The sequence below is a fragment of the Triticum dicoccoides genome, chromosome 5A (assembly GCF_002162155.2).
Source record: "Triticum dicoccoides isolate Atlit2015 ecotype Zavitan chromosome 5A, WEW_v2.0, whole genome shotgun sequence".
NCBI classification, from domain to species: domain Eukaryota; kingdom Viridiplantae; phylum Streptophyta; class Magnoliopsida; order Poales; family Poaceae; genus Triticum; species Triticum dicoccoides.
Window position 1 is genome coordinate 140701447 of NC_041388.1, and position 72089 is coordinate 140773535.

The window sequence follows — 72089 nt, forward strand, 5'->3', positions numbered from 1 at the left end:
TCTGAAAGTCAAGATGAGTGACCGTGCGTGGATGTATACCGGTCACACTGGTTAGAACAAATGGAGCGCTGAATGGTTCACAAAAACCAAGGGGTTTGTGCAAGCCGCATTTGCAAATGGCCAAAAGAAAACCTGGTGCCCCTGTTTCCGGTGCGGCAATTGGGAAAAGAAGACAGAGGTTGAAATGGGCAAACACCTGCAGAAGAGTGGTTTTACGCCCGATTATACGGTGTGGACATTTCATGGTGAGTCTGCCCAATGTGACCGAGCTGAGGTGGATCATCGTCGCACCGACGAGCATGGTACCGGGATGGAAAACATGGTGCAAGACTATGATGATGCTCGTGATTCGGACGAGGAGATGGAGGAATCTGCAAAGGCCTTCAATGAAATATTGGAGTCTTCAAAACATCCGCTCCACGAGCACACTGAGCTTTGTTAGTTGGATGCCATCTCACAAGTAATGGCTCTGAAGGCTCAGTTCAACTTGGGCAGAGAATGCTATGACGCAATTATGACAGTATTTGGACGCTTTCTACCCAAAGGCCATGTAATGCCTGCAAACCTGTACCAGTCGGACAAAATCCTCCGTGCACTGAAGATGCCCTATGAGAAGATACATGCCTGTGAGAAAGGATGTGCCTTATTTAGGCTTGACTATGCGGACTTGAACTATTGTCCCATTTGCATGTCTTCCAGGTATATTGTGGTAGACAACGGTATGGGTGAGAAGATACAGACCAAAATCCCCGTTAGTTTTCTTCGGTATATGCCAATCGTACCAAGACTTCAACGTATTTTCATGGTCGAAGAGACGGCCAGACAGATGACATGGCACAAAACAGGCAAAAGAACCGAACTAGATGCAGATGGGAATCTGATGATGGTACACACATCAGATGGTGTTGCGTGGAAAAAGTTTGATGAATTACATGCTGACAAAGCGGCAGATCCGAGGCATCCTCGAGTCGGCATCAGCACGGATGGGTTCAGTGTGTTTGGTATGACGGCAGCCCAATATAGTTGTTGGCCCGTATTTGTCTTTCCACTCAATCTCCCCCTCGGACAGATTATGCAAAGAAAGAACATTTTCCTGACGTTGATAATTCCAGGGCCCAACTATCCGGGGAAAAATATGAATGTGTACATGCAGCCGCTTAAGGACGAATTGCAAGAAGCCTGGGATAATGGGTTCAAGACATACGATGCCTATAGCAAACAGAACTTCGTAATGCGTGTCTGGTACATGTACTCAACGCATGACTTGCCGGCGTATGCGCTATTCATTGGCTGGTGTGTGCATGGAAGGTTCCCGTGCCCCACATGCAAGGGAGCTCTTGAGTTTCGTTGGCTTCAGGCCGGTCGCAAGTTTTCTTGCTTCGACATGCATAGACAATTCCTGGATCCTCGCCATAAGTTCAGGAAAGACAAGAAGAACTTCATCAGGGGTAGAGTTGTCAAAAACTCCGCACCACCTGCATTGACAGGCCAACAGACCCTGGATCAGTTAAACGCTCTCGAGCCAGATCCACAGCGTCCAGGGTACTTCAAGGGGTATAATACTAAGCACGCGTGGACTCACAAAACATGCTTATGGGATCTGCCTTACTTCAAAGACCTCCTTTGCCCACACAACATCGACGTGATGCACACTGAGAAGAATATCGCCGAGGCACTTTTTGGTACATTGTTCATCATAGATGGGAAGTCAAAGGATAAGACTAAGGCTAGAGTTGATCTGGAGGCGCTATGTGATAGGCCGTTACAAAACATGAAAGAACCGAAAGGAAAGCAGAAATGGACGAAGCCAAAGGCATGGTTCAATCTTGGAAGGCCAGCTATGAGGGAAATTATCTTGTGGGTGCCACAGCAGTTGATGTTCCCCAATGGGTATGCAGCGAATCTAAAGAGGGGAGCGAATCTTGATAAACTGAAGATATTTGGTCTCAAGAGTCATGATTGGCACATATGGATTGAGCGGGTAATGCCGGTGATGTTGCGTGGCTTTATCCCTGAGGATGAATGGCTAGTACTGGCAGAACTCAGCTATTTCTTCCGTGTTCTTTGTGCGAAAGAACTATCGCCTAGCGTGCTAGAAGAAATGGAAGAGTTGGCGCCGGAGTTGATCTGCAAGTTAGAGAAGATCTTTCCACCGGGCTTCTTTAATCCAATGCAGCATTTGATTTTGCATCTCCTGACCGAGGCAAGATTGGGGGGGCCCGTGCAAAATCGTTGGTGCTACCCAACTGAGAGGATGCAGAAGACGCTTCGAGAAAAATGTAAAAATAAACATAGAATTGAAGCATCGATGGCTGAGGCATTCATCACAGAGGAGGCGGCAAACTTCGTAAGAGCACACTACGAAGCCAAAAATCGTCATTTGCATAATCCGAAGCCTCGGTACAATGCTGACGACCCTAAAAAGGGTGGATCCAACCTCAGCCCATTCAAAGGGAATCTCGCACCAGCTAGTGTTTCACATCCAGTATCTTTGGATAACAAAGAATGGCGGACCACTTCATTGTATATCTTCAACAACCTGATAGAAGTGCGGCCATACATCGAGTAAGTTCTCGGTACATTGTTTTGCAACTTCTATTTCCTTTGAACTGCTCTCATTCCTGGATATGTCATACAGTCGATACGTCGCCATATTCTCGTATGGAGCGGAGATCCAAAAGGATTCCGTTGAAGAGTATGAGCTTCTCGCAATGCAAGGAGGCGGCTACCCCGGTTTCATCTCTTGGTTCAAACAAACGGTAATTCTATTAGACAATTTCATTTCATTCGCTAATTTGTGCGTAATGCAACAATCCTTTCATATTAAACTTGTAGGCTAATTCAGAGTCTATGGACGCCGAATTGAGACAAGTTGCTAATGGTTTTGACTATAAGGCCCGTTCATTTGACAAGTACGACATCAACGGGTATCGCTTTCGTACCTATGGCAAAGAGCTATCTATGGCCGACCGAAAGTCTACAAATTGTTGTGTATCTGCTATCGGCGAAGGAGGTACCGAGTATTATGGGAGAGTTGAAGCAATTTATGAATTTCTGTTCTATGGTGAAAACCCACTGAATGTCGTAGTCTTCAAATGTTATTGGTTTCAGCCGAAGGAGACTAGAAGGACTCATGAACATATAGGGCTAGTTGAAATCAACCAAAGCACCCATTTAGATGTTCCTGATGTCTATATTACGGCTCAACAGGTGACCCAAGTATTCTATCTACCGTGGGCCTGCCAAACTAATCCAAATCTGAAAGGTTGGGATGTTGTTTATGAAGTGCCGCCACGTGCTAGACTTTCTCCCCCAAAGGAAGAGGATTATGAACCTCACATTAACCCAGACACATATGAAGGAGAATTCTTCCAAGAGACATGTCTTTCCAAAAAGCGTTTCAAGAACCACTATACTTCACCCCAAAACATTGAAGTAGACAGCGACAATGAATCCGACATCACCCCAGAGGAGGAACAAGAAGAGCCGGAACAAGAAGAGGTTACTACTGCGGATGACCTGTCAATGCTTGACCGATTACGTCAAGGTGGCCTTGCACATGTTGATGCCAATGAACTCTATGATCCCATCATTGATTATAGTGATGATGATGATTATGCATTTATTGATGATACTGATCGAGATTATTAGTAGTGTCAGGTATTCAATTTTTTTATGTTGTACTTGATGCTGATACACTTAAGTGATATACATATTATTATTCATGTCGGTACTTTTTTATGTTGTACTTATTTCGTTTATTCTTTGTCATGGTAGGTGTTGAAAGATGGTGGGCACTGGTCGGGAGCGCGCCGAGGCCCCTTCTTCGTCGGCGCGTGGTGCGAGGTCTTCCATTCCACACGCACCTCTCCGCCGAGCATTGCTGGACAGTATGGCGACACCGTCGGGCCCTTCTTCGTCGACCGCGGTGCCCAGTAGGGGACGAGGTAAGAAGAAGAGAGGAGGTGGAGCACGTGGTCGCGGGAGAGGAGGTAGGGTGACTCTTACGGCGCCTTCCTCGCCGCTGCCCCCAGCTGTTTCACCTGAGCACGTGACTACTAGGTTGGACTCGTCTGGGGAGGAGGCTGCACGGACTCCGGTCCACGAGCCTCCTATCCATGGGTCTTCGGCCCACGAGCCTTGGGTCGACGGTCCTTCGGCCCACGAGACTTGTGCCCACGAGACCCCGGAGGAGCACACGTCTGGATGGGGTAACTGGTCGGGTCAGCCTGAGGAGCCGAGTGGCCATGCTGATGATGGCGGGGAGCCGAGTGGCCATGCTGATGATGGCGGGGAGCCGACTGATTTTGAGGAGGAGGGGGAGGAGGGGGGCAACGTCTACCAGCGTGGTGCTACACGGCTCCTGTCCGTGTCGGCGACCCACGAGCAGAGCTGGTTGATTTTCCCTGATAGGGAGAGGTAAGTGCATTTAATCTTTTTGTACCTTCTGCATTCACGTTTCTTCAAATAACTGATGTGTTGGCCTTGTCATGCTGCAGGGGTTGGGACCACCATGAAAGTGTCCGCCGGCCCAACTCTGTCCTTGGAGTTCTGATTCGGCAAAACTTCCCGGGGTTTGTCACGTTGCCTGGTGAGGGTCGGCTTCCAGAGGTTGGATTGACTTGGTAGCACTACTTGTCTGCCCCGGCCCCGCCGGGTGAGATTATCGACGGTGTATTGTGCGAGATGAGGGCAGACGTGGTGATCAGAAAGTTCTGGGTAATTGCTCCTTTACACAATTAAAAATCTTCAACTAGCTAGTTATTAATTGTACTAATCAATATTGTCTCATTTGATTGCAGACATTCTACAGGTGTGAGGAGGGATACGAGGAGGAGGCAGCAGATGTTATCCACAAGGAGTGCAAGCGCCTACTTCAGAACTTACGGCATGAGGTTCGGGTGCAGGCTATTCGAGACTACTACGCCGGGTGTGGTATCAAGAAGCCCAAGCAGGAGTGCCGCGATAAGTTCTTGAGTAAGGAGCAGTACATGAAGGTAATTCTTAAGGCCTTGTACTTACTTCCTTCACTTAGTAATTCATAGCCGTAGCGCTCAAGTTTCTATTTGCTAACTTAGGCCCCTCCGAGATGGTGTGCGGATCGGATGGATTGTTGAGAGGTGTTGGTCAATGCGTGGTGCTCAAAAGAATGGCTGGCCACCCACAAAGAGGCCAAGGACAAACGTGCCCAAATAGAAGGTGTGCCACACCACCAAGGCAGCTCCAACTTATTTCAGTACGGGCGGAACTGGGTATGTGGTTTGCTTCATGATTCATGCAATTCATTCATCATGCTAGCTTTAGCCCTTTAATTACTAATTTACTTTGTTTCTCTCTTTCAGGCACGCTACAATAAGGCGGATAAGGTGCCAGAGGTGTACGACCTGTATGCCATGGCCCACACTGGCCCTTACAAGAAAGTCAAGGCATTCTCTGCGTCTGACCTCGATGATCCAAAGAACTTCACCAACATCTTCGCCCACGACAAGCTCATGCAATATAGAGATCAGGGGAAGGCGAGGAAAGGGGAGGACTTTAACCCGAGCCAGGGTCCCATTGATACAGAGCTACTGATGATATCTGGTGGCGGGAGGTCCAATGGCTCCATAGCCATGGGAGATGGACTTATCCGTTGTCCTAGCACTCTCCCGGAGATCAAGGCGCACCAGTCGAGCTCCGCTCCTGAGATAAGGCCTCGTGAATGGCCAGTCCAACTCGCCTTCAAGGTTAGTTATACGTACTCAGCTATCTTTCTCCATTACATTGTGTGCGCTTCCATCAATGATTACAAATGGTCATGTGAGTGGTGTTGCAGGCTGCTATACAGAGTGAGAGAGATAGAATGGAGAAACTTCTGGCGGAGGCGGCGGAGAGGCAGCGGGAGTTGGAGGAGAGTACGACAAAGATGTTGGAGGAGGAGAGGGCACGGAATGACATGCAGGCAAGGGCCATGTACGAGATCCTTGTGGTAAGTTTCTTCTGCAGATTACTTGCTAGTCTTAACATTTGAGTCTCATTACTAACTAGTATGACTCTGTTGTGAAAACCAAATGTGCAGTCTGTGTGCGAGAAGTCCGGTCAGACTGCTCCGCCGATGCCAGTGATTGCTCCTGGGAGCACGATGAGTTTAATTTGAATGGAAATTACTTGCTAGTCTTAACATTTGAGTGTCATAATGCTAACGAGACATTGGAAATGATCTTTGGTGCAGCTTAACTCCAGAAACGCATCGCACGATCCTTCTCCAGCTACCGGCGCGAGCTAGCCCGCTCCTACACCTCCGTGATCACAGTAAGTTTCTCTAGTGTTTTGCTTAACAAATACATAAAGACCTAGACTTAGCTTTATTTCCTCCAATATGCTTACCATAATGACCTAGAGTTAGCTTCTTTGCCTCCAAAATGACTTAATAAGCTTACTGACCTCATAAACCATCCATTCTACCTAAGTTAGCTCTAAAATGACTCATTTTACCGTAGTTAGCTTACAAGTGATCCAATTTATCCAAGTTAGCTCTAAAATGACCCATTTTACGTAGATTAGCTCCTAAATGATCCGTTTTAACTACGTTAGCTTTAAAATGACCCATTTCACCTAGGTTAGCTCCAAAATGACCCATTTCACCTAGGTTAGCTCCAAAATGACCCATTTCACCTAAGCTCAAAAACGATCCATTTTACCTTAGTTAGCTCAAAAACGTGGCATTCCACCTTAGTTAGCTCATAAACGACCCATTTCAACTAAGTTAGCTCCAAAATGATCAATTTCACCTAGGTTAGCTCATAAACGACCCATTTCACCTAGGTTACCTCATAAACGACCCATTTGACCTAGGTTAGCCCATAAATGACCCATTTCACCTAGGTTAGCTCATAAACGACCCATTTCACCTAAGTTAGCTAATAAATGGCATATACTTCTTCTTCTAGTCTTCTTCTTCTATTCTTTTTCTTCTAGTCTAATTCTTCTTCTAGTCTTCTTTTTCTAACTTTCTTATTTGTCATTTTGCAGGTTTCATTCACTTCACGGAAGCCAGCTTCCTATGATGGATTGCTTGCTTTTTCCTGTTTTTTCCTTTGATGCACTTCTTGTATTCTGCTCGCTTGCTATGATGAAACTTTGCATATTATAATATGTATGGATCGATGGAACTATGTGCAACCTACTATGTATGTATGGATGGATATATATGTGCTGGATATTTATTATGTTGGATATATATGTGCTGGATATTTATGTGATGGATATATATGTGCGGTGATATATTTGTTGTGATAATTGTTGGATATAAGAAAAACAGAATAAAAAGAGGCAGTGCAGGCTCTTTGCCGTCTGCGGCAGACGGCAAAGACCCCTTTGCCGTCGGTGGCAGACGGCAAAGGGGGCACGTGGCGCCCACCTATGCTTCCTGGGGGATGGACCATTTGGCCAATTTGCCTACCGTGGCGGACGTCAAAGCTAAGCTGATGGCAAAGACTTTGCCTTTGCCGTCCGCCGGGCGGACGGCAAAAAAAGTGGGCGCTGACGTATTGCTGACGTCATCTGGCGGACGGCAAAGAGGCGCTCAAATTTTCCGTCCGCTGGTGGACGGCAAAGGCTGCCGTTAGCCGCCTAACGGAGTAACGCTGGCGGACGTGCAACATTTTGCCGTTCCCCCTCTTTGCCGTCCGCTGCTGTAGGCAAAGGGCGCTTTGCCGTCCGCCATAAAAAGCAGACGGCAATGAACCTGTTTGCCGACCCTATCTTTGCCGTCACTGTTTGCCGTCCGCCGCGGACGGCAAAATGCTTTGCCGTCAGCCGTCCGTGCCTTTGCCGACCGCCATGGCAGACGGCAAAGTACTAGATTCCTGTAGTGGGGGTCATATTTCAGGGCCCAACGTGTGGTAGTAGCTGTTTCATGGATCACAAACACAAAACTCAGTTCCTGAGGACGGTTTCAGTGAGACAACCCACCATGTACTCCTACATGGCCTCTCACCGCTACCTTTACCAAATCGTGTTCACACACTTAGCTCACACACAGTAGGAAATGTTCATCACCATTCCAATTCATTCCGGATGAATCAGACCCGACTCAACTCTAAGCAGTAGCAGGCATGACAAACAAGAATGAATGAGTAGGCACATCAGGGCTCAAACAACTCCTATTCATGCTAGTGGGTTTCATCTATTTACTGTGGCAATGACAGGTCATGCAGAGGAAAAGGGGTTCAGCTACCGCAGCATGTAACAGTTGAATCATTGTTGACCTAATGCAGTAAATAGAGCAGGAGTGAGAGAGTGGGATTGTATCAGAATGAACAAGGGGTTTTTGCTTGCCTGGCACTTCTGAAGATGATATAGCTCTTCATCAGTGTCATTGATCACATCGTCGAAACATACGTCTACCGAGGGGGAACAATCACCGGCAACACAGAAACAATACAATCAATGCAATGCACAATATGATGCATGATCATGACATGTCAATATGCTGTGATTTGAGCTAATGCAGCTAAGAACAAAAGGGTTTGAGTTGAGTTGAACTCAAGGTTCAAATTCTGATTCAAACTATGAATTCAAATAGTGCATGATCATGTTTTGAACTAAACAACAAGGTTAATTTGTTTAAACATGCATGGAAATGGTACAGATGGATTCCTTGAATTTTTCTGATAATTTTTCATATATAATTTATTTCATTCTGAGCTACGGTTGATTTTATATGATTTTTAGAAGTTTTAGACATTTTCCGGAATTTCCTGAATAAACTTAAATCTAGAAAATGCTTTACTGCGTCAGCATGACATAGGTGTGACATTAGCAGGTCAAAGGCGCCAGCCCAGGTCAAACCTGACGGCTGGGACCCACATGTCAGTGTAACAACTAACTAACAAAGTTAGTTAGGGTTACATTAGCACTAACCTAGGTTAATTAGGGCCTGGGCCCACTGGTCAGTGACTGTACTAATTAATCTAAGTTAGTTAGCACTAACTTAAAACTAGTTAGAGACTAACAGGGCGAGCTCGCACGTCAGTGACCCTGGGAGGTTAAACAAGGTCAACCCCAGGTCAGCAGGGTCAACCCACCGGCGACATGACGCTGGTGAGGCTAGCCGCGGTGATGCGCTGCGGGATTCGCCTATAGAGCGCCGTTTGGCGCGCGGAGCACGGCTACGGGATGCGGACGCTCGTCCCCATCCAACCGTGGTGGTGGCGCAGCCGGGGAGTGGCCGGAGTGGCGCGGACGACGAGCTCGGCGATGGCCGAAGCTCGGGTGCAGGTGGGGATGGGGCTGTGGTGCGCAAATCAGCGCGGCGAGGTGCTACGGAGGCTCTACGCGATGCGGGGAGCGCGTTGGGCGTATGCCCAGGACCAAATGGTCACCAAAGCATCACCAGCGATGAGCACGGGCGGCGGCGCGTTCGGACATCCACGGAGCAGCGACTACGGCGTACCAGGGAGGAAACATAGAGAGGGGTTAGATGGAGAGGCTCACAACGAGTGCGGTGGCGCCGGAGTTGGCTCGGGGGAGAGGCTGGTGCGGTCGGAACGGCGACGACGATCTCGGCGGCCGACGGTGAAGATGAAGATGATGGAGTCGCTTCGGGCGTCTCGCGGGCGCGTGATTCCTTTTGGAGCTTCGTGGCGTCGAGGCGGAGCCTTTGGGCATGGCGGAAGGGTGAGGTGGTGGCTCTGGGCACGGTGGCAGAGAGCGGCGGTGGCGGTCGCTCTCGGGTGAGGGGAGAGGCAGAGGGGGCTGCGGGGTGTCGCCAGACGCGTCGGGGGCGCCTCGGTGGCAAGCAGGAGGTTGAGCTCGGGCGCGCGCGCTGTCGACACGCCTCTGCCTACTGGCAGATGTTGAAGACAGCCGCTTCAGGGCAGTGGGCTGGGCCGCTAGCTGGAGTTGGGCCAGGTGGGCTGCCAGGTGAGCGCCAGGTAAGTCTCTCTCTCTCTCTTTCTCTCTCTCTCTTTATTTCTTGTTTTCTATTATTCTGTAGACTTTAGGGCTTTATTAAAAATGCCAGGGCATTACCAAAAATCATGAAACTAATCATGGCTACTGTTTAGAACATATCCAACAGTAAACATTTTAGTTTATGATTATTTGAGCATTTAAAGTATTTTATAGCATTTAAATGCCCATATGCAAATAGAGTATGATTTAATTCAGAGCCCAAATATGTCATGGAAAAATGTGCATCACCTCTGGTTACTGTTTACAGCATTTTCCATAAATGATGAACATTTTTTAAAGCCATTTGGATTTACTGAAAATATTTTAGGTGAACCTAGTGAATTCCTTTGATGGACACATGATGCACACATGAGGCTAGCCTAGTGCACTACCAGAAGCTAGGGATGTGACAATGCGGAACGGGGCAGTATCGAAGGTCAAGCCTTCGCGTCGAAAGTTGTTCGGTGAACCGAAAACTACTTCCAATGTGATGGAGTGGAGCCCGTGCAATGAGCTTCTATGTTAGGTACTGCTCCCTTGAGGGTAGTTGTGGTGGGCTTGATTCTTGAAGGATCGATGCCCATTTTGTGGACAGTGTCTTGGCAGAGTAGATTAAGGCTGCTGCCGCCATCCATAAGGACTTTCGTGAGATGTGACCCGTTGATGATTAGGTCGAGGACCAGGGTTGCGTGACAAATACTGACTGGGTAATCCTTCCGATCAAAAGTGATCGGGCAGGCCGCCCATTGGTTAAATTTTGGGGGGACTGGTTCTATGACGTAGGTGTCCCGTGGTGCGCACTTGCGCTCCCCTGTAGGGGTGTGCGTCACGTATACGATGTTTACCACTTTTACTTCGGGGGGAAATTACTTCTGACCCCCGGTATTTGGTGGGCGAGTCTCTTCATCATCGCTATCACTGGGCGGCCCTTCCCATTGTGTTTGGCATTAAGCTTGCCGGCTTGTTTGAAGACCCAACAACTTCTATTGGTGTGATTGGCGGTTTTATCGGGGGTGCCATGAATCTGGCAGGGCTGATCCAGTATCTTGTCTAAAATGGATGGTCCGTCTCTGTTTTCCTTGAATGCCTTTTTCCTTGACCGAGTTTGGAGCCGCTGAATCCGGCGTTGACCGTCGTGTCGTGCGTTCCTTCATTATTATGTCGATGCTTGTGTTTATTATGTCGTGACTTGCCACTGCCGTCTCGAACTTCGGAAGTGCCTGGGTCACTGGTGTTGTTGCTTCTACGAGCAAGCCAGCTGTCATTAGAACAGTAAGGCTGCCATGGATTTTGGTTTTCATGTCTGAGGTGGCGGGCGAGCCATTCGTCTCGGCCACTATGTTTAAAGGCCATGAGGGCTTCAGCGTCCAGACAATCGACAATTTGGTTCTTTTTAATTAAGAACCTAGTCCAAAGCTTCCTGGCTGACTCCCCGGGCTGCTGGACAATGTGACTTAGGTCATCGGCATCCAGAGGCCGGACATATGTACCTTGGTAGCTATCGCGGAAGGCGTCTTCTTGGTCTTCCCAGTTTCCAATGGAATTCTCGGGCATACTGTTTAGCCAGTGCCGAGCTGGCCCCTTGAGTCTTAGCGTGAGGTATTTGATGGCATGAAGATCGTTGTCGTGGGCCATATGAATATGGAGAATAAAGTCTTCAATCCATACCGCGGGATCTGTGGTTCCATCATATGATTCCATATTCACAGGTTTGAACCCTTCTGGGAATTCATGTTCCATTACTTCATCAGTGAAGCAAAGGGGGTCTGCGGCGCCTCTATATCGGGTCAGGTCGTGACGCAGTTCGGATGGAGTCCGTCTACGGCTTTCGGCTTGAACGTGATTGTGCTTGCCATGTTCGGCTTGATGGCTGTCGTCGCGCGTCAGGGCACGCCCCCGCGATCCGTACATCGATCTGGTCTGACCTGCTCCACTGACCAGGTTCTGCCGTAGGTCGTATGTATGTCCCCGAGCTGTTTTGTTTTTGCCTTTATGGTGAGGTAGTGCTAGCTGGTGTTCGACTTGAGTTGTCACTTTGTCTAGGCCACGTTGTGGTCAATCATCCGCATTACGTGCTGACAGTATAGGCTCCAGTGCCTCGTCATCCAATTGAGGTAGCAATTTGTGCTTCGGATATCTTTTGTATTGGCGCTCGATGCCGTATTCCTCGGCTGCTAGGACATGAGTCCATCTATCCTTGGGTAGATCTTTGTCAGCTTTAAGCTGCTGCTGCTTCTTTTTCAGGCTCCTCGCAGTGGCTATTAGCCGGCGCTTGAAGCGCTCCTGCTCGAGAGGTTCCTCAGGCACAATAAAATCCTCGTTACCGAGGCTCTCCTCATCCTCGAAGAGCAGAAGATAATTACTGTCCTCCGAGTCTTTGTTTATGGCCTGTTCATCGGGGCTAAGTTGCCCGTCTTCCTGTTCATACTGTTCTGAAGTTGGCTTAATGGGATCTTCATTGTCTTCGGCATCGTTCGGAGTATTGTTTTCTCCTATGCCAGTATTGCTGTCTTTTCCGCGACATGACTTGGAGGGGTGCCGCTGACGTCGGTTCTTTGATTGTATCTCAGGAGGTTTATCCTCGACTGGGTCTTCCTTGTCGTCGCCTCTATTCTCTTTGGGTGTATCCACCGTGTATACGTCATATGAGGGGGTGGTAGTCTAGCGCCCGGTAAGTGGCGGGTTTTGGTCCTGCTCCTCTTCGACATCGTCGTCCATACCATCGATGTCTTCGGAGACGTAATCAGGCATGTCGGTTAGGTCTTCGACAGTGGCTATTAAGTGGGAGGTGGGTGGGAAGCAAAATTCCCCGTCATCAGCCCCTAGTTCAAACCAGATATAATTCGGTTGTGGGTCCCCTGCTAAGGAGAGGGTTTTTAATGAGTTTAGCACATCACCTAAAGGCGAGTGCCGGAAGATGTCCGTGGCGCTGAATTCGACGTTCGGCGCATGATCAGGCTCAGCGGACCCGGGTGCGCGTGGTTCGGTTCCAGTGGCCGGAGACGAGTCCAGGGTTCTGGTGACATGGATCCCGCACGAAATTGGGTATGTGTGCGGCTCCAATGCCGATGATTCTGCGGCCCCCGTGGCGGAATTGAGCTTCCCATCTTCGAATGGCGTAGTCTGCTCTGGATCTAAGGCCGGAGCACTTACATGTGCTATCTCCTGAGCATGGTCCAACGACAGATTTAGTTCATGCTCATCGCGGTGGCAAGGAGCGGCTGCCATGGGATCGAATCCGCCGAAGATCAAGTCTCCGCGGATATCAGCAACGTAGTTCAAGCTTCCAAACCTGACCTGATGGCCAGGGGCGTAGCTGTCGATCTGCTCTAGATGGCCAAGCGAGTTGGCCCGCAGTGCGAAGCCGCCGAACACGAAGATCTGGCCGGGGAGAAAGACCTCCCTCAGGGCCGCATCGTTGTAGATGATTGACAGAGCCATAAAGCCTCTTGAAGACGACACAGTGGAACTCTCAATGAAAGCACCAATGTCGGTGTCAAAACCGGTGGATCTCGGGTAGGGGGTCCCAAATTGTGCGTCTGAGGTTGATGGTAATAGGAGACAAGGGACACGAAGTTTTACCTAGGTTCAGGCCCTCTCAATGGAGGTAAAACCTACATCCTGCTTGATTAATATTGATGAGTATGGGGGTTACAAGAGTTGATCTACCATGAGATCATAATGGCTAAAACCCCTAGAAGTCTAGACTATATGATTATAATTGTCTCTACAGACTAAACCCTCCGGTTTGTATAGGTACCAGAGGGGACTAGGGTTGTACAAAGTCAGTTACAGAGAAAGGAAACTTCATATCTGAATGCCAGGCTTGCCATCCACGCCAACGAGAGTCCCATCCGGACACGCGTGAGAGAATCTTTAGTCTTGTGTCTTCATGGCCCAATAGTCCGTCCCATGTCCAATAGGCCGGACGCCCGAGGACCCCTTAGTCCAGGACTCCCTCAGCTACACCATCGAAGCAGAAGAGATGTCCCGCCGCATCGCGAATGCAGCAGAGATGTCCTCCCGCGCCGTGGCGGCCTGGGAAAATGTCTCACGGGAAGGCGAGGACTCTTAAAGGTGCATGCATGCGATCGTCCATAGCGAGATGGATCAGATATCTGGCTGTGAGAGGTTGCAGGATGACATGAAAGCCTCTTTTGAATAGGCTACCGGCGTCATCCGATAACTAAATGAGAGCAATGCAAAGCTCCTGGCCAAGCGCGACCTGCTGAGGGCGAAGATCGTCGGAAGTGCGGAGCAGCAGGAGGAGACCACTGCCTTGTTGAAGAGGACCGGCGTCATCGTTGAGAAACTTATGGACGAGAATGCCATGCTGCGCATCGAGCGCAGAAGGCTGGTGGAGGAATCCATGGATGCTCTCAAGAAGCATCTTGAGGACAAGAAAGAGCTCATCGCCGCTCGCCACTGAGACTAGTTCCCGCGGCCTACAGCAATGCATCAAGAATGTAGAGATCAGCAAGCCAGATCGTTGTCTTCCTTCTTCTTTTACCCTTGTGTATTTCGGGCGTTGCCGCATGTGGCTTTTCTAGTTATGTTCCTAAATATGTAAGACAATTATTATCCACTGTCATCATCCTTATATTCATCATGCTTGCTATAAGTCGCAGTCGATGCTATATAGGTCCGTCAGATCTTACATCAAGATCCGTGCAAAACTTTCTTTTCAGATTTTCATTTTTCTCTCTTAAATCTTAGGCCAGTGAGACATATAGCCACGCCGTAGAATAGGGGCTCGGGCGCCATTAATAGAGACGTTGGGAGGGAGGTGCGCGGCGGGTAGAGGTCAAAGGGCTCTCCTCCCGATGAGCACGCGCAGGGGTCTGATCGCACGGCTCCCGTACTCAAATAGCTACCCGCACCGCACCTCTTGGCCAATAAAAAAGGGGACGCGTGGCGGCACGTAATTGGTAAGTAGAACGCCCACGGTTTCAATAATACTTGTGCTTCCAATTTGTAACGTGACAACACTTGTTCCAAAATGATTTTGTTCATTGTTAATGTGTGTGCCTTCGTAAATCGGACAGAAAAATTACCACAACATGTTGGTGCCATGTCATGACACCATGCCAAGTTTCATGATTTTCAGGCGTGTTTTGGATTTACACGAATTAAAAATCCAAGTTTCTCAATATTTCTGGCCGAGCCACGATGCTCAGATGTTTGAATTTCATTCCCATTTCTTGCATGGGACCTAGAAATTCACCCAAGGACACACATGTGATTTTTCAACCAACTTTGGTGCACTAGAGCATGTACTTGTATTTCAAATTTGAATTATGCACATTAAATGCCCAAAAACTCAATTAATGTATAAAAAAGGCCAAAAGAACCTGGAATAATTCTAAAATTTAGCACGATACTTCTATTTGGTCTAATATGCCCGTGTAAAAAAATTAAGGCGGGAGAAGGCAGTGTACGTATGTCGTTTCGCACATGGAGGTGACACATTCCCTCTCGGAACCACCAGCCTTCTTGACGGAAGCTCCAGTTTCCAAGAAGGTTACACCAAAGCTTGTCCCAATTTCACCAAAAAATTTACCGCAGCATGTTGGTGCCATGTCATGACACCATGCCAAGTTTCATGATTTCCAGGCGTGTTTTGGAATTGCAGGAATTAAAAAACCAAGTTTCTCAATCTTTTCGGCCGAGCCACGACGCCCAGATGTTTGAATTTCATTCCCATTTCTTGCATGAGACCTAAAAATTCACCCAAGGACACACATGTGATTTTTCAACCAACTTTGGTGCATTGGAGCATGTGCTTGTAGTTCAAATTTGAATTATGCACATTAAATGCCCAGAAACTCACTTAATGTATAAAAAGGCCCAAACAAACCCGGAATAATTCCAAAATTATCACAATACTTCTATCTGGTCTAATTTGTCTATGTACAAAAATTAAGGCGGGAGAAGGCAGTGTACGTATGTCGTTTCGCACACGGAGGTGACATGTTCCCTCTCGGAACCACGAGCCTTCTTGAGAGAAGCTCCGGTTTGCAAGAAGCTTACACCAAAGCTTGTCCCAATTCAGTCAAAAAGTTTATCGCAGCATGTTGGTGCCATGTCATGACATCATGCCAAGTTTCATGATTTTGAGGCGTTTTTTCGATTTACAGGAATTAAAAAACCAAGTTTCTCAATCTTTCCGGCCAAGCCACGACACCATAATGTTTGAATTTCATTCACATTTCTTGTATGGGACCTATAAATTCACCCAAAGACACACATGTGATTTTTTAACCAAATTTGGTGCACTAGAGCATGTGCTTGTAGTTCAAATTTGAATTATGCACATCAAATGCCCAGAAACTGAATTAATGTATAAAAAAGGCCAAAGGAACCCAAAATAATTCCAAAATTTAGCATCATACTTCTATTTGGTTTAATCTGCCTGTGTAAAAAAATTAAGGCGGGAGAAGGCAGTGTACGTATGTCGTTTCGCACACGGAGGTGACACGTTCCCTCTCGGAACCACAAGCCTTCTTGAGGGAATACCTGGTTTGCAAGAAGCTTATACCAAAACTTGTCCCATTTCGTCCCAAAATTTACCGCAACATGTTGGTGCCATGTCATGACACCATGCCAAGTTTCATGATTTTCCGGTGTGTTTTGGATTTACAGGAATTAAAAAGCCAAGTTTCTCAATCTTTCCGGCTGAGCCACGACGCCCAGATGTTTGAATTTCATTCCTATTTCTTGCATGGGACTTATAAATTCACCCAAAGACACACATGTGATTTTTCAACCAACTTTGGTGCACTAGAGCATGTGCTTGTAGTTGAAATTTGAATTATGCACATTAAATGCCCAGAAAATCAATTAATGCATAAAAATGCCAAATGAACCCGGAATAATTCCAAATTTAAACACGACACTCATGTACTAGTTGCATGTTCACTGTACGTAAATGTTCTAGCAATTCAAACACCATCCTTTCCCTCTGAAACACCATTTTGTCTTTCAAAACATAATGAAAAAATCAGGTATACCACAAATAGTTTACTAGAAAGAATCGTGTGGGATACAATATAAAATATCTTGGCGCACCATCTTGTCTGGCTTACACAGGAAGCTTCATCGTCTACAGTCCACCGCCCCCGCTTGAACCACACTTGTGCGCCAGTTTATCGCGGCACCGAGTGAAATTGTTTTGCCACCGCGGAAATATCTATCTCCCCGCCCCTCCCTCCCACCAAAAGCAACATTTTCATTGTTCCTCCTTACTTTCCAAGTTCAAACCTCCACTGCTGCTTACTGGTAGCTCGGCCTCCTCGCCGGCAACCCTTCTTCTTGCAGCGCCGCCTCCTCGCTGGCTACCCTTCTTCTTGCAGCGCCGCCTCCTCGCCGGGGACCGTTCTTCTTGCAGCGCCGCCTCCTCGCCGGCAACCCTTCTTCTTGTTGCGCGACCTCCTCTCCATCGGCCCTTCTTCTTGCCGCGCGGCCTCATCGGTATGGTCAGGTAATCCACACCCCACCCACACCATCCTCCTCCTTTCCTGTCCCACATGCCCCGACCGACGTTGCTACGCCATCCGCCGAAATCACTATCTCCCTCCTCCAATTAAGCGCCGCCTACAGACATTTTGCACGCAGTAGAACATGGAGCTCAGTAGCATGCGGCTGCATGTGCGCACGAGGTCACTATGGCTGCCATGCGTGCCGACCGCTAGATCTTGGAGGAGCACCTCGTCTTCGAGGCCACCGTCGACACCGCCACGCGGTTGTCTACTTTAAAATACAGTTCGTGCTGTTTTCTTGAGGCCACTACCTGTGCCTTCTAGTGATTTGTCCTCTGTAATGTTAATATGCAATCTGATGTTCAGTTAACAGTTTGGTCCTCTGAAATGTAATGTTTAGTTAACACTTTGGTCCAACAATTGCTACATTTCATAGTACTGTTCTCAAGCATTCTTTGTTTTGTTAATTGTCTTATCTTCTAGTACATGTTTCTATTGTGCCATGTCGTGCTCAGTTAACTATTTTGGTTCATTTGGTCTGCTATCCATTTAACTATTTGGTTCAGTTCTGCAATTTGATTTTCATTTGCTATGGGTACAATTTTGTATTGTTATGCATGTGAAATAAATCGAATTTGGCTGTACTCAATACATATTCTACTAATAGTATGGCAACTCTTAGTTAACCTGATCAAGATCTTCCTTATGTCTGTATGAGGGAAACGATGGGAGACATTGCGGTTTACCATCAAGGTTTGTTCAAGCATGGTCCTTTGGCTAATAGAACATTATTATGCAGCTGTAGGAACCATTCTAATAATTAGGTTTCTTACAATTTGTTCTTGCACATGTAGGTCCTGCTGTAAGAGGCTTAGACCCACTATTCAACCCATTTTGCATATGGGGAAATGAGATGTCCATGAATACTAGTCAAGTCAAGAAACACAGAAAGATTGTTAGGATGAAGAAACTTGCGACGAATAACAACAAGATATTTGTTTGCACAATGAAGAAGACATCAGTCAACTATAGGATGGTACTGACTCCTTTACCTTGTTTTTACCCCTTGCGCCATTTCAAAATTTATAACAGCGATTTATGCATATCTTTGTTTTCAGTACTTTTCAAAGAAGTTCACCGATGATAACCTCTCAAACCACCTGCATGGTCAAGAGGAGAGGAAGGTATTCATTCAACACCCATGATACAATATTGAAGTCTTGCTGAAGAGTACAAAGGTTGGGCGGGAAATTATCCATAGCCACTAGCCTAAAGTTGCAAGGATATTCCACATCACCTAAGGCTAAATATTTGCCTTCTGCTTCTGGAGTTTCCAAGATGAGATTCATCTATCTATTTATTGTGTATGATGCTACTATCCAAAGGTTTTTGATGTTGCATGCGAAACTTGGTGCTATTGTGTAATGGCGTAACTAAGTGCCAAAGCTATCTGATGTAATTAGATTATGAAATCCTGGTTGCTGTTATATGGTTATGAAATACCTGGTGTGTTTTATAAGAAATATCAATTTGATTAGTACATGGATTATCAATAATAGGCTAATTACCCTTCTTATTGGGGTTTTCTATTGCAGATGGTTACTCATGCAGCACCATGGGCAAAGAACTCAAACAACCCGCACGGTTTCTAGAAAGTAGGTGTCTTCGATCAACTAACAATCACACACGGCTTCCGGCAGAGAACTGTTTGCGTTAGGCCACCTTGCACAAATGTTTCCACACACAAAAACTGTATGTGGTATACATACAAACGGAAATGATTTTCTGGGATTCACCATGTGGGATGTACATACAAACGAAAACATTTGGCTTTCGATGCCCCGCAAGATCACACACGAGCTAATTTTGCCCCAGCCTGTGTGCCAGGAGGGCCTATCCCCGATAGTTTCTGGGTCATGTGGGAAGGACCCCCTATCGCCCACACTCACTTGGCGATGGTTCCAAACACCGTCACGGAAAGGGATTAAAAACCATTTGTATAGCACGTCACTGTACCAGTGAATCCCAGTCTCAATCCATGCCAACCCAACAGGCAACTTCGGAGATACACATGGAGCATATTTATGATCAACCAGTTACGAAGTGACGTTTGATAGCACACCAGGTATTCCTTCAGTATCCGGGAGTTGCATGATCTCATGGTCATAGGAATAGATACTTGACATGAAGAAAGCTATAGCAATAAACTCAAGTGATACGATCGAATGCTAAAATTACGGTTGGGTCTTGTACATCACACCATTCTCCTAATGATGTGACCCCGTTATCAAATGACAACTCATGTCTATGGTTAGGAAACCTTAACCATATTTGATCAACGAGCTAGTCTAGTAGAGGCTCACTACAGACATAGTATATTTATGTATTCATACTTGTATTTAAGTTTCCGATCAATACAATTCTAGCATGAATAATAAACCTTTTATCATGAATAAGGAAATATGATAATAACCAATTTATTATTGCCTCTAGGGCATATTTCCAACAGTCTCCCACTTGCACTAGAGTTAATAGAGCAGGAGTGAGAGAGTGGGATTGTATCGGAATGAACAAGGGGTTTTTGCTTGCCTGGCACTTCTGAAGATGATATAGCTCTTCATCAGTGTCATTGATCACATCGTCGAAACATACGTCTACCGAGGGGGAACAATCACCGGCAACACAGAAACAATACAATCAATGCAATGCACAATATGATGCATGATCATGACATGTCAATATGCTGTGATTTGAGCTAATGCAGCTAAGAACAAAAGGGTTTGAGTTGAGTTGAACTCAAGGTTCAAATTCTGATTCAAACTATGAATTCAAATAGTGCATGATCATGTTTTGAACTAAACAACAAGGTTAATTTGTTTAAACATGCGTGGAAATGGTACAGATGGATTCCTTGAATTTTTCTGATAATTTTTCATATATAATTTATTTCATTCTGAGCTACGGTTGATTTTATATGATTTTTAGAAGTTTTAGACATTTTCTGGAATTTCCTGAATAAACTTAAATCCAGAAAATGCTTTACTGCGTCAGCATGACATAGGTGTGACATTAGCAAGTCAAAGGCGCCAGCCGAGGTCAAACCTGATGGCTGGGACCCACATGTCAGTGTAACAACTAACTAACAAAGTTAGTTAGGGTTACATTAGCACTAACCTAGGTTAATTAGGGCCTGGCCCACTGGTCAGTGACTGTACTAATTAATCTAAGTTAGTTAGCACTAACTTAAAACTAGTTAGAGATTAACAGGGCGAGCTCGCACGTCAATGACCCTAGGAGGTTAAACAAGGTCAACCCCAGGTCAGCGGGGTCAACCCACCGGCGACATGACGCTGGTGAGGCTAGCCGCGGCGATGCGCTGCGGGATTCGCCTATAGAGCGCCATTTGGCGCGCGGAGCACGGCTACGGGATGCGGACGCTCGTCCGCATCCAACCGTGGTGGTGGCGCGGCCGGGGAGTGGCCGGAGTGGCGCGGGCGACGAGCTCGGCGATGGCCGAAGCTCGGGTGCAGGTGGGGATGGGGCTGTGGTGCGCAAATCAGCGCGGCGAGGTGCTACGGAGGCTCTACGCGATGCGGGGAGCGCGTTGGGCGTATGCCCAGGACCAAATGGTCACCGGAGCATCACCAGCGATGAGCACGGGCGGCGGCGCGTTCGGACATCCACGGAGCAGCGACTACGGCATACCAGGGAGGAAACATAGAGAGGGGTTAGATGGAGAGGCTCACAACGAGTGCGGTGGCGCCGGAGTTGGCTCGGGGGAGAGGCTGGTGCGGTCGGAACGGCGACGACGAACTCGGCGGCCGACGGCGAAGATGAAGATGATGGAGTCGCTTCGGGCGTCTCGCGGGCGCGTGATTCCTTTTGGAGCTTCATGGCGTCGAGGCGGAGCCTTTGGGCATGGCGGAAGGGTGAGGTGGTGGCTCTGGGCAGGGTGGCAGAGAGCGGTGGCGGCGGTCGCTCTCGGGTGAGCTCGGGGAGAGCAGAGAGTGAGGGGAGAGGCAGAGGGGGCTGCGGGGTGTCGCCAGACGCGTCGGGGGCGCCTCGGTGGCAAGCAGGAGGTTGAGCTCGGGCGCGCGCGCTGTCGACACGCCTCTGCCTACTGGCAGAGGTTGAGGACAGCCGCTTCAGGCCAGTGGGCTGGGCCGCTAGCTGGAGTTGGGCCAGGTGGGCTGCCAGGTGAGCGCCAGGTAAGTCTCTCTCTCTCTTTCTCTCTCTCTCTCTTTATTTCTTGTTTTCTATTATTCTGTAGACTTTAGGGCTTTATTAAAAATGCTAGGGCATTACCAAAAATCATGAAACTAATCATGGCTACTGTTTAGAACATATCCAACAGTAAACATTTTAGTTTATGATTATTTGAGCATTTAAAGTATTTTATAGCATTTAAATGCCCATATGCAAATAGAGTATGATTTAATTCAGAGCCCAAATATGTCATGGAAAAATGTGCATCACCTCTGGTTACTGTTTACAGCATTTTCCATAAATGATGAACATTTTTTAAAGCCATTTGGATTTACTGAAAATATTTTAGGTGAACCTAGTGAATTCCTTTGATGGACACATGATGCACACATGAGGCTAGCCTAGTGCACTACCAGAAGCTAGGGATGTGACAATGCGGAACGGGGCAGTATCGAAGGTCAAGCCTTCGCGTCGAAAGTTGTTCGGTGAACCGAAAACTACTTCCAATGTGATGGAGCCCGTGCAATGAGCTTCTACGTTAGGTACTGCTCCCTTGAGGGTAGTTGTGGTGGGCTTGATTCTTGAAGGATCAATGCCCATTTTGCGGACAGTGTCTTGGCAGAGTAGATTAAGGTTGCTGCCGCCATCCATAAGGACTTTCGTGAGATGTGACCCGTTGATGATTAGGTCGAGGACCAGGGTTGCGTGACAAATACTGACTGGGTAATCCTTGCGATCAAAAGTGATCGGGCAGGCCGCCCATTGGTTAAATTTTGGGGGGACTGGTTCTATGACGTAGGTGTCCCGTGGTGCACACCTGCGCTCCCCTGTAGGGGTGTGCGTCACGTATACGATGTTTACCACTTTTACTTTGGGGGGAAATTACTTCTGACCCCCGGTATTTGGTGGGCGAGTCTCTTCATCATCGCTATCACTGGATGGCCCTTCCCATTGTGTTTGGCATTAAGCTTGCCGGCTTGTTTGAAGACCCAACAACTTCTATTGGTGTGATTGGCGGTTTTATCGGGGGTGCCATGAATCTGGCAGGGCTGATCCAGTATCTTGTCTAAATTGGATGGTCCGTCTCTGTTTTCTTTGAATGCCTTTTTCCTTGACCGAGTTTGGAGCCGCTGAATCCGGCGTTGACCGTCGTGTCGTGCGTTCCTTCATTATTATGTCGATGCTTGTGTTTATTATGTCGTGACTTGCCACTGCCGTCTTGAACTTCGGAAGTGCCTGGGTCACTGGTGTTGTTGCTTCTACGAGCAAGCCAGCTGTCCTCTCCTGCGCAGAAGCGGGTCATTAGAACAGTAAGGCTGCCATGGATTTTGGTTTTCATGTCTGAGGTGGCGGGCGAGCCATTCGTCTCGGACACTATGTTTAAAGGCCATGAGGGCTTCAGCGTCCAGACAATCGACAATTTGGTTCTTTTTAATTAAGAACCTAGTCCAAAGCTTCCTGGCTGACTCCCCAGGCTGCTGGACAATGTGACTTAGGTCATCGGCATCCGGAGGCCGGACATATGTACCTTGGTAGCTATCGCGGAAGGCATCTTCTTGGTCTTCCCAGTTTCCAATGGAATTCTCGGGCATACTGTTTAGCCAGTGCCGAGCTGGCCCCTTGAGTCTTAGCGTGAGGTATTTGATGACATGAAGATCGTTGTCGCGGGCCATATGAATATGGAGAATAAAGTCTTCAATCCATACCGCGGGATCTGTGGTTCCATCATATGATTCCATATTCACAGGTTTGAACCCTTCTGGGAATTCATGTTCCATTACTTCATCAGTGAAGCAAAGGGGGTGTGCGGCGCCTCTATATCGGGCCAGGTCGTGACGCAGTTCGGATGGAGTCCGTCTACGGCTTTCGGCTTGAACGTGATTGTGCTTGCCATGTTCGGCTTGATGGCTGTCGTCGCGCGTCAGGGCACGCCCCCGCGATCCGTAGATCGATCTGGTCTGACCTGCTCCACTGACCAGGTTCTGCCGTAGGTCGTATGTATGTCCCCGAGCTGTTTTGTTTTTGCCTTTATGGTGAGGTAGTGCTAGCTAGTGTTCGACTTGAGTTGTCGCTTTGTCTAGGCCACGTTGTGGTCAATCATCCGCATTACATGCTGACGGTATAGGCTCCAGTGCCTCGTCATCCAATTGAGGTAGCAATTTGTGCTTCGGATAACTTTTGTATTGGCGCTCGAGGCCGTATTCCTCGGCTGCTAGGACATGAGTCCATCTATCCTTGGGTAGATCTTTGTCAGCTTTAAGCTGCTGCTGCTTCTTTTTCAGGCTCCTCGCAGTGGCTATTAGCCGGCGCTTGAAGCGCTCCTGCTCGAGAGGTTCCTCAGGCACAATAAAATCCTCGTTACCGAGGCTCTCCTCATCCTCGGAGAGCAGAAGATAATTACTGTCCTCCGAGTCTTTGTTTATGGCCTGTTCATCGGGGCTAACTTGCCCGTCTTCCTATTCATACTGTTCTGAAGTTGGCTTAATGGGGTCTTCATTGTCTTCGGCATCGTTCGGAGTATTGTTTTCTCCTATGCCGGTATTGCTGTCTTTTCCGCGACATGACTTGGAGGGGCGCCGCTAACGTCGGTTCTTTGATTGTATCTCAGGAGGTTTATCCTCGACTGGGTCTTCCTTGTCGTCGCCTCTATTCTCTTTGGGTGTATCCATCGTGTATACGTCATATGAGGGGGTGGTAGTCTAGCGCCCGGTAAGTGGCGGGTTTTGGTCCTGCTCCTCTTCGACATCGTCGTCCATACCATCGATGTCTTCGGAGACGTAATCAGGCATGTCGGTTAGGTCTTCGACAGTGGCTATTAAGTGGGAGGTGGGTGGGAAGCAAAATTCCCCGTCATCAGCCCCTAGTTCAAACCAGATATAATTCGGTTGTGGGTCCCCTGCTAAGGAGAGGGTTTTTAATGAGTTTAGCACATCACCTAAAGGCGAGTGCCGGAAGATGTCCGTGGCGCTGAATTCGACGATCGGCGCCTGATCAGGCTCAGCGGACCCGGGTGCGCGTGGTTCGGTTCCAGTGGCCGGAGACGAGTCCAGGGTTCTGGTGACATGGATCCCGCACGAAATTGGGTATGTGTGCGGCTCCAATGCCGATGATTCTGCGGCCCCCGTGGCGGGATTGAGCTTCCCGTCTTCGAATGGCGTAGTCTGCTCTGGATCTAAGGCCGGAGCACTTACATGTGCTATCTCCTGAGCATGGTCCAACGACAGATTTAGTTCATGCTCATCGCGGTGGCAAGGAGCGGCTGCCATGGGATCGAATCCGCCGAAGATCAAGTCTCCGCGGATATCAGCAACGTAGTTCAAGCTTCCAAACCTGACCTGATGGCCAGGGGTGTAGCTGTCGATCTGCTCTAGATGGCCAAGCGAGTTGGCCCGCAGTGCGAAGCCGCCGAACACGAAGATCTGGCCGGGGAGAAAGACCTCCCTCAGGGCCGCATCGTTGTAGATGATTGACAGAGCCATAAAGCCTCTTGAAGACGACACAGTGGAACTCTCAATGAAAGCACCAATGTCGGTGTCAAAACCGGTGGATCTCGGGTAGGGGGTCCCAAATTGTGCGTCTGAGATTGATGGTAATAGGAGACAAGGGACACGAATTTTACCTAGGTTCGGGCCCTCTCAATGGAGGTAAAACCTACATCCTGCTTGATTAATATTGATGAGTATGGGGGTTACAAGAGTTGATCTACCATGAGATCATAATGGCTAAAACCCCTAGATGTCTAGACTATATGATTATAATTGTCTCTACAGACTAAACCCTCCGGTTTGTATAGGTACCAGAGGGGACTAGGGTTGTACAAAGTCAGTTACAGAGAAAGGAAACTTCATATTTGAATACCAGGCTTGCCATCCACGCCAACGAGAGTCCCATCCGGACACGCGTGAGAGAATCTTTAGTCTTGTGTCTTCATGGCCCAATAGTCCGTCCCATGTCCAATAGGCCGGACGCCCGAGGACCCCTTAGTCCAGGACTCCCTCAGCTGCACCATCGAAGCAGAAGAGATGTCCCGCCGCATCGCGAATGCAGCAGAGATGTCCTCCCGCACCATGGCGGCCTGGGAAAATGTCTCACGGGAAGGCGAGGACTCTTAAAGGCGCATGCATGCGATCGTCCATAGCGAGATGGATCAGATATCTGGCTGGGAGAGGTTGCAGGATGACATGAAAGCCTCTTTTGAACAGGCTACCAGCGTCATCCGATAACTAAATGAGAGCAATGCAAAGCTCCTGGCCAAGCGCGACCTGCTGAGGGCGAAGATCATCGGAAGTGCGGAGCAGCAGGAGGAGACCACTGCCTTGTTGAAGAGGACCGGCGTCATCGTTGAGAAACTTATGGACGAGAATGCCATGCTGCGCATCGAGCGCAGAAGGCTGGTGGAGGAATCCATGGATGCTCTCAAGAAGCATCTTGAGGACAAGAAAGAGCTCATCGCCGCTCGCCACTGAGACTAGTTCCCGCGGCCTACAGCAATGCATCAAGAATGTAGAGATCAGCGAGCCAGATCGTTGTCTTCCTTCTTCTTTTACCCTTGTGTATTTCGGGCGTTGCCGCATGTGGCTTTTCTAGTTATGTTCCTAAATATGTAAGACAATTATTATCCACTGTCATCATCCTTATATTCATCATGCTTGCTATAAGTCGCAGTCGATGCTATATAGGTCCGTCAGATCTTACATCAAGATCCGTGCAAAACTTTCTTTTCAGATTTTCATTTTTCTCTCTTAAATCTTAGGCCAGTGAGACATATAGCCACGCCGTAGAATAGGGGCTCGGGCGCCATTAATAGAGACGTTGGGAGGGAGGTGCGCGGCGGGTAGAGGTCAAAGGGCTCTCCTCCCGATGAGCACGCGCAGGGGTCTGATCGCACGGCTCCCGTACTCAAATAGCTACCCGCACCGCACCTCTTGGCCAATAAAAAAGGGGACGCGTGGCAGCACGTAATTGGTAGGTAGAACGCCCACGGTTTCAATAATACTTGTGCTTCCAATTTGTAACGTGACAACACTTGTTCCAAAATGATTTTGTTCATTGTTAATGTGTGTGCCTTCGTAAATCGGACAAAAAAATTACCACAACATGTTGGTGCCATGTCATGACACCATGCCAAGTTTCATGATTTTCAGGCGTGTTTTGGATTTACACGAATTAAAAATCCAAGTTTCTCAATATTTCTGGCCGAGCCACGATGCTCGGATGTTTGAATTTCATTCCCATTTCTTGCATGGGACCTAGAAATTCACCCAAGGACACACATGTGATTTTTCAACCAACTTTGGTGCACTGGAGCATGTACTTGTATTTCAAATTTGAATTATGCACATTAAATGCCCAAAAACTCAATTAATGTATAAAAAAGGCCAAAAGAACCTGGAATAATTCTAAAATTTAGCACGATACTTCTATTTGGTCTAATATGCCCGTGTAAAAAAATTAAGGCGGGAGAAGGCAGTGTACATATGTCGTTTCGCACATGGAGGTGACACATTCCCTCTCGGAACCACCAGCCTTCTTGACGGAAGCTCCAGTTTCCAAGAAGGTTACACAAAAGCTTGTCCCAATTTGACCAAAAAATTTACCGCAGCATGTTGGTGCCATGTCATGACAGCATGCCAAGTTTCATGATTTCCAGGCGTGTTTTGGAATTGCAGGAATTAAAAAACCACGTTTCTCAATCTTTTCGGCCGAGCCACGACGCCCAGATGTTTGGATTTCATTCCCATTTCTTGCATGAGACCTAAAAATTCACCCAAGGACACACATGTGATTTTTCAACCAACTTTGGTGCATTGGAGCATGTGCTTGTAGTTCAAATTTGAATTATGCACATTAAATGCCCAGAAACTCACTTAATGTATAAAAAAGCCCAAACAAACCCGGAATAATTCCAAAATTATCACAATACTTCTATCTGGTCTAATTTGTCTATGTACAAAAATTAAGGCGGGAGAAGGCAGTGTACGTATGTCGTTTCGCACACGGAGGTGACATGTTCCCTCTCGGAACCACGAGCCTTCTTGAGAGAAGCTCCGGTTTGCAAGAAGCTTACACCAAAGCTTGTCCCAATTCAGTCAAAAAGTTTATCGCAGCATGTTGGTGCCATGTCATGACATCATGCCAAGTTTCATGATTTTGAGGCGTGTTTTCGATTTACAGGAATTAAAAAACCAAGTTTCTCAATCTTTCCGTCCAAGCCACGACACCATAATGTTTGAATTTCATTCACATTTCTTGTATGGGACCTATAAATTCACCCAAAGACACACATGTGATTTTTCAACCAAATTTGGTGCACTAGAGCATGTGCTTGTAGTTCAAATTTGAATTATGCACATCAAATGCCCAGAAACTGAATTAATGTATAAAAAAGGCCAAAGGAACCCAAAATAATTCCAAAATTTGGCATGATACTTCTATTTGGTTTAATCTGCCTGTGTAAAAAAATTAAGGCGGGAGAAGGCAGTGTACGTATGTCGTTTCGCACACGGAGGTGACACGTTCCCTCTCGGAACCACAAGCCTTCTTGAGGGAATACCTGGTTTGCAATAAGCTTATACCAAAACTTGTCCCATTTCGGCCCAAAATTTACCGCAACATGTTGGTGCCATGCCATGACACCATGCCAAGTTTCATGATTTTCCGGTGTGTTTTGGATTTACAGGAATTAAAAAGCCAAGTGTCTCAATCTTTCCGGCTGAGCCACGACGCCCAGATGTTTGAATTTCATTCCTATTTCTTGCATGGGACTTATAAATTCACCCAAAGACACACATGTGATTTTTCAACCAACTTTGGTGCACTAGAGCATGTGCTTGTAGTTGAAATTTGAATTATGCACATTAAATGCCCAGAAAATCAATTAATGCATAAAAATGCCAAATGAACCCGGAATAATTCCAAATTTAAACACGAAACTCATGTACTAGTTGCATGTTCACTGTACGTAAATGTTCTAGCAATTCAAACACCATCCTTTCCCTCTGTAACACCATTTTGTCTTTCAAAACATAATGAAAAAATCAGGTATACCACAAATAGTTTACTAGAAAGAATCGTGTGGGATACAATATAAAATATCTTGGCGCACCATCTTGTCTGGCTTACACAGGAAGCTTCATCGTCTACAGTCCACCGCCCCCGCTTGAACCACACTTGCGCGCCAGTTTATCGCGGCACCGAGTGAAATTGTTTTGCCACCGCGGAAATATCTATCTCCCCGCCCCTCCCTCCCACCAAAAGCAACATTTTCATTGTTCCTCCTTACTTTCCAAGTTCAAACCTCCACTACTGCTTACTGGTAGCTCGGCCTCCTCGCCGGCAACCCTTCTTCTTGCAGCGCCGCCTCCTCGCTGGCTACACTTCTTCTTGCAGCGCCGCCTCCTTGCCGGCGACCGTTCTTCTTGCAGCGCCGCCTCCTCGCCGGCGACCCTTCTTCTTGTTGCGCGGCCTCCTCGCCACCGGCCCTTCTTCTTGCCGCGCGACCTCATCGGTATGGTCAGGTAATGCACACCCCACCCACACCATCCTCCTCCTTTCCTGTCCCACATGCCCCGACCGACGTTGCTACGCCATCCGCCGAAATCACTATCTCCCTCCTCCAATTAAGCGCCGCCCACAGACATTTTGCACGCAGTAGAACGTGGAGCTCAGTAGCATGCGGCTGCATGTGCGCACGAGGTCACTATGGCTGCCATGCGTGCCGACCGCTAGATCTTGGAGGAGCACCTCATCTTCGAGGCCACCGTCGACACCGCCACGCGGTTGTCTACTTTAAAATACAGTTCGTGCTGTTTTCTTGAGGCCACTACCTGTGCCTTCTAGTGATTTGTCCTCTGTAATGTTAATATGCAATCTGATGTTCAGTTAACAGTTTGGTCCTCTGAAATGTAATGTTTAGTTAACACTTTGGTCCAACAATTGCTACATTTCATAGTACTGTTCTCAAGCATTCTTTGTTTTGTTAACTGTCTTATCTTCTAGTACATATTTCTATTGTGCCATGTCGTGCTCAGTTAACTATTTTGGTTCATTTGGTCTGCTATCCATTTAACTATTTGGTTCAGTTCTGCAATTTGATTTTCATTTGCTATGGGTACAATTTTGTATTGTTATGCATGTGAAATAAATCGAATTTGGCTGTACTCAATACATATTCTACTAATAGTATGGCAACTCTTAGTTAACCTGATCAAGATCTTCCTTATGTGTGTATGAGGGAAACGATGGGAGACATTGCGGTTTACCATCGAGGTTTGTTCAAGCATGGTCCTTTGGCTAATAGAACATTATTGTGCAGTTGCAGGAACCATTCTAATAATTAGGTTTCTTACAATTTGGTCTTGCACATGTAGGTCCTGCTGTCAGAGGCTTAGACCCACTATTCGACCCATTTTGCATATGGGGAAATGAGATGTCCATGAATACTAGTCAAGTCAAGAAACACAGAAAGATTGTTAGGATGAAGAAACTTGCGACGAATAACAACAAGATATTTGTTTGCACAATGAAGAAGACATCAGTCAACTATAGGATGGTACTGACTCCTTTACCTTGTTTTTACCCCTTGCGCCATTTCAAAATTTATAACAGCGATTTATGCATATCTTTGTTTTCAGTACTTTTCACAGAAGTTCACCGATGATAACCTCTCAAACCACCTGCATGGTCAAGAGGAGAGGAAGGTATTCATTCAACACCCATGATACAATATTGAAGTCTTGCTGAAGAGGACAAAGGTTGGGCGGGAAATTATCCATAGCCACTAGCCTAAAGTTGCAAGGATATTCCACGTCACCTAAGGCTAAATATTTGCCTTCTGCTTCTGGAGTTTCCAAGATGAGATTCATCTATCTATTTATTGTGTATGATGCTACTATCCAAAGGTTTTTGATGTTGCATGCGAAACTTGGTGCTATTGTGTAATGGCGTAACTAAGTGCCAAAGCTATCTGATGTAATTAGATTATGAAATCCTGGTTGCTGTTATATGGTTATGAAATACCTGGTGTGTTTTATAAGAAATATCAATTTGATTAGTACATGTATTATCAATAATAGGCTAATTACCCTGCTTATTGGTGTTTTCTATTGCAAATGGTTACTCATGCAGCACCATGGGCAAAGAACTCAAACAACCCGCACGGTTTCTAGAAAGTAGGTGTCTTCGATCAACTAACAATCACACACGGCTTCCGGCAGAGAACTGTTTGCGTTAGGCCACCTTGCACAAATGTTTCCACACACAAAAACTGTATGTGGTATACATACAAACAGAAATGATTTTCTGGGATTCACCATGTGGGATGTACATACAAACGAAAACAATTGTCTTTCGATGCCCCGCAAGATCACACACGAGCTAATTTTGCCCTAGCCTGTGTGCCAGGAGGGCCTATCCCCGATAGTTTCTGGGTCATGTGGGAAGGACCCCCTATCGCCCACACTCACTTGGCGATGGTTCCAAACACCGTCACGGAAAGGAATTAAAAATCATTTGTATAGCACGTCACTGTACCAGTGAATCCCAGTCTCAATCCATGCCAACCCAACAGGCAACTTCGGAGATACACATGGAGCATATTTATGATCAACCAGTTACGAAGTGACGTTTGATAGCACACCAGGTATTCCTTCAGTATCCGGGAGTTGCATGATCTCATGGTCATAGGAATAGATACTTGACATGAAGAAAGCTATAGCAATAAACTCAAGTGATACGATCGAATGCTAAAATTACGGTTGGGTCTTGTACATCACACCATTCTCCTAATGATGTGACCCCGTTATCAAATGACAACTCATGTCTATGGTTAGGAAACCTTAACCATATTTGATCAACGAGCTAGTCTAGTAGAGGCTCACTACAGACATAGTATATTTATGTATTCATACTTGTATTTAAGTTTCCGATCAATACAATTCTAGCATGAATAATAAACCTTTTATCATGAATAAGGAAATATGATAATAACCAATTTATTATTGCCTCTAGGGCATATTTCCAACAGTCTCCCACTTGCACTAGAGTTAATAATCTAGTTTACATAGTTATGAATCTAACACCCATGGAGTCTTGCTGCTGATCATGTTTTGCCCGTGGTAGAGGTTTACAAGATTTAGATCCGTATGTACTTTGCAAAGTATTGAGTCTCCATCCTTAACATAATTACGGATGGAGTTGAAGTGGCATTTGATGTGTTTGGTTCTTTTGTGAAACTTGGGCTCCTTGGCAATGGCAATAGCTCAAGTGTTGTCACAAAAGATAGTCATTGGATCTAATGCACTAGGTATTACACCCAGATCAGATATGAACTCCTTCATCCAGACTCCTTCTTGCGCTGCTTCTGAAGCGGCTATATACTCCATTTCACATGTAGATCCCGCCACAAGGCTCTGCTTAGAACTGCACCAACTGACCGCTCCACCATTCAATATAAATACATATCATGTTTGATACTGAAGTCATCCGGATCTGTGTCGAAACTAGCACCGATGTAACCATTTACGATGAGCTCTTCGTCACCTCCATAAACAAGAAACATGTCCTTGTCCTTTTCAAGTACTTCACGATGTTCTTGAGCGTTGTCCAGTGATCTACTCCGGGATCACTTTGGTACCTCCCTACCAGACTTATGGCAAGGCACACATCAGTTCTGGTACACAACATGTCATACATTATAGAGCCTATGGTTCAGGCATAGGGAATGACTTTCATCCTTTCTCTTTCTTCTGCCGTGGTTGGGCTTTGAGTCTTACTCAACTTCACACCTTGCAATATAGGCAAGAACCCTTTCTTTGACTGGTCCATTTTGAACTTCTTCAAAACTTTATCAAGGTATGTGCTTTATGGAAGTCCTATTAAGCATATTGATCTATCTCTATAGATTTTGATGCCCAATATGTAAGCAGCTTCACTGAGGTCTTTCATTGAAAATCTTATTCAAATATCCTTTTATGATTTCCATAAATTCGATATCATTTCCAATCAACAATATGACATCCACATATAATATTAGAAGTGCTACAACGCTCCCACTCACTTTCTTGTAAATACAATCTTTTCCATAAGTTTGTATAAAACCAAAAGCTTTGATCACCTCATCAAAGCGAATATTAAAACTCCGACATGCTTGCACCAGTCCATAGATGGATCCCTGGAGCTTGCATACTTTGTTAGCATCCTTCCAATCGACAAAACCTTCTGGTTGCATCATATACAACTCTTCCTTATGAAACCCGTTAAGGAATGCCGTTTTGACGTCCATTTGCCAGATCTCATAATCATAAAATGCATCAATAGCTAACATAATTCTAATAGACTTAAGCATCACTACGGGTGACAAAGTCTCATCGTAGTCAACCCCTTGAACTTGTCTAAAACCCATTGCAACAAGTTGAGCTTTATAGATAGTGACATTACCATCAGCGTTTGTCTTCTTAAATATCCATTTATCCTCAATGGCTTGCCGATCATCGAGCAAGTCCACCAAAGTCCATACTTTGTTCTCATACATGGACCCTACCTCGGAGTTCATGGCCTGAAGCTTTTTGATTGAAGTGTCACATCCCCAAACTTTGAGAAACGACAACTTAGGTTTCTTGCCAAACCACAACTCATATGGTATCGTCTCAATGAATTTAGAGGGTGCCCTATTTAAAGTGAATGCGACTCTCTCTAATTCATAACCCCAAAACGATAGTGGCAAATCGGTAAGAGACATCATAGGGTGCACCATATCCAATAGAGTATGATTACGATGTTCGGATACACCATTACGTTGTGGTGTTCGACGTGGCGTGAGCTGTGAAACAATTACACATTGTCTTAAATGCATACAAAACTCGTAACTCAAATATTCACCTCCACGATCAGATCGTAGAAACTTTATTTTCTTGTTATGATGATTGTCCACTTCACTCTGAAACTGCTTGAACTTTTCAAATGTTTCAAACTTGTGTTTCATTAAGTAAATATACCCATATCTAGTCAGATCATCCGTGAAGGTACACTACAAAAAAAGACACATCCGTGACATTTTGGGCCGAACAATTTTTTTGTCGTGCTCATGACACTTCTATGATGATAATTGTGAAAAACCCCGGTATCGTCATAGATGTGGTGGGCTCCTACTTCTATGACAAAAAATCATGATAGAAAATGGGCTTTTCGTCCTGGGTGGGCGAGAGACGCACCTGCATGACATTCTTTGGGCCGTCCATGACGAAAAAAATCATGGTACAAGAGAGGGTGAGGAAAATTTTGGAGAGTTCCCGGTTACGGTGGGTGGTCGTGCTGAGTGATGCACGGAGGTTTGTGCGTTTCTCTCATAACGTGCACGCGTGTGTGAGAGGCGCGTCGCTCTAACTGAACTCGAGCGAGGCGTTGGGCTCTAGCTGAAACTGAGTGATTGTACTAGCTACGTAACTGGACCTCGATCGATCCCTTACTGTTAATTGAACCCGAGTGATTCCATCGCTACTACTTCTAACTGAAGCCGAACAAAGCTGCCTCTTGATGAACAGTTTCCGGTGGGGGTTGGATGAAAAGGATCCCGTGGTAGTAGAGGCCGTTGCCGCTGGATAAACAGGACCCCGGTCGAGGAGGTGGGGGTGGATGAACATTAGCCGATGCAGGGACCCCGTAAGTGGACGGCTCGTTGAACAAGACCCTATGGAGGGGCTGGTTGAACAGGACCCCATGGAGGGCAGGTTGAACAGTAGCCGGTGGATGCTGGATGAACAGGACCAAATCGTGTTTTAGGTATTACAACGTCACACACGATTTCTGCACCAATTCATGTGAGTAGACAACGTAGGTTAGACATGGTTGCCATTACATAACCGTATGTGATGTACTACCCTGTCCATATAATTGAGTTACAGTGAGATACCATGTAAACAGTCGCTCTGTGGATATATCCGTAAAAAATAGCCACTCTACGTATAGAGATGGCGGCGGTAGCATAGGGAGCGGCTACCGGAGAAGAGGTCAATCCTCGGTCGATGGGCGGTGGAGGCGTCATAAGAGGTCAATCCTCGGTCTGCGGCGGGAGATAGGAGGAGCTCAACCATCAAGGTCGGCGGCCGCATGATTCAAGCACATCCATCGCGGTCGATGGCGGGATAGTGGAGGTCAAATATCAGGCGGCAGCCACACGAAGCTTTGCCCCTCGACCCTATTGTCTTGGCGTGCCGCTGCATCACGCTTGTCTGTCTAATGGGTTGAGGTCGCCGCGTGTCAGGACCCCGACTCAATGCCACGTCGATCTAGCTTGTAACACATCATATCACTTTGCGGCCTCACGCACGGTATTCCCACGGGTGCCACCTTACCTGGCCCGGGACCATTTGCGCCTTTTGGCTCACGTATATGATAGTGTCGCTAGCATCCATATGACAAAGAACCCGGGCTGACATGGCTAGTCGTGAACCCAAAGTGGCACTAACTTACAGGAACAGGCATCCATGACCCATCATCGAACGTGTCGGTCATCAGCGAGTGAATCCAGGCTGTAGCACTGGGCTAGCAGGACTCCGGTGAACCGGGCTGTAGCGGGCTAACAAGACTCCGGTATTCATCGCGTGACATTTCCCCGAAGGGACAGACACAGGAACGAAGAAGGACACATGCCGGCCAGCCTAAGTGTTCGGGAGCAGTAGCAAGCTACCATGGCTCGGTGGAAACACTAGGAGACATTTCCCGGTAAGAGACTCTACTAAAGATAAACAACTAGATAGTCAGATCCCACACATACCAAGCATTTCAATAACATACACACAATATGCTCGATATGTGCAAATACACCATGGCATCACAACATGACTCTACAACTCAAGTATTTATTCATTAGGCTCCGAGGAGCGAAATATTACAAACATAGGTCTCATGACCCAACATTTAGAGCATACAAGTCAAAGCACAAGCGGAAGCTATCATGTCTGGGTACAGACATCTATAAATGAAAAAGGCTGAAAAGCCTGACTATCTACCAGATCCTGCCAAGGGCACAAGATCGTAGCAGAGGTAACAAAGCTAAACGTCGAAGCCCACGTGGAACTACTAGTGAGACTGAAGTCTCTCTGCAAAAACATAAAATAGGCAAACGTGAGTACAAATGTACCCAGCAAGACTTACATCAGAACTAACTACATATGCATCATTATCAACAAAGGGGATGGTGGAGTTTAACTGCAGCAAGCCAGCTTTGACTCGGTGGCTATCCTGAACTACGACTGCAAGTAACTCTTTTGAGGTGGCGCACACGAGTCCACATATTCACCATATCAATACACCACTATGGATCCGCTCCCGTCTCCCTACGAGAACGCCATCCATAGCACTCACGCTTATCTTGTGTATTTTAGAGTATCCACTTTCACTTGTCTATGAACTATGCAAGGGGTCCAAGTTTCCATATCCGAGGAATCCGGCTATTCGAATAGATAATGATAACCCTGCAGGGGTGTACTTCTTCACACACGCTCTCGCCACTTACCGCCCTGTACACGCCATGTACCTCGGCAACCTTCAAGCGGAAGCCGGGCGAGGGAGTCGGCCACGACCTGACTAACCATACAAGTCTCTAGTCCAGGTTTATCGCCTATTCGGGTTCCATCCGCAAGGAGATCCGGCCGGGGTGTCGCTCACGGCCCCAAACGATGTGAGCAGGGTTCCCAAGCCCACCATCCGGGTGCTACTTGGTACACCGGGCCACTGTGCCTAGTCTGTCCCAAGCCCACCTGTACCGGGTGCCACTTGGTAGACTACTAACACTACCTACAAACACCAGAAACTAGTTGCAACTCCTGGACAGAGATCAAGTTGATTAATAAGTCGAGAGGGGCACTTAAGCATTCCAATGTGTGGTAGTAGCTGGTCATGGATCACAAACACAGAACTCAGTTCCTGAGGACGGCTTCAATGAGACAACCCACCATGTACTCCTACATGGCCTCTCACCGCTACCTTTACCAAATCGTGTTCACACACTTAGCTCTCAACAGTAGGACATGTTTATACACCTCTGATTCATCCCCGATGAATCAGACCTGACTCAACTCTAAGAGGTAGTAGGCATGACAAACAAGCATGAATGAGTAGGCACAACAGGGCTCAAACAACTCCTACTCATGCTAGTGGGTTTCATCTATTTACTGTGGCAATGACAGGTCATGCAAAGGATAAAGGGGTTCAGCTACCGCAACAAGTAACAGATGAATCGTTGTTGTCCTAATGCAGTAAAAGAGAGCAGGAGCGAGAGAGTGGGATTTTATCGGAATGAACAAGGGGGTTTTGCTTGCCTGGCACTTCTGAAGATAGCATTGAGTCTTCATCAGTGTCAACGATCACATCGTCGGAACATCGTCTACCGAGAGGGGACAGATACCGGCAACAAAGAAGAAATACAATCAATGCAATGCACAATATGATGCATGCTCATGACATGGCAATATGAGTGTGTTTTGGGCTAATGCACCTAGCTATGATTTAAATGAAGTTGGTTTGAATACATGATCCAAATTCCAACTCCATATATAATTATTTAAATGCCCTTTATTTGTTTTGTCCAAAACAGAGGACAGACATTGTTCAAACATGCATGAAAATGGTACATATGGATTCCTTGAATTTTTCTGATAATTTTGCATATATAATTTGTTTGATTTGGAGTTACGGTTGAATTTCTATGAATTTTAGAAGTTTAGAATATTTTCTGAAATTTCCTGAATTAAATTAAATCCAGAAAACCTATTACTGCGTCAGCATGACTTCACGGTGACGTCAGCAAGTCAACGGGCGTTGTCCAGGTCAAACCTGACCAGTGGGGCCCACTGGTCAGTGACTTAGGTGACTAACAGAGTTAATTAACTCTAACTAATCAAATTAATAGCCACGGGGCCCACTGTCAGTGTCAGCAGGGGTAATTAGTTTAACTAATTCAATTAGTACTAACCTAATTAACTAACAGGGCTGGGCCCCACCTGTCATTGAGTCAGGGGCGTCCAACTGGGGTCAAACCCGCCGGACTTGGTGCACGGCTCGTCGCCGGTGAAGCCCGAGACGGCGGAGGGGGTCGGAATTCCTCCTCCGGCGACCAAATGGCCGGCGGAGGGCATCTACGTGACGCTGAAGATCCCGCGCGTCGAGTGCTGCAGTCAGTTATGCCGGGGGCGATCTATATCGACGGCGGCGAGCTCAGAGGCGGCGGCCGGAGTTCGGGCCATCTCGGGGTGGCGTTACAGAGCACGAGAGGAGGCGTTGTGGGTGTCTACGGGTTCATGCGATCTTGCTGAGCACGATGGTGGGCTCGGGAACGAGCTGCGGTGGCTATGGCCACGGTCACGCCATGGCCGGCGGCGAGAAGCTCTCGGCCGCGGTGGGAGATGGGGCTAGGGGGAGAGAACGGAGGGGGCGAGCACAGGAGAAGCAGCAGAGGCTCACAGCGGATCCATTCGAGGCGGAGACGAGGCCAGGGACGGTCCGGAGCCGACGAATCGGGCGACGGCGACCGGCGGGTCCGAGGAGGGGAAAAACGTCGGGGCGGCGCTTCGGGGGCTTCTGGAGGGGCGTGGCTCGGTGAGGTGGGTCGAGGACGGAGTGGCGGAGCTTGTGGGCTAGTCGGGGAAGCGAGGGAGGCCCGGTGGCCGTGGTGGCAGTGGACGGCGGCGATGAGCTCCGCTCGGGCTGCGCGAGAGAGAGAGCCAGGGAAGGGAGGGAGAGCAGCGAGTGAGGGAGAGGGAACAGGGTCTTCGGGCGTCTCCGTGGCGCTGGTAGAAGGCCCGGGGCTGCCAGGAGGAAGCAGGAGGTGGCCGAGGGCTCTCGGGCGCGCGCCACGCCTCGCCTCTGTCCTTCTGGCGAGGGAGGAAGACGACAGGGGGGAAGCGGCGGTGGGCTGGGCCGTGCTGGGCCGGTGGTGGCGCCAGGTAAGTGGCTGGAGGAGCTGGGCCAGGTAGGTTTCTCTCTCTCCTTTTTCTAATTCTTTCTGTTTTCTAGTTTTTGCTATTTGTTTTGATTTAGTAATAATACCAAATCATTTTAATAAATCCTAAAAATGTTTGTGGGCATTAACTGAATTATCACAGAGGCCCTCAACTATTTTCAGAATTGTTGGAGCATTTAAAAATATTAACAGTATTTAAATGCCCCAATTCAAATACAATATGGTTTACTTAAAAATCCAAAAATGTCTTGGAAAAATATCCATCATCTCTGGAAATGGTTTTCACCCTTTTCCATTAATCATGAACATTTTTGCAAACCAATTTGGGTTCTTTGAAAATATTTTGAAGTTGAACCTATTTGCATTGCTTTGGTGCTAGGGCTTGGTCATCCCCATTTCAAATTTCATGAACTTTAAACATGATGCACACATGGAAGCAAGCATAGGTCAGGCCAGAACTAGGGATGTGACAACTCACCCCCACTAAACAAGAATCTCGACCCGAGATTCAAGCGTAGGGTAAGACAAAAGGACACACAACTAACGCAATCTTCACGATCCAGGTTGCACCTTGAATGAACGTTGATTAAATCACCATCATTGTCTTGATGTCTTGTTCCGAGAACTCCAACCAACATGACAGCAGGAGGAAAAGGACAACTCCGGAAGAATCGATCTTCTCGAAGATCAATCAACTTAGGATCAGCTCACAAAGTGAGTCATAGCAACATCTCTTGAGCTGAGACACGAAGCATACAGCTGAAGAAATGGAGTGAGACAGATGACGAGGGCTCGCTAAGTAGACAACAATTCCGGACTTAAGAATGTGGTGATCGGTTGTCAACGTAGCGAGGAGTTGAGTTGCCATGATACCACAACGAAACATCCTGGAGGAGGGTGATTCGTAGATTATTTCCTTAAGTGGCAAAAAGAATTACCTTTGATTCAGAGATCATTGAAACTCTTTAAACCAACCTAAGGCAATTCTCGACCGATCGTTTGGAGGGGGTCGGTAGAATGGCATACTCGGACTTGGATGATGTGGATTACCTTGTTGAAGACAACGTAATGGATGAATTTGCTTACCACCGGGAATGGAAGAGACCCATGGTAGGACCACTTTTGAAAATGATCCTGATCAGTAATTACTGAGAAGGGTAATCCAGAGTAGGGTGGCACAATGGCGGTGCAAGCCGGGAACAAAATGCAAATGATGGGAATGATTCTAGTAACTGGGAAGAAACTCAACAGCAGAGAGTGAGTCCACTGTTTGAAAATTTATAGCACAACCGAGGAAGCTAGGAGCAATCTTAGTTATGACGATGATAACACCTAGTGCTTGTGCGTGCTCTCAAGAACTTGAGCATTTCCATATTCATCAAGGTTTAACCAATATCCGTGTCAGGGATCCTGGCAACACAACATACTACCATGACAAATAATGATGGGTGATGCAGACGCAAAGGAAGACAACACCTTCTCAGATTTCACCTTAGCGGGGCCAAGGGGACTAAATCTGGATGATCGACCGAGAGACATTTAGCACTCCGCTTCTAATGTTCTCCTTGATGTTCTAGTGCAACCCATTAATTAAAATGGTTTGGTTCCCAGAACATCAAGTAAAAGGTCGGACTTCGGGAGCACAAAAGAAAGTCCATAAGGAACATCTAAGGAGTAAATCCTACGAAGTCCTTATGGGGAGGTGGCCAACTTCCTCAATCAAGATATTATAATAACAGGTCTTCCGGCTGGGTGTGTTGGCCACGACATCCACTTTACCGGTTTTCGAGGGACCGATATTATAGTTCTTGGGAAATGTTCCAAACCATCATATCTGCCTGAGATTCAGATCTGGTTGGTGTCAGGATATTCCAGACTCATCGAGTTAGGAAGAGAAACGAAAGTTTGCAACACAAATCGACGAGACGGCGTTGCAAGATTTTCGGGAAATGGACTACGGTAGTAAGCTCCAAAACATGAGCTGGTTCTGCTACAAACATATGAACACGTTGTCCGAGACAAGCATGACCACGTAGTAGTCTTAGAATAAAACACTACCGAGTTCAGGTGGGGAACCATCATCGATGATAGCGAAGTCTCCACGCGTGGAAGTCCAAAGAGTTCACCTTAGACAGACTCCTTATCTCTGAACAACTCAATCAGTGGCTTGGTGTGCTAGGGATACATATGGAATGAAGGTTGCAAGTCTCCAAACCACAGAATACTTCGCACGTATGCATAATTGATTTGGGATGATTCCAAAGGAAACAACATTGACTTTCTCGAATCCACGGCGGCAACTTGCATCAAATGCACATGAACTGGAGGAAGTCACTTCTTACATCCGAACATATGCTTCATGAACTAGCATGAAGAAATGCTTTCAAAAGTTTCCAACACTAGCTTAATGTTCAACAAAATCATGGAGGAGATAAGGATGTTGTCAATGGGCTCAACAACAATTCATCCGGGTTTCCTTTTAAAAGGAGTTCCATAGTTAAGTGAACACGGTGATAGCATTGGTCAGACCAAAGAATATAATGGTGTATGCTCGAGGAAAAACCACGAGTAAGACAACATTACGAATATCGTTGGTTCTGATTTGATTTGACGATAGCCCATGCTCAATCAAAGGTTGGACAAGATGATAGGTCCATTAACTGATCACGAGGGTCAGTCGATGAAATATCAACTTTCTTCAACACACACACACACACAAAAATATCCCTTAACATGTACTAAGTCGGACAAGCTTTTATCTTCCAACTCTCCAAGTTGTTGTTTAGCTTGACCAACTAGCTCAGGGGTATCCCACACAGATTCTTGGAGAAGGGGTGGTTTACAGGAGACGATCTTGATCACGAACTCAACATAGCGGTCAGGTGACAACCTGGTAATACTTCCGAGAAGATATACGGAAAATCACGAACCACCGATATATTACTAAGATCGAGAACAATCTTGCTTTTCAGGGCAAGACGATATGATCAAATGAGCGAGGACTTGACAAAATCCTAACTCATCAATCAAAGAGTGCACCAGGAAATAAGGACTAGGTAGCACAATCTATCTTAGAATGGTGATTCAATAACCAACACGGTAAGAATGAGGTTATCGTCCATTTAACTACCAAGCAACAGAGTTGCTAGGGGTACTGATTTCACACATCATAGTTCACCCGTCGGCATTCCGGTTGCAACAACACGGAAGCCGAGAAATGAATAATGATGGCAAGAAGTATCACTGCAACAAGAATTCATAAGAGGGTGTGCAATTCCAATGATATTCCTGATATAAAGATGGTAATACCTCAAGGTAGAACAGACCAGAAGCTGGATTGCAACTTGATCTGCGGAACACAACTACTTTGACCCAATCCTAAATATGGATGAGATACTGGAGTTTGTTTCTCCTAGTCATTCTGGAATAGAATGGCTTGACGGACCACAAGAGTAATAGGCATCGATGAATGAACGCACGCATACTCTTGACTATCAATTGATAGACGAGGGTCGGAAGACAACTAAAGCGGGACAACTCAAAGGAACATACGGTTTTCTGAGTTGTGGATGCATAGATTAGTATGTTGAACCAAGTTCAACAAAAATTTCCGGATAACCCATGCAGAAAAGTTGAGCTAGCAGAGTCGCAATATAGAATGGAGAACTCATCGAGGGCACTCCTGTTGTGATCTTTTGATCCAACAAACTTCTGCCATAAAGTGGTTCATAGTATTTGGAAGAAGGAAATACCACGAACTTCGAGGACTATCGCAAAGGTTACTAATAACCTAACGGAACTAGCAAACACTATCAACATGAGGTAAGTAGGGTGGATCTCGGGTTCAAGACCCAGGAATAGAATACCTACTAACTAAATGCATCACGGGATGCTTTCGATAATGACGGCCAGAATCATCACACTGGAAACACAGATCATGGCTAGACCACTAGATGATCCCCTAAGCACTTAAGGTCATAATTATTAACTCCAACATATATGTCGAGGCAATAAAGTACCTCAACTCACTAATTTGTGTGATTAATCTGACCAAAAGGACATCGGGAACGGGAAGAAGGGATTTGCAAATGCATCAGACTGTTTAGAAACCTGGGATGACTCGGACAGCATAACGGCTGTAAATGCTCAGAAAAGATTTGAGACATTCACAAAAATGGTGGCATAACCACTCAGAAGCACAATATCAAGGTTTTGAGATCAACAATTAACATACGGAAGTAATAGGAACTGAAACGAGGCTTAAGTCCAACAATCCTACAAGTCTACAGATTAGTAACACGTGATCCTGATAGAAAGAGGAGAAAGCCTAGTTCCTTAACCCCCGTAGAAGAGAAGAGGATGACTCAGATCAGAAGGCCATGACGTATAAGGAGTAAAAAGAGCCTTACATTCCATCCCACAATCAATTCCCTTACATAACTAGCATTTCTAGACTCGACTTCGACCAGTTTGGCTTGGTAATCCTACAGGCAGTCAAGCTCTGATACCAAAGCTGTCAGGACCCCGACTCAATGCCACATCGATCTAGCATGTAACACATCATATCACTTTGCGGCCTCACGCACGGTATTCCCACGGGTGCTACCTTACCTGGCCCGGGACCGTTTGCGCCTTTTGGCTCACGTATATGATAGTGTCGCTAGCATCCATATGACAAAGAACCCGGGCTGACATGGCTAGTCGTGAACCCAAAGTAGCACTAACTTACAGGAACAGGCATCCATGACCCAGCATCGAACGTGTCGGTCATCAGCGAGTGAATCCAGGCTGTAGCACTGGGCTAGCAGGACTCCGGTGAACCGGGCTGTAGCGGGCTAACAGGACTCCGGTATTCATCGCGTGACATTTCCCCGAAGGGACAGACACAGGAACGAAGAAGGACACATGCCGGCCAGCCTAAGTGTTCCGGAGCAGTAGCAAGCTACCATGGCTCGGTGGAAACACTAGGAGACATTTCCCGGTAAGAGAGGCTACTAAAGATAAACAACTAGATAGTCAGATCCCACACATACCAAGCATTTCAATAACATACACACAATATGCTCGATATGTGCAAATACACCATGGCATCACAACATGACTCTACAACTCAAGTATTTATTCATTAGGCTCCGAGGAGCGAAATATTACAAACATAGGTCTCATGACCCAACATTCAGAGCATACAAGTCAAAGCACAAGCGGAAGCTATCATGTCTGGGTACAGACATCTATAAATGAAAAAGGCTGAAAAGCCTGACTATCTACCAGATCCTGCCGAGGGCACAAGATCGTAGCTGAGGTAACAAGCTAAACGTTGAAGCCCACGTGGAACTACTAGTGAGACTGAAGTCTCTCTGCAAAAACATAAAATAGGCAAACGTGAGTACAAATGTACCCAGCAAGACTTACATCAGAACTAACTACATATGCATCATTATCAACAAAGGGGATGGTGGAGTTTAACTGCAGCAAGCCAGCTTTGACTCGGTGGCTATCCTGAACTACGACTGCAAGTAACTCTTTTGAGGTGGCGCACACGAGTCCACATATTCACCATATCAATACACCACTATGGATCCGCTCCCGTCTCCCTACGAGAACGCCATCCATAGCACTCACGCTTATCTTGCGTATTTTAGAGTATCCACTTTCACTTGTCTAGGAACTATGCAAGGGGTCCAAGTTTCCATATCCGAGGAATCCGGCTATTCGAATAGATAATGATAACCCTGCAGGGGTGTACTTCTTCACACAAGCTCTCGCCACTTACCGCCCTGTACACGTCATGTACCTCGGCAACCTTCAAGCGGAAGCCGGGCGAGGGAGTCGGCCACGACCTGACTAACCATACAAGTCTCTAGTCCAGGTTTATCGCCTATTCGGGTTCCATCCGCAAGGAGATCCGGCCGGGGTGTCGCTCACGGCCCCAAACGATGTGAGCAGGGTTCCCAAGCCCACCATCCGGGTGCTACTTGGTACACCGGGCCACTGTGCCTAGTCTGTCCCAAGCCCACCTGTACCGGGTGCCACTTGGTAGACTACTAACACTACCTACAAACACCAGAAACTAGTTGCAACTCCTGGACAGAGATCAAGTTGATTAATAAGTCGAGAGGGGCACTTAAGCATTCCAATGTGTGGTAGTAGCTGGTCATGGATCACAAACACAGAACTCAGTTCCTGAGGACGGCTGCAATGAGACAACCCACCATGTACTCCTACATGGCCTCTCACCGCTACCTTTACCAAATCGTGTTCACACACTTAGCTCTCAACAGTAGGACATGTTTATACACCTCTGATTCATCCCCGATGAATCAGACCTGACTCAACTCTAAGAGGTAGTAGGCATGACAAACAAGCATGAATGAGTAGGCACAACAGGGCTCAAACAACTCCTACTCATGCTAGTGGGTTTCATCTATTTACTGTGGCAATGACAGGTCATGCAAAGGATAAAGGGGTTCAGCTACCGCAACAAGTAACAGATGAATCGTTGTTGTCCTAATGCAGTAAAAGAGAGCAGGAGCGAGAGAGTGGGATTTTATCGGAATGAACAAGGGGGTTTTGCTTGCCTGGCACTTCTGAAGATAGCATTGAGTCTTCATCAGTGTCAACGATCACATCGTCGGAACATCGTCTACCGAGAGGGGACAGATACCGGCAACAAAGAAGAAATACAATCAATGCAATGCACAATATGATGCATGCTCATGACATGGCAATATGAGTCTGTTTTGGGCTAATGCACCTAGCTATGATTTAAATGAAGTTGGTTTGAATACATGATCCAAATTCCAACTCCATATATGATTATTTAAATGCCCTTTATTTGTTTTGTCCAAAACAGAGGACAAACATTGTTCAAACATGCATGAAAATGGTACAGATGGATTCCTTGAATTTTTCTGATAATTTTTCATATATAATTTGTTTGATTTGGAGTTACGGTTGAATTTCTATGAATTTTAGAAGTTTAGAATATTTTCTGAAATTTCCTGAATTAAATTAAATCCAGAAAACCTATTACTGCGTCAGCATGACTTCACGGTGACGTCAGCAAGTCAACGGGCGTTGTCCAGGTCAAACCTGACCAGTGGGGCCCACTGGTCAGTGACTTAGGTGACTAACAGAGTTAATTAACTCTAACTAATCAAATTAATTGCCACGGGGCCCACTGTCAGTGTCAGCAGGGGTAATTAGTTTAACTAATTCAATTAGTACTAACCTAATTAACTAACAGGGCTGGGCCCCACCTGTCATTGAGTCAGGGGCGTCCAACTGGGGTCAAACCTGCCGGACTTGGTCCACGGATCGTCGCCGGTGAAGCCCGAGACGGCAGAGGGGGTCGGAATTCCTCCTCCGGCGACCAAATGGCCGGCGGAGGGCATCTACGTGACCCTGAAGATCCGGCGCGTCGAGTGGTGCAGTCAGTTATGCCGGGGGCGATCTATATCGACGGCGGCGAGCTCAGAGGCGGCGGCCGGAGTTCGGGCAATCTCAGGGTGGCGTTACAGAGCACGGGAGGAGGCGTTGTGGGTGTCTACGGGTTCATGCGATCGTGCTGAGCACGATGGTGGGCTCGGGAATGAGCTGCGGTGGCTGTGGCCACGGTCACGCCATGGCCGGCGGCGAGAAGCTCTCGGCCGCGGTGGGAGATGGGGCTAGGGGGCGAGAACGGAGGGGGCGAGCACAGGAGAAGCAGCGGAGGCTCACAGCGGATCCATTCGAGGCGGAGACGAGGCCGGGGACGGTCCGGAGCCGACGAATCGGGCGACGGCGACCGGCAGGTCCGAGGAGGGGAAAAACATCGGGGCGGCGCTTCGGGGGCTTCTAGAGGGGCGTGGCTCGGTGAGGTGGGTCGAGGACGGAGTGGCGGAGCTTGTGGGCTAGTCGGGGAAGCGAGGGAGGCCCGGTGGCCATGGTGGCAGTGGACGGCGGCGACGAGCTCCGCTCGGGCTGCACGAGAGAGAGAGCCAGGGAAGGGAGGGAGAGCGGCGAGTGAGGGAGAGGGAACAGGGTCTTCGGGCGTCTCCGTGGCGCTAGTAGAAGGCCCGGGGCTGCCAGGAGGAAGCAGGAGGTGGCCGAGGGCTCTCGGGCGCGCGCCACGCCTCGCCTCTGTCCTTCTGGCGAGGGAGGAAGACGACAGGGGGGAAGCGGCGGTGGGCTGGGCCGTGCTGGGCCGGTGGTGGCGCCAGGTAAGTGGCTGGAGGAGCTGGGCCAGGTAGGTTTCTCTCTCTCCTTTTTCTAATTCTTTCTGTTTTCTAGTTTTTGCTATTTGTTTTGATTTAGTAATAATACCAAATCATTTTAATAAATCCTGAAAATGTTTGTGGGCATTAACTGAATTATCACAGAGGCCCTCAACTATTTTCAGAATTGTTGGAGCATTTAAAAATATTAACAGTATTTAAATGCCCCAATTCAAATACAATATGGTTTACTTAAAAATCCAAAAATGTCTTGGAAAAATATCCATCATCTCTGGAAATGGTTTTCACCCTTTTCCATTAATCATGAACATTTTTGCAAACCAATTTGGGTTCTTTGAAAATATTTTGAAGTTGAACCTATTTGCATTGCTTTGGTGCTAGGGCTTGGTCATCCCCATTTCAAATTTCATGAACTTTAAACATGATGCACACATGGAAGCAAGCATAGGTCAGGCCAGAACTAGGGATGTGACACCGCGTGACTAATTAATTAAGGTATTCTTTTCGTGGGTGGCTTAATTAAGGTATTCAATTCCTAAGGGTAGTGTTGTACTAGTACTCCGCTTGTAAATTGACTGGCCATTAATTTTTGTCATTGCACGTCTTCATAACAACATGGAGCGCCCTTAGTAATTATTAAAATAAAACCTTGTGATTTATGCATGCATCTTTGGGCATCAGTTAATCCGTGTATTAATGTTGTTGTTTTGTTTTTAATTAGCATTTGTGTGCTGCTGCTACCTCTTGAGCACTGTGTTGGATTTCCCCGAAGAGGAAGGGATGATGCAACAAAGTAGCGTAAGTATTTCCCTCAGTTTTTGAGAACCAAGGTATCAATCCAGTCGGAGGCTACGCTCGAGTCCCTTGTACCTACACAAAAACAATAGCTCAACGCAACCAACGTGCTTAGGGGTTGTCAATCCCTTCACGGTCACTTACGAAGGTGAGATCTGATAGAGATAATAAATAATATTTTTGGTATTTTTGGTATAAAGATGCAAAGTAAATAAAGTAAAAGCAAAGCAATAATAAAGTGATGGAGATTGATATGATGAGAAAGAGACCCGGGGGCCATAGGTTTCACTAGTGGCTTCTCTCAAGAGCATAAGTATTCTATGGTGGGTGAACAAATTACTGTTGAGTAATTGACAGAATTGAGCATAATTATGAGAATATCTAGGTATGATCATGTATACAGGCATCATGTCCGAGACAAGTAGATCGGAACGATTCTGCATCTACTACTATTACTCCACTCATCGACCGCTATCCATCATGCATCTAGAGTATTAAGTTAAAAAACAGAGTAACACCTTAAGCAAGATGACATGGTGTAGAGGGATAGTTTCATGCAATATGATAAAACCCCATCTTGTTATCCTCGATGGCAACAATACAATACGTGCCTTGCTGCCCCTTCTGTCACTGGGAAAGGACACCGAAAGATTGAACCCAAAGCTAAGCACTTCTCCCATGGCAAGAACAACCAATCTAGTAGGCCAAACCAAACTGATAATTTGAAGAGACTTGCAAAGATAACTAATCATACATAAAAGAATTCAGAGAAGATTCAAATATTATTCATAGATAGACTTGATCATAAACCCACAATTCATCAATCTCAATAAACACACCGCAAAAAGAAGATTACATCGAATAGATCTCCACAAGAGAGGGGGAGAACATTGTATTGAGATCCAAAAAGAGAGAAGAAGCCATCTAGCTACTAGCTATGGACCCGTAGGTCTGAAATAAAATACTCACACTTCATCAGAGGGGCTTGGATGATGATGTAGAAGCCCTCCGTGATCGATGCCCCCTCCGGCGGACCTTCGGAACAGGCCCCAAGATGGGATCTCGTGGATACAGAAAGTTGCGGCGGTGGAATTAGGTTTTTGGCTCCGTCCTCGATCGTTTGGGGGTACGTGGATATATATAGGAGGAACAAGTACGTCGGTGGAGCTTCGAGGGGCCCATGAGGCAGGGGGCGCGCCCTAGGGGGGGGCCTACCCTCGTGACCACCAGGTGGCTTCCTTGACGGAGGGTCCAAGTCTCCTGGATCTTATCTGATGAGAAAATCACGTTTCCGAAGGTTTCATTCCGTTTGGACTTCGTTTGATATTCCTTTTCTTCGAAACCCTAAAATAGGCAAAAACAACAATTCTGGGCTGGGCCTCCGGTTAATAGGTTAGTCCCAAAAATACTATAAAAGTTGAAAATAAAGCCCAATAATGTCTAAAACAGTAGATAATATAGCATGGAGCAATCAAAAATTATAGATACGTTGGAGACGTATCAAGCATCCCCAAGCTTAATTCCTGCTCGTCCTCGAGTAGGTAATTGATAAAAACATAATTTTTGATGCGGAGTGCTACTTGGCATAATTTTAATGTAATTCTTCTTAATTGTGGTATGAATATTCAGATCCGAAAGATTCAAGACAAAAGTTCATATTCACATAAAAATGATAATACTTCAAGCATACTATCTAAGCAATTATGTCTTCTCAAAATAACATGGCCAAAGAAAGTTCATCCCTACAAAATCATATGGTTTAGTCATGTTTCATTTTCGTCACACAAGAATGCTCTCATCGTGCACAACCCCGATGACAAGCCAAGAAATTGTTTCATACTTTAGTAATCTCAAACCTATAAACTTTCACGCGATATATGAGCGCGAGCCATGGACATAGCACTATGGGTCGAAAATAATATAATGAGGGGGGTTATGTGGAGAAGACAAAAAAGGAGAAATTCTCACATCAAAGAGGCTAATCAATGGGCTATGGAGATTCCCACTAATTGATGTTAATGTAAGGAGTGGGGATTGCCATGCAATGGATGCACTAGAGCTATAAATGTATGAAAGCTCAACAAAAGAAACTAGTGGGTGTGCATCCAACTTGCTTGCTCATGAAGACCTAGGGAACTTGAGGAGGCCCATTGTTGGAATATACAAGCCAAGTTCTATAATGAAAAATTCCCAATAGTATAGGAAAGTGATAACATGAGAGACTCTCTACTATGAAGATCATGGTGCTACTTTGAAGCACAAGTGTGGTAAAAGGATAGTAACATTGTCCCTTCTCCCTTTTTTCTCTCAAATTTTTTGGGCCTTCTCTTTTTTATGGCCTTTCTCTTTTTTTTTATATTCCTCACTTGGGACAATGCTCTAATAATGATGATCATCACACTTCTATTTATTTACAACTCAATGATTACAACTCGATACTAGAACAAAGATGACTCTATGTGAATGCCTCCGGTGGTGTACCGGGATATGCAATGAACCAAGAGTGACATGTATGAAATAATTATGAACAGTGGCTTTGCCACAAATACTATGTCAACTACATGATCATGCTAAGCAATATGACAATGATGAATGTGTCATGATGAACGGAATGATGGAAAGTTGCATGGCAATATATCTCGGAATGGCTATGGAGATACCATAATAGGTAGGTATGGTGGCTGTTTTGAGGAAGATATAAGGAGGTTTATGTGTGAAAGAGCGTATCATATCACCGGGTTTGGGTGCACCGGCGAAGTTTGTGCCAACTCTCAATGTGAGAAAGGGCAATGCACAGTACCGAAGAGGCTAGCAAGGATGGAAGGGTGAGAGTGCGTATAATCCATGGACTCAACATTAGTCATAAAGAACTCACATACTTATTGCAAAAATCTACAAGTCATCAAAAACCTCGGCACTACGTGCATGCTCCTAGGGGGATATATTGGTTGGAAAAGACCATCGCTCGTCCCCGACCGCCACTCATAAGGAAGACAATCAAATAACACCTCATGTTTCAAATTTGTTGCATAACATTTACCATATGTGCATGCTACGGGACTTGCAAACTTCAACACAAGTATTTCTCAATTTCACAACTACTCAACTAGCATGACTTTGATTTTATTACCTCCATATCTCAAAACAATCATCAAGCATCAAACTTTTCTTAGTATTCAACACACTCATACGAAAGTTTTATTATTAATCTTGCATAACAAGCATATTAGGATTTTAAGCAAATTACCATGCTATTAAGACTCTAAAAATAATCTAAGTGAAGCATGAGAGAACAATAGTTTCTATAAAACAAATCCACCATCGTTCTCTAAAAGATATAAGTGAAGCACTAGAGCAAAACTATAAAGCTAAAAAGATATAAGTGAAGCACATAGAGTATTCTATCAAATTCCAAATCATGTATGGCTCTCTCAAAAGGTGTGTACAGCAAGGATGATTGTGGTAAACTAACAAGCAAAGACTCAAATCATAAAAGACGCTCCAAGCAAAACACATATCATGTGGTGAATAAAAATATAGCTCCAAGTAAAGTTACCGATAGAAGTAGATGAAAGAGGGGATGCCTTCCGGGGCATCCCCAAGCTTTGGCTTTTAGGTGTCCTTAGATTATCTTGGGGGTGCCATGGGAATCCCCAAGCTTAGGTTCTTGCCACTTCTTGTTCCATAATCCATCAAATCTTTACCCAAAACTTGAAAACTTAACAACACAAAACTTAAAGTAGAAAACTCGTGAGCTCCGTTAGCGAAAGAAAACAAAAGACCACTTCAAGGTACTGTAATGAACTCATTATTTATTTATATTGATGTTAAACCTACTGTATTCCAACTTCTCTATGGATTATAAACTATTTTACTAGCCATAGATTCATCAAAATAAGCAAACAACACATGAAAAACAGAACAGTCCATAGTAAGCTGTAGCTAGCGCAAGATCTGGAACCCCAAAAATTCTAAAATAAATTGCTGCACGTGACGAATTTATATATTAATCATCTGAGGAAGAATTAACTAAATAGCACTTTCCAAATAAAAATGACAGCAGTTCTCGTGAGCGCTAAAGTTTCTGTTTTACAGCAAGTTCAACAAGACTTTCCCCAAGTCTTCCCAACGGTTCTACTTGGCACAAACACTAATTAAACACAAAAAACACAACCAAAACAGAGGATAAATAATTTATTTATTAATAAACAGGAGAAAAAGCAAGGAATAAAAATAAAATTGGGTTGCCTCCCAACAAGCGCTACCGTTTAACGCCCCTAGCTAGGCATAACAAGCAAGAATAGATCTAGGTATTGCCATCTTTGGTAGGCAATTCTTCAATGAGGAATCTATTTCCCTTAGGAATTTATTTATATTTAGTGATTATCAAACTCTTAGGCACAAGATCGAAAATTTCATTTGTAGCAATTGGTTCCTTAGTGATAGCAAAAAGATTGGGATGAATACTTATAGATTTAAGATCTGCAGTTTCCTTACTAGATGATTCACCCTTATTTTTAGGAACATACATAAGCTTGGCAATTTTAGTAGTAGGACTTGGAGTATTCTTTACGGAAGAAAAAGAGGTTCCCAAGTTTGTAATGATACCCTCAAGTTTCACAGTTCTAGTAGAATCTAAGTTTATCTTCTCATAAACTATGGGTTCCTTTTCCTTAATATTTTTCAAAGTCATTCCTACCTTAGATCCATATTGAGTAATTTGATTGTGGATCTTTTTATATATATTTTCAATTAATTCAATAGTATCAACTTTATTTTCAATAATTTCAAGTCTTTGCATAACATGCTCCAAAGTTAACATAGTTCCATTAACCAAAAGAGGTGGTGAGCCAAATAAATCTAATATAGCATTATAAGAATCAAAAGTATGGCTACCCAAGAAATTCCCTCTAGTAATGGTTTCAAGGATATATCTATACCAAGGATTAACACCTACATAAAAATTGCGGAGAAGAACTGAAGTAGATTGCTTCCTAGAAGATCTATTTTGAGCATTGCAAATTCTATACCAAGCATCTTTTAGATTTTTTCCCTCCGTTTGTTTAAAATTTAGAACTTCATTCTCGGGAGACAACGGAGAAGATATGAGACTAGCCATGACGACAAGCAAACAAACTAACACACAAGCAAACAAAGAGCAAACGGGCAAAAGAGGCAAATAGAGAGGGAGGAAGGAGAGAGAGAGGGCGAATAAAACGGCAAGGGTGAATTGGGGGGAGAGGAAAACGAGAGGCAAATGGCAAATAATGTAATGCAGGATATAGGGATTGTGATGGGTACTTGGTATGGTGACTTTTGCGTAGACTCTCCGGCAACGGCGCCAGAAATTCTTCTTGCTACCTCTTGAGCACTGCGTTGGATTTCCCCGAAGAGGAAGGGATGATGCAGCAAAGTAGCGTAATTATTTCCCTCAGTTTTTGAGAACCAAGGTATCAATCCAGTAGGAGGCTACGCTTGAGTCCCTCGTACCTACACAAAAACAATAGCTCAACACAACCAACGCGCTTAGGGGTTGTCAATCCCTTCACGGTCACTTACGAAAGTGAGATCTGATAGAGATGATAAATAATATTTTTGGTATTTTTGGTATAAAGATGCAAAGTAAATAAAGTAAAAGCAAAGTAAAAATAAAGCAATAATAAAGTGATGGAGACTTATATGATGAGAAAGAGACCCGGGGGCCAGAGGTTTCACTAGTGGATTCTCTCAAGAGCATAAGTGTTCTATGGTGGGTGAACAAATTACTGTTGAGCAATTGACAGAATTGAGCATAGTTATGAGAATATCTAGGTATGATCATGTATATAGGCATCACGTCCGAGACAAGTAGACCGAAACGATTCTGCATCTACTACTATTACTCCACTCATTGACCGCTATCCAACATGCATCTAGAGTATTAAGTTAAAAATAGAGTAACACCTTAAGCAAGATGACATGATGTAGAGGGATAGTTTCATGCAATATGATAAAAAACCCATCTTGTTATACTCGATGGCAACAATCCAATACGTGCCTTGCTGCCCCTTCTGTTACTGGGAAAGGACACCGCAAGATTGAACCCAAAGCTAAGCACTTCTCCCATGGCAAGAACAACCAATCTAGTAGGCCAAACCAAACTGATAATTCGAAGAGACTTGCAAAGATAACCAATCATACATAAAAGAATTCAGAGAAGATTCAAATATTATTCATAGATAGACTAGATCATAAACCCACAATTCATCAGTCTCAACAAACACACCGCAAAAAGAAGATTACATCTAATAGATCTCCACAAGAGAGGGGGAGAACATTGTATTGAGATCCAAAAAGAGAGAAGAAGCCATCTAGCTACTAGCTATGGACCCATAGATCTGAAATAAACTACTCACACTTCATCGGAGGGGCTTGGATGATGATGTAGAAGCCCTCCGGGATCGATGCCCCCTCCGGCGGAGCTCTGGAACAGGCCCCAAGATGGGATCTCGTGGATACGGAAAGTTGCGGCGGTGGAATTAGGTTTTTGGATCCGTCCCCGATCGTTTGGGGGTATGGGGATATATATAGGAGGAAGAAGTATGTCGGTGGAGCTTCGAGGGGCCCACGAGGCAGGGGCGCGCCCTAGGGGGGGCGCGCCTACCCCCGTGACCACCTCGTGGCTTCCTTGACGGAGGGTCCAAGTCTCCTGGATCTTATTTGATGAGAAAATCACGTTTTCGAAGGTTTCATTCCGTTTGGACTCCGTTTGATATTCCTTTTGTTCGATACCCTAAAACAGGCAAAAAACAGCAATTCTGGGCTGGGCCTCCGGTTAATAGGTTAGTCCCAAAAATCATATAAAAGTGGAAAATAAAGCCCAATAATGTCTAAAACAATATATAATATAGCATGGAGCAATCAAAAATTATAGATACGTTGGAGACGTATCAGCTGCAGATGGGATGATTTCGATGGCTGAAGAATCGGAAAACCGCAGATTTTATCAGTGGCGTGACAGAGTTCATGAATTTGGCTGAAAGTACAAAGAGGAGAATTGGTGATGCGGATTACATCATGTGTCCATGTACTGATTGTGCCAATACAGAGTCACATGAAGTTGCAGATGTCCAGATGCACTTAGTCTCTAGGGGATTCATGGATGGATATACACGTTGGACCAGACACGGTGAAGAGGAGGTCATGGATGAAGATACCTAGGGTAGCGAGATGCAAAACCCCGATCAGTGTCACATGGATGTTGAATATAACATCGGGGCAGAGGCGTCAAGCTACCAATGGAACACCGGAAAGAGGAAACGCCCACTGGAGAACTAAACGTCGACGCAGATGACGACAATCTTGATATGCTAGATTTTGCTGCTATGATTGCAGATTTCGAGGGCCCAAAAAAGGATATGATTGGGTACAAGGATCTGCCAACCATTGATGCGGACTCCAAGAAAGAATTGCATCTAGGTTGCAAAAATAAATATTCCAGGTTGAGTGCCACCTTGGCGCTTCTCAGATTTAAAGCAGCAAATGGTCTATCAAACAAGGGCTTCACAGAGATGTTAGGTATTTTCAAAGAAATTCTTTCGGAAGATAATGTGCTCCCCAGAAGCACGAATGAAGCGAAGAAAATTGTTTGCCCATTTGAACATGAAGTACAGAAGATACACGCTTGTTTGAATGATTGTATATTGTACCGTGGTGAGTACAAAGATTCGTGTGCATGTCCCACATGCAAGCATCCATGATACAAGCACAGGAGAGCAAAGGACAGGTGCAAATTGGACGATGAGATCAAGACATGAATCCAGTTCAAGGTTGTTTGGTACTTGCCTTTAATTCCAAGGTTGAGTTGTTTGTTTGCAAACCCTGGAGAGGCAAAGAGGTTGCGGTGGCATCATGATGAGCGAATTGTGGATAGGTTTATGAGGCACCCGAAAGATGGGGCTCAGTGGGAATTAATCAACAAAAAGTTTGAAAATTTTGCCAAGGATCCTAGAAGTATAAGGCTCGGGGAGTGTACTAACGGGATGAATCCTTTTGGCGATATGAGCACCAATCACAGCACATGGCCGGTGCTTCTATGCATATATAACCTAGCTCCTGGTTGTGTATGATGAAAAAATACATTATGATGTCAATGATTATCCAAGGCCCAAAGCAACCTGGAAATGACATCGACATTTACTTTCAGCTACTGGTAGAAGAACTACTGACAGTGTGGATAGATGCGCCTGCTGTAAAATGTTATGATGCTTATAGAAAGGAGATTTTCGATCTACATGTGATGCTGGTGCACACCATTCAAGATATTTCGGCATTAGGCAACACATCGGGGCAGAAAACAAAGAGAGATGTAGGGTGTGTCACATGCATGGATAGGATAGCTAGCAGAAGACTTCCCAACTCATGCAAAACAGTGTACTTGCGTCATTGTAGGTTCTTGCGGAAAAATCACCCATACAGAAAGATGAAAGCTGAATTTGATGGTATGGCAGAGGCAGGTGTGGGTCCAAGACCCTATGATGGGGAGGTGGTCCAGAACATGGCTAAAAAATTAATGTTGTGTTTGGCAAGAACCACCCTTTGACGGTGAAACAAACACCCAAGGGTCAAGTGTTGAAGAAGAAATCGGTGTTCTGGAAATTACCTTACTGGGAGATTCTACGTGTACGTCACTGCATCGATGTCATGCACGTAGAGAAGAACGTATGTGAAAGCATCCTTGGTACTCTGCTCAAGATTAAAGGTAAAAGAAAGGATGGTGACAGTTCACGGCTCGATATGCTTGTTGATCAATCAAAATGCAAGAGTGAAGCAAAAGATGATGACAAATTCATCAAAGCTCGCCAGAGTTACAATTTCAGTAAAAAAGAAGCAACACAGTTCTTCACCTATTTATTGTCAGTTAAGACACCCTCCTCCTACTACGCAAACATCAGAAGTCTCCTGGATGTGAGCTCAGGTAAAATGAAGTTGGGACACATGAAGTCACCTGATTGCCACGTAATGTTGACACAAATCCTCCCGGTGGCAATCAGGAATATGATGGACAAAGATATAAGAAACACACTCATTGACCTCTATGATTTCTTCAACCAACTATGGCAGAAAGTTGTAAACCTGAAGAGTTGGATCATATGCAAGATGATATTGCAAGAATATTGTCCAACCTAGAGATGTTTTTCCCACCGTCATTCTTTGATGTCATGGTCCATCTCACTGTGCACCTTGTCGACAAGATAAAGTATTGTGGTTCTGTGTTTCTTCGCAACATGTATCTCTTCGAGCGGTTCATGGGAATACTAAAGCACTTTTGTCGGAACCGAAACCATCCAGGGGCAAGCATCCTACAAGGTTATACCGCGGAGGAGGTGGTTGAGTTTTGCACCGAATACATGAAACAAAGACCTATAGGTTTGCCCCTCTCTTCCCACGAGGGAAGGCTGAAAGGTAAGTTGGTCCTTGCTGGCACGCAAATGGCTGCACCCGGAGAATTGGCAGAGAAAGCCCATTTGACGGTACTGCTTAGCAGCCCAGTTCTCATCGCTTATTCCGAAGAACACTTGGCGGAGATACACCAAAGCTTCTTACCAATGGTGCCTTCATCGGATGTGGAGATGAAGGAGCACACTAAGAGCTATGCCGAATGGCTGTAGAATCATTTGGCACAACGATCCATCGATGACATTGCTACATGGTTGGCACAAAAGCCATCACCTACTATGTTGACGTACCAAGCATATGACATAAATGGATATACGTTCTACACTGAGGAACATGATTAGAAGACCTCGTATCAGAACAGCTCTGTTCGAATATAATGCATGACTGTAAATGAAGCTGATAAAAGGCTATACTATGGAACCATCAAAGAGATCTGGGAGCTTGACTACGTGAAAGTTAAGGTGGCATTATTAAGGTGCGCATGGATCCCTCTTGGTCAGGTAAGGATTGATGAGTACAGGAAGACTTGTCTTAACAGGACAACGATGGCATATCACGCGGACCCATTCGTACTTGCCAGCGATGCTACCCAAATTTTCTTTGTGGAAGTCCCCTTGCATAAGAATAGCCATTTAGCGATGCCTGGGAAGAGAAGGGTACTGGGTGTCGATGATGTTGCCGATGAGGACGAGTACGATGAATTTGATGAGTTGCCAGTCAAGGGATCACACACCCATGTAACAGAGCAGCGTAAAATCATCAAAAACCCCAAGTTCTTCGGGGTCAACTTAATGATCCAAGTTCCCCCATGTACATGGGAATTAAGCCGAAAGACTAGTCTTTATGCCTACCCTGCAACGTAATTCATTCAATTTAGAACTGTCGCGTGTACTGAATTTGTGAGTTATGCCCAGTTTTCTATTGATGTAAGAACCATTAATATGTTGACCTCGATATGCTGTCAGCTCAGGCAATGAACATGAACTATTTTTTGTTGTTATTATTATTATGTCATACAGGAAGCACACTCAATTGATCTCATTACAGTATGTGTGAACAAAAATATGCAATCTGGTTTGCCAATAGCACACGGTTCGTTGACGAAAGCCGTGTGCCGACCAAAACCCGCCACCCCGCCCACGGTCTGAGTCGTGCTTTCTGATTGGCCAGAACCCAAACCCCACGGATCGTACATCTGCACCGTTGGTTGCTCCCAGATCAAACAACGATCATCATCCTTTTCGACAGCACATGTAGTTCCAGTTGTAATTTCACTTCTATGAAAATCTCAAAAATGTCTTAAATATAGCTAACGATACCTGAAATGCGCCAGAAAATTAAACCCGTGGTATAATGGTGATTGTGTACCGTGCAAATTTTTATGAGGCCAAATGATGAAGTCACCGGCCACATGAGTTTGAATTGACATGTATCCTTTTGGAAAACCATGATCCTTCATGGAGATGCTCCGGTTTGGAAGGAGCGGTCATGAAAACTTGTGCCAAACTTTACCAATTTTTTTTCACGGGGTCGTGAGAGCATCCTGTCGGTGTTAAAACTAGCGGATCTCGGGTAGGGGGTCCTGAACTGTGCGTCTAAGGAGGATGGTAACAGGAGGCAGGGGACACAATGTTTACCCAGGTTCGGGCCCTCTCGATGGAGGTAATACCCTACTTCCTGCTTGATTGATCTTGATGATTTGAGTATTAAAAGAGTTGATCTACCATGAGATCATAGAGGCTAAACCCTAGAAGCTAGCCTATGATTATGATTGTTCTTGTCCTATGGACTAAACCCTTCGGTTTATATAGACACCAGACGGGGCTAGGTTTACACATAGTCGGTTACAAGGGAGGAGATCTACATATCCAAATTGCCAAGCTTGCCTTCCACGCAAAGGAGAGTCCCACCCGGACACGGGAGGAAGTCTTCAATCTTGTATCTTCATAGTCCAACAGTCCGACCAAAGGGTATAGTATGGATATCCAAGGACCCCCTAATCCAGGACTCCCTCAGTAGCCCCTGAACCGGGCTTCAATGACGATGAGTCCGGCGCGTAGATTGTCTTCGGCATTGAAAGGAGGGTTCCTCCTCCGAATACTCCATAGAAGATTTTGAACACAAGGATTGTGTCCGGCTCTGCAAAACAAATTCCACATACCACCGTAGAGAGCATAATATTTCCACAAATCTAATCTTCTGACAACTTTTCATAACGTGACATCACGCCATGGCCTGGTCATTATTCGAACCGTTTTTCTCAACCAGCTACTACACGTATTGCGAGGCGGTTTTCTTGGCACGTCTTGTCGAAGGAGAGATCGTGTCCCCTTATCACGGGATTCTCATAAATACGGGTGTGGGTAACCCAACTGCGCCTGCTGGTATGACTCCTCGATTTTAGGCAAGTTCCAAACGGGCACACAGAGGACGCTTGATATTCGCCCTCTTTATAAAGGGGCCAAGGCATGTCCTATTCTTCTCGCGCTCAATCCTTCCCCTCCCCCACCTCGAGTTCCAACACCCAAGGCTCAGGCTAAGCGCTTTGGACCTTCAACCATGTCCGGATCCAACCTTCAAGGTCGATGGATGGCCTCCTCTGTCACAGAGGGGGACATCAAAAAGCTAAGGGAAGCCAGGTACCTAACCACCGTAATCTCGCATAGGCTGCCTGCTCAAGGGCAGGTCATCCCCACTCCCGAACCCAACGAGGGCGTCGTATTTGTTTCCCATTTCCTCCAAGGGCTAGGCTTTAGTCTTGATCCCTTTGTCAGAGGGCTTATGGTCTATTATGGGCTCGATTTCCATGATCTAGCCTCGGATTCCATCCTTCACATCTCGTCATTTATCGTCGTGTGTGAGGCCTTCCTCCACATCACCCCACACTTCGGCTTATGGCTCAAGACCTTCAATGTGAAGCCGAAGATGATCGATGGGCGACACGCAGAATGCGGTGGTACCACAATAAGCAAAGGCGTCGATGCTCCATGGTCAAAGGGTTCCTTCTCGGAGGTGTCCAACTTATGGCAGCGGGAGTGGTTTTACATCACAGCTCCCCGAAGTAGTAAGCGGGTAGCTGCCCCCGCCTTCCGTTCGCCCCCCCCCCCGCCACAACTGGTGTCATGGGTCAACAAGGGGCTGGACTAGGGGCCAGTTCATGACGTGCCGACATTGCAAAGTCACATTCGAGATCTCCTCAAGAGGGATGTCAGTCTCATCAAGGTAATGCAAGTTATGCTAGTTCGTCGGGTCCTGCCATGCCAACGCCGATCTCTCCGTATGTGGGAGTTCAACCCGGAAGGACCGCGAACTATTCAGCAATTCTTCGGCATGACGCTCGAAGGGATGTATGCATTGTTCTTCGGATCACGAATAAAGTGTCCGGACACCACCGAGGATGCGGGTCTAAACTGCAATCGTCAAGATACCCATGTAAGTAATTCCGCGGCCGAACACGTCGTCCTTTCATTTGTCATAACATCATTCTGAAAAAATTGATCTTGGCCAGGACTGGATAAGAAAGGCGAAGATGATCAGGTGTTCGGCCCCCTTCCCGAAGGCTCACTGGATCCTGTACTAGCCAGGAAGCTTGAGCTTGTGCCTTACCAAGTGCCATCAGGGGAAGATAAAGGAAGGGATAAGGAAGCCGAAAGCGGGCCTCACACATTACTCATCCAAACGGGGTGAATTGGTGTCTCCGCAAAGGAGGATAACTGGGGAGATGAATCTAAAGTTCCCTCTCCCCAAGGAAAGAAGAGGACCGCCTCTAAGGACTTGGAAACGAGGGTTTCCAAACGAGGGAAGAATCTTTTGCCAGGGGGCCCTGCCTCGGAGGGCATCATTGCCGCACAGTGCTCGCAAGGGGATCAGCCCTCCACCGATCTGTAAGTGAACCAGAGTACTTTTGATAAATATATCCGGCTTTATCTCCGAGGACAATAACCGATACATATGTCTTGCAGTCCGGATCGTAGCCCTTCTCGACAGAGTTCGTCTTCGGGGGATCTTCTTCCGGAGATGATGGAGAGCGAAACGCCTTCCCCAGTCTCCCAGTCTCCTAGGGAGGACGACCCTGAGGTGTCATCACGTAGGATTTCTCCTGATCCGCCAGGGCCAGAAGGTAACCCTTCGGCCACCTGAAGTCCGGAGTATTCGGCTCCTAAGGAGAGGAGCAGAAAGAGTCTGGGATTGTCCGGTGCACAACCGGACGTATTGATGGGTCTTTTGGAGCAAGCGGCTATCTTGGAGGAGCATCGTACTTTAACGGGTACGGTGGTTGAGAGGATCTCATCCGACAAAAGTGGGTTGCATGAAGCTTTTACGAGCCTGCTAAGAGGCTTTGAGGTATGCAAAGTAATATATAATTTTTTATTGTACTGCACACGCTAGGTGTGCTGTATACAGATAGTAGCCCCTGAGACTCTAGTTGCTGTCCAGAGACGGCAAAGAGAGGATCATAGTCCTAGGTAATGATCATGCTGCTCACATGTGCAGGTGGCTGAGTGTCCGGTGGCTAGCCGGACTGGTCAGTTTGCTGAACTGAGGCGGCAGCCTGATACGGCAGATGCCGACATCGTGCGTGTGAACAAGAGCCTTGACAAGGCATAGTGTATATATTCTTCGGTGGTCAACAGATATTAAGAGAGCATGATGCTAGTATCTATAACATGCTGTGATTGCAGGTGGAGCTACCGCCGTGGAGACCCTTCGGGTAGAGCTTGCCCGAGCCAAGGAACAAGCCAGGAGAAGTGATGCGGCCGCCCTAAAGGCGGCCGAAGAGTTAAGAGTCGAACAGGCTGCGCATCGCCAGAGTGAAGATAAAATAGCCAAGATGGCCGTTGAGCTGAAGGATGCTGCCGACCGGTATGAGCTTCTTGAAAAGGAAAGCCAAGCGAAAGAGGCGGACCTGGAGAAAGCCATGGTAGCAGCCAAGGAGACCCGTTCTAAAATCAGAGCGGCGAAGGAAGAGCTTCGTCAAGATGGAGATATCACGGCTGGGAAGCCCTTTTTGTTGTGGACGATGTTCGGAGATCCGAAGTATGCCCCTCTGGATCAATTATGGAGTGTTGCAGACGCGTATTCAGACCTGGCAATGAGTGCTACTGATGCGACTGCATTTTTCAAAGATAAAAAAGATCATGAAGTGGAGAAGTTGTTCTGGTCACAGTTTAGTGCTCTGATGCATCCACTATTGTTAAATGAGAAAATGGTCGAGTGGGCTGAGGTCCATAGGTTGTCCGGGCTTGCCATGAGGTCTGTCATGGATTATCTTTGGCCGGAAGGACCAAGGCCGAATAGTTATTTTGGTTTAGTGCAACGATTCCTTGGTGCTATGCCGCATATCGACGTTGCAAAGAGGTCGGCGTGCATAGAGGGTGCGCGGATGGCTCTTGCCCATGTTAAGGCATACTGGGCCGAGATGGAGGCCACCGCTATTGCAACCCGGGGTTCGGCCGTAGGCCAGGTCTCATCCGAGCAGTATTTTGAAGAAGTCCTAGAAGGCGCTCATCTAATAGAGGCTCACTGCTCGAAGAGTATTATGTTCAAGTGACATGTATCCCAATTTGTAAAAACAATGCTATTTGGCTTATAAAAAGGTTGTGTTTATACTTTTGCCTGAAAGTATTATGATGCCTCATGTGTGGCCGTTTTACGTATGTACATAACCTGAAAGTTTGCAGTCGTCGGCTTCAGCCCCCACGCATATAATGCGGGGGTGTTCGGAAAAGCGCGTATTCACAGTTGATCCAACTTCTTGGTCCATTAAGGAGGTGATTGCGCGGCGAACAAGGCAATCGGCCTATATTCCTTTAACACTTTCACTTAGCCATAGGATTTTGACAGTGGGGCTACTATATAGCCCTTGGTACTTCCGCGCTTATCCGAATATGGTGCGCGTACATACATGACCGGGAAACCGTTCCTTCGTTAATGCGGAGGAATCGCGAAGATTCCACTGAGTTCTTGAGTGATTGACCAGTCTCGCGCTTTATCATGGCAGTCAGTTTTCGGCTTTCTCTACTGAGGTGCTCATCCAGATGAACCAGGGCACAATCGCAGTAGTTCTCCCGGTGTCACCTTAGCCGATAGAGCGGAACGTAAGGTAGCAAAACACGGGAGCCGGGCAAACCCAACTATTGACAAAAGACATGATTCGGAACTGATGCATATAAGGCCAAACTCGCAATGCCGAACACTCCCTAAGGTATTCGGTCTTTACAATGTATACTAGGCTGAGTAACACCCTTGATAATAAGCCCTGAATTTCTAGGTACTTGCATTAGTCTGACGTGACGAAATGTCAATAACGCCAGCATCCCTCTTGGTTATGTTGAGTATCCTGAGGGTGTGAAGCAACAAGAGACAGTAAAAAAGGTTTACAAAGGGTATTAATCTAAAAAGAAACCTTTGGACGGGGCCCTGCCGCACGTCTGCGCCTATGTCTCCGTTGTGCCGTATCCTGGAAGGGTGTAGCACGATGATCATCTGTGAGAGAGAAAAGCCCAGGTGAAAGTTTTCGTGCGAAAAATTGGTTATTCTTAATAAACCAATTAAATTCAATCTAAATAAGATCAAGCTGAACTATAGTCCTTTTTACATGTGGGGAGCCCCTAGCACCACCTATGGGGGTATATCCATCAACCCAGTCTTAGGTTTATCTGAGCTGTTACAGGTAGTGATGCGTCGGACTCGTCTAGCCGTGTCCGCGCTCTTGAAGACCGATCATATATTCTGGTTGGAGAGGGCGTTCGGTGTTCGGCTGCTAAAGCCGCCACACGTTCTTCCGCACGTAAGGAACATTCTGCTAACTGTGATGATGTCGCGTGCACCGGGCATCTTAAGCTTAAGGTAAGCGTAATGCGGTATTGCATTAAAACGAGCGACGACCGTTCTTCCGAGTAGTGCTTGATAGCCGCTTCGGAATGGAGCGATGTTGAAGGTTAAATTTTCACTTCGGAAGTTGTCGGGAGAACCGAATACAACCTCTAGTACTAGAGAGCCCGTGCAGCGGGCCTCTAGGCATGGTATTACTCCTTTAAAGGTAGTATTGCTTTGGCTGATTCTTGTCGGGTCTATCCCCATTTTGCGGATTGTGTCCTGATATATCAGATTGAGACTATTGCCGCCGTCCATAATGATTCGGTTGAGATGGTATCCGTCAATCACTAGGTCTAGTACCAAGGCAGCTGATCCTCCGTGCCAGATACTAGTCGGGTGATCCCGGCGATCAAAAGTGATCGGGCAGGCCGACCAAGGGTTGAACTTCAGGGTGATGGGCTCTGAGGGAGTCCTGGATTAGGGGTCTCCGGACAGCCGGATTATATCCTTTGGCCGGACTGTTAGACTATGAAGATACAAGATTGAAGACTTCGTCTCATGTCCGGATGGGACTCTACATGGCATGGAAGGCAAGCTAGGCAGTACTGATATGGATATCTCCTCCTTTGTAACCGACCTTGTGTAACCCTAACCCTCTCCGGTGTCTATATAAACTGGAGGGTTTTAGTCCGTAGGACACAACAATAACATACAATCATACCATAGGCTAGCTTCTAGGGTTTAGCCTCTCCGATCTCGTGGTAGATCTACTCTTGTACTACCCATATCATCAATATTAATCAAGCAGGACGTAGGGTTTTACCTCCAGCAAGAGGGCCCGAACCTGGGTAAAACATCATGTCCCCTGCCTCCTGTTACCATCCGCCTTAGACGCACAGTTCGGGACCCCCTACCTGAGATCCACCGGTTTTGACACCGACATTGATGCTTTCATTGAGAGTTCCTCTGTGTTGTCGCCGTTAGGCTTGATGGCTCCTCCTATCATCGATAGCGATGCAGTCCAGGGTGAGACTTTTCTCCCCGGATAGATCTTTGTGTTCGGCGGCTTCGCACTACGGGCCAACTCACTTGGCCATCTGGAGCAGATCGAAAGTTATGCCCCTGGCCACCAGGTCAGGTTTGGAAGCTTAAACTACACGGCCGATATCCGTGGAGAGTTGATCTTCGACGGATTCGATCCTCTGCCTTGTGCGTCACGCGGTCACGATGAGTTCGATTTAGCTCTGCCATCGGACAGTGTTCAAGAAAGCACACCGGCAGCCGCTCCGACCCTAAATTCGGAGCTAGTTGCGCCTCCCATGGACGGGTGGATAGACCCCTCCACAGAGGCCTCATCCCCAACGGCGATCGAGCCGAATATCGATCTTACCCTTCACGAGAGCCGTTTTGTTAAACTGCCGGATACTTCTCCGGCCACGGACTCCGAACCGCCTGCGCCCGTTCCTATCGAATCCGATTAGGCGCCGATCATGGAGTTTACCTCCGCAGATATCTTTCAGCACTCGCCCTTCGGCGACATACTGAACTCATTAAAGTCTCTCTCCTTGTCAGGAGAATCCTGGCCGAATTATGTCCGACAGGATCGGGATGCGGATGACAAAGAAATTCGCCGCCCACCCACCACCCACTTAGTAGCCACTGTCGATGACTTAACCGACATGCTCGACTCCAACTCCGACTCCGAAGACATCGGTGATATGGACGATGATGCGGGAGACGAACAGGAACCACCGCCCACAGGGCACTGGACGCCCACTTCATCACATGACTTATACATGGTGGAAACACCAAAAGAATACGACGACGAGGAACGGAAGGACGCAACAAAGGGTTGCCCCCTCGAGAAGCAGTCAAAGCGGCGGCATAAGCGCCGCTCCAAATCCCGCCTCGGCAGAAAGAACGATCATATAGACCCAGCGCTAGAGTAGGGTGAACCATCGCCGGACCCGGCAACATGGAGAATCAAACCGAACAACCCGACTCTGTCAAAGATAATAGTCCGGACGACATCACACCGGACAGACACCTGGAGCAACAAAATGCCCATCAAAGGCTCGTTGCCACCGCGAGGAGTCTAAAAAAGCAGAAGCAAAGGCTCAAGGCTGTGCAAGACACACTCATAATTAGATGGAGTGAAGTGCTCAACACAGTAGCGAAGTACGGCGGTAGTCACCCCACCAAGAGCTACCTCAAGCGGAAGTTGCTACCTGAATTCGATGAGGAGGCCTTAGATCCCCCGCAACCAAAAACTAAAATGGCCATCTGGCCAGATAGACGACCTCACGGCCAACATAGAGCGGCAAACAACGCCCCACATAAGCCAATACGCGATCCACGCGAGGGCTCGCATCAAAAGGACGACGCAACCAGATCCATCTATGGACCACGCAAGCGCGCTCCAGCATACGATGCAGCACAACAAACATCCGAACAACGCGGTACACCCAGATACAGGGGTGCCGCACACCCCCTACGTTTCACCGATGAGGTGCTGGACCATGAATTTCTAGAGGGATTCAAACCCGTAAACATAGAGGCATATGACGGAACAACAGACCCTGGGGTCTGGATTGAGGACTATATCCTCCATATCCATAAGGCTCGAGGAGATGATCTCCACGCCATCAAGTATTTACCCCTCAAACTCAAAGGGCCAGCTCGGCACTGGCTTAAGAGCCTCCCCGAAAGCTCCATTGGAAGCTGGGAAGAGCTCGAAGACGCTTTTCGGGCAAATTTTCAAGGGACTTATGTCCGACCTCCAGACGCGGACGATTTGAGTCATATAACTCAACAGCCCGGAGAGTCAGTTCGATAGCTTTGGAACATGGTTCTTACTAAATAGAACCAAATAGTCGACTGTCCGGACGCTGAAGCCTTGGCAGCTTTTAAGCATAGCATCCGCGACGAATGGCTTGCCAGACACCTCGGCCAAGAAAAGCCGAGAACAATGGCAGCATTAACAAGCCTCATGACTCGCTTTTGCGCGGGTGAGGATAGCTGGCTAGCCAGATGCAGCACCAGCGACCCCAGTACATCCGAAGTTAGAGATGGAAACGGGAAATCACGGCGCAGTAAAAATAATAAGCGCTGGAATAAAGAAGACAACCCGAAGAGCACGACAGTAAATGTCGGATTCAGAAGCTCTTGGCCAGGTCAGGAAAAGCCGCCCTATAAAGGCGCCAGAGATGAACTGTCCAGCCTAAACAAAATTCTGGACCAAATATGTCAGATCCATAGCACCCCTGGTAAACCCGCTAACCATACCCACAGAGACTGTTGGGTCTTCAAGCAGTCCGGCAAGCTCAACACCGTACACAAGGGGGAGGATACACCAAGCGAAGACGAGGATGAGCCTCTCAAGCAAGACAGTGGGGAACAAAAGAAATTTTCACCAGAAGTCAAAACAGTGAACGTGTTACACGTGATCAAGGGGAGAAACAAAGCGGCACTCCCAGAGAAATATGCCCAAGGGCCTATCACCGCGGAATCCTTCCACTAGTCATCTCAACCGATCACTTTCGACCATCGGGATTACTCAGCAAGTATCCGGCGTGGAGGATGGGCTGCCTTGGTATTAGACCCAATAATTGACGGATACCATTTCACACGAGTCTGATGGACGGTGGCAGCAGTATAAACCTGATATATCAGGACACAATCCGCAAAATGGGGATAGACCCAACGAAAATTTGCCACAGCAATACTACCTTTAAAGGAGTAACGCCAGTCCCAGGGGCTCATTGCATGGGCTCCCTGCTACTAGAGGTTATATTCGGCTTCCCCGATAACTTCCGTAGCAAAAATTTAACATTCCACATTGCTCCGTTCCAAAGTGGCTATCAAGAACTACTTGGATGCGAAGCTTTCGCTCGCTTTAATGCAATACCGCATTAATCTTCCCTCACGCTTAAGATGCCCGGTCCACGTGGCATCATTAAAGTGAATGGAAATATTAAGTGATCCTTGCGCACCGAAGAGAGTGCGACTGCCTTGGCAGCCGCACACTAAAAACGGCCTCACCAACTAAAGCATTTGATAGGTCGTCAAGACCACGGACACGGTTAGACGAGTCCGGCGCAGCTACATGTAATTCATACAGGTTTGATGGCCACACCCCTATTGCAAATACAAGGGGCTCGACGCGCGCAGACAAGTGGCAATTTTTACTCATCTTGAATTGTGCATGGTTTCTTTAAACCTACCTTTTTGCACGACAACTTTTCACCTAAGTTTCTCTCTTTTACAGATGACCATCGTGCTACACCCGTCCAGGATATGGCACAACGGAGACACAGGCGCAGACGTGCAACAGGGACCCGTTCCAAGGATTCTTTTTAGATTAAGACGCTGCGTAAACCTTTTTTACTGTCTCTTGTTGATACACATCCCTCAGATTCTCAGTACTATTGAGAAGGATGCTGAGGTCTTGGCATGTGGCCACGTCAAAATAATGCTAGTACCTGGACACCAGGGGCTTCTTACAAAGGGCACCATTTAGGCCTGGTTGATACCATAAAAGACCGAATACCTTAGGGAGTGTTCGGCATCGCGAGTTTGGCCTTATATGCATCAGCTCCGAATCATGTCTTTGGTCAAATGTTGGGTTTGCCTGGCTCCTATGTTTCGCTGGCTTACGTTCCGCTCTATCGGCTAAGGCGGCACTAAGAGAACTACTGCGATTGTGCCGCGGTTCATCCGAACAAGCACCTCAGTAGAGAAAGCCGAAAACTGACTATCATGATATAGCGTGAGACTGGTCAACCACTCAATGACCTATCGAAATGTTAGAATTCCTCCACCTTAATGAAGAGCCGTTTCCCGGCCAGGCATGTACACACCCCGAATTCGGGAGAGTGCGGAGCCACCAGGGGCTATATAGTAGCCCCACTGTCAAACTCCTATGGCTAAGTGAAAGTGTTAAAGCATTATAGTCCGGTTGCCTAGTTCGCTGCGCCATCACCTCCTTATTAGGACCAAGACGTTGGATTAAGTGTGAATACGCGTCTTCTGTGGACACCCCCGCATTATATGCATGGGGGCTGAAGCCGATGACTGCAATCTTTCAGGTTATACACATGTATACATAAACGGCCGCACAGGAGGCATCATATTACTTTCGGGCAAAAGTATAAATACGGCCTTCATAAATTTCATAAAAACATTGTGTTTACAATGGGAATACATGTCACTCAAACATAATATTCTTCTAGCACTGGGCCTCTATCAAACGAGCACCCTCGAGAACTTCTTCGAAATAGTGCTCGGCAGCCACTCGGCCTATGGCCGAACCCTGCGCCGCAACAGTGGTAGCATCCATCTCTGCCCAGTATGCTTTGACACGGGCAAGGACCATCCGCGGGCCCTCTATACATGCGACCTCTTCATCGCATTGATGCGCGGCACCGCTCCAAGGAACTGCTGCTCTAAGCTGAAATAGTTGTTCGACTTTGGTTTTTTCGGCCACAGATGATCTACGACGGACCCCATGGCGAGTCCGGACAACCTGTCGAGTTCGGCCCATTCGGCTGGCTAATCAGTCAATGGAAGCGGACGCTCTGGAACGTTAAACTGCGACCAGAACAGCTTGCCCACTTCACGATCTGTTTGATCTCGGAAGTATTTGGCCGCATCGACAGCGCTCACCGCCAAGTCCATATATGCGTCTGCCGAACTCCATAGCCGATCCAGAGGGGCATACCGTGGATCTCCGAACTTCCTCCGCAGCAAAAAGGGCTTCCCAGCCGCAATATCCCCGGCTTCACGCAGCTCTTCCTTCTTTGCCCTCATAGCAGAGCGGGTGTCTTTGGTCGCCACCGCGGCCTTTTCAAGGTCCGTCACCTTCGCTCGGTTTTCTTCTTCAAGGAGCTGGCAGCGGTCGGCAGTGTATTTTAACTTGACAGCCATCTTGGCCATTTTATCTTTGCTCTTGCAATGTGTAGCCTTTTCGGCTCTTAACTCTCCGTCCGCCTTTAAAGAGGCCGCATTACTAATTCTTGCTTCTTGGCTCGGGCAAGTTCCGCCCGAAGGGTCTCCACGGTGGCAGCTCCGTCTGCAGTCACAACATATTAAAGATACTGGCGTTGCGCTGCTCTTACTATGTGAAATTCACCAGAAAACATTACTTACCCTGTGCCTAGTCAAGCTGATTGTTAACAAGCTCGATGTCGGCATCTGCCGCATCCAGTTGCCGCTTTAGCTCGGCAAACTCATTAGTCCAGCTAGCCACCGGAGCTTCCACCACCTGCACATAAAGGCAGTTTGGTTATTACCTGGGACTATGATCCTCTGTTCGCCGCCATTCTCAATGACAACCAGAGTCTCAGGGGCTACTATCTACACAGGGCACACCTAAAAATGTGCGGTACTATCAAAAATTATATCATTTCACGTACCTCAAAGCCCGTCAGTAGATTCATAAAAGCTTCATGCAATCCGCTTTCGGCGGACGAAATTCTTCCCATCACTATACCCATCAACGTACGGTGTTCTTCTGAGATGGCCGCTCGCTCCCTCAGTACGTCCGACCGCATACCAGACGGTGTCGGATTCTTTTGTTTGCTCTCTTCAAGAGCCGGACGCTGGGGACTTCGGGTGACTATAGGATTATCTTCTGGCTTCACCGAATCCGGAGAGGCCCTCCGTGACGACACTTCAAGGTTGCCCGCTTCTTGAGCGGGGGAGTCCGGGGGAGGCGTTTTGCTCTCCATCATCTCCGGAAGAAGATCCCCCGAAGACGAGCTCTGCTGAGAAGGGCTAAGATCCGAACTGCAAGATAAACGCTTTGGTTATTTTCCTCAGAGGTAAGGTAGTATATCTCCACTATTAAAGTACTTTTTGATTACTTACATCTCGTTGGAGGGCTGATCCTCGCGTGGACTTTATGCGGCAAGAGCACCCTCCAAGGTAGGACCCTCTGATGGAGACTTCTTCTCCCGTTTGGAAGCCTTGGTTTCCGGATCTTCAGAGGCAATACTCTTCCTTCCCCGAAGCGAGATAAGGTCAGATTCTTCCCCTTGGTTATCCTCCTTCATGGAGGCGCTCATTCCCTTGGTTGGAATTCGTAGTGATGGGGGCCCCACTACTAGGAAAAGGCCTACTAATGGCGCACCAGTTTTGCTTACTAATGGCGCATCACTGGTGCACCATTAGTATCACGCCACTAGTATTTATTACTAATGGCGCACCACTGGTGCGCCATTAGTATCTGGTATACTAATGGCGCACCACCCAGTGCGCCATTAGTATGCCTCCCAGGGCCATATTTAACCATGTGCTTTGGCACACTAATGGCGCACTGCGGATGGATGTGCCATTAGTATACTTGACATACTAATGGCGCACTCTGTAGTGATGCACCATTAGTATGAATATTAGTTTTTTTTTACTTTTCTGATTTTTGCACAGGTTACAAAATATATTATTTGACAGAATATAAACAGTAGCACACAACAACAGCAGATTCATCGAATACAATAGAAGATTAGTCTCCGAATACAATTCATCATATTAGTCTCCGAATTCAAAAGACCGAACAAAGATAAAACATTACAAGTCTCGAGACCGCGAGTATCGAGTTTGCCGGAAGTAATACTAATCCTAACAAGTCCTACTAATCATCATCATACAACTTCTACTCGTTATTCATAACAAGTCATACGATCATCATCTTGATAGTCATCAAACCAACCCTACTTAATTGTTCTTAGCACATGATCATCAGTATTAGGCAGGACCTAAATACCCTATTTAAGCTAAAATAGCATAAAACAATATAGACCCTGACTCTCCATTATGGAGAATGGAGAACATCCTGTCTCCAATTCTTGCGCTTCGCTTCCTTTTGCTTCCAAGAATCTCCTTACGACTGTCCATACATTTTTTCCATCCTTTGATTTTCATGTCTCCACTTCTTTTAGAAATCTCGTATGGACAGTTGAGATTCGTAGGATGGCCTGGCTGTATGTTCAAAACATTAAGACTACCTTTCTGATACATCATATGAGGCACACAATTCTCTGGGATTATCTGTTGAAAAACATAGTAATAACTTCATAGTTTGCAATGATGTACTAGTTTTAGAAGTACGCAAAAGATGCACGGATGTCGTAATAGTAAAAATCTTACCAGGGTATCTCCATGGTAGTTACCGTAGTAGAACACATGCACTAGTGGCATGTATTTACCATAATTTTGAGGAGTTTGATTGTGGATAATGTAATTCTC